This window comes from Salmo trutta, chromosome 20, assembly GCF_901001165.1.
Source record: "Salmo trutta chromosome 20, fSalTru1.1, whole genome shotgun sequence".
NCBI classification, from domain to species: domain Eukaryota; kingdom Metazoa; phylum Chordata; class Actinopteri; order Salmoniformes; family Salmonidae; genus Salmo; species Salmo trutta.
In genome coordinates this window covers 29245069-29317157 of record NC_042976.1, presented here as the reverse complement: position 1 = coordinate 29317157, position 72089 = coordinate 29245069, and the positions used below count along the sequence as shown (strand labels likewise).

At 43.8% G+C, this 72089-nt stretch overlaps 2 protein-coding genes across 2 annotated transcripts in view; one reads left to right on the top strand and one right to left on the bottom strand.

Moving 5' to 3' along the window:
* Nucleotides 1-8242, top strand: part of LOC115156306 (serine/threonine-protein kinase SIK2) — a 16104-nt gene extending 7862 nt beyond the window's left edge. The window contains exons 8-12 of the mRNA XM_029703760.1: nucleotides 948-1071; nucleotides 1263-1489; nucleotides 3771-4488; nucleotides 4618-4813; nucleotides 4922-8242. Of these exons, the coding sequence (XP_029559620.1) occupies nucleotides 948-1071; nucleotides 1263-1489; nucleotides 3771-4488; nucleotides 4618-4813; nucleotides 4922-5474 (1818 nt within the window). The 3' untranslated portion in view covers nucleotides 5475-8242. The remainder of the gene's footprint in view (nucleotides 1-947; nucleotides 1072-1262; nucleotides 1490-3770; nucleotides 4489-4617; nucleotides 4814-4921) is intronic.
* Nucleotides 8243-34626: 26384 nt separating this feature from the next.
* On the bottom strand, nucleotides 34627-67947 carry LOC115156315 (cystathionine beta-synthase). Its single transcript, XM_029703788.1, has 14 exons — nucleotides 67696-67947; nucleotides 49260-49640; nucleotides 44418-44524; nucleotides 42550-42684; nucleotides 42153-42232; nucleotides 41844-42048; nucleotides 41652-41743; nucleotides 40100-40225; nucleotides 39797-39881; nucleotides 39512-39617; nucleotides 39103-39315; nucleotides 38819-38927; nucleotides 38611-38695; nucleotides 34627-36169 (listed from the first exon to the last, which is right to left on the bottom strand). Exons 2-14 carry the CDS (start codon nucleotides 49631-49633, stop codon nucleotides 36009-36011), a joined length of 1878 nt encoding a protein of 625 aa, XP_029559648.1. The 5' UTR covers nucleotides 49634-49640; nucleotides 67696-67947; the 3' UTR covers nucleotides 34627-36008.
* Nucleotides 67948-72089: the final 4142 nt, after the last annotated feature.

Below are 72089 nucleotides of genomic sequence, written 5' to 3'. Positions count from 1 at the left end.
ACCTAACATGTTGACCACACCGACGCGTTGCGTGTGCGAGCTTTGCAAAATAAATGTAGACATACATGTTATTCAGTAATTTCAACTGCTCGCGCCCATCAACGAGGTTCTGCGTAGCCAGGCGCTAAAATATAACTTGGTTCTGTTTTTGTCGCGTTGCAAGTCCCGCCTCTCCCATCTCCTCATTGGTTTTTAGGAGCATATACGCACGTGGGTGATTGAAAGATGAACTAGGGTCCATACTCCAGTCCCGTTGTTGGTGGTAATGCACCTTAAAGTTGTTTGCTAACCGCCATATAAAGTCCACAGGAGAAGAAGCCTGAAGGAGGAGAGTTTACTAGACAGTAACTAGGTTTCCCCTTTTATCTGTGGATGAATTGTCAGAGTGGAGATCTCATGATTTTGTGTGACTCAAAATGGGTCAGAATTCTACAAAGATCAAAAAAAAGGACCTTGTGTATTTCAGGTACAATAACAACCTAATGTTTATATCCCAGGGCAGATTAGCTACAGCAGCTAGCTAGCTAAATGTCCATGAATGTTTCATGTGTTTCGACCTGCTTCAGAGTATGTTTTGCTATTTCAACCTGGGTGTCCTGATTGCATCTGGTATGGATGGACAAAATCAACACGTGTATGATGGCGGACTCACCCGCGTGCCCGGTCTAGTCAGCATGTAACCCTAACCTTAACCATAACCACACTGCTAACCCTAATCATAAATAAAGACCAAAAGCTCTTTTTAGTTTTCATACATGTATAGCCAATTTTGACTTTGCAGCTGGCCTATCTAGCAGAAATCACTCAGTTCTGCCACCAGGGCAAGATTCATGACAATAAACGTAGCATTTTGAAATCAAGTTCTACTATTTTCATGTAAAATGAATGAATACAGAAGTAATGGGAGAAACCATTTGTTGACGTTCTCCTGGTCTATCTCTCTACAGAGTTTGGGTGTGGTTCTGTACGTTCTCGTGTGCGGATCCCTTCCGTTCGACGGGCCCAGCCTCCCCGCCCTCAGACAGAGAGTCACAGAGGGGCGCTTCAGAATCCCCTTCTTCATGTCTCAAGGTACCCATCACCATGGCAACAACACAGTGACACATTTCCTAGTGTAATTGGGATTGATAAATTGACTGGTGAAATGGATGGTTTATATTAAATAAAAGCACATGCTCTAGCATCGCAGAATGACCTTGCTTTCCCTTCTACCTCCCTCCTTCCATCCTCCCTCTCTCGCCTTCCCACTCTTTTCCCCCCAGACTGTGAGAACCTGATCCGTAGGATGCTGGTGGTGGACCCAACCAAGAGGATCAGCGTGGCCCAGATCAAGCAGCACCGCTGGATGCTGGCTGACCCCACAGCTCCTAACCAGACCCTCAGTATGGCACTGCCCCTCACAGACTACAACTCCAACCTGGGGGACTACAGCGAGCCCGTCCTGGGCATCATGCAAACCCTGGGCATTGACCGCCAGAAGACCATCGAGGTGAGTGGCAAATTGGTCGATGTGTTAATTGGCTGATTGGTTGATTGGTGTTATCGTCATGGAAGGAGGATTAGAGGAGGGTAAGGAGTGAGTGGAGCTGTGTTGTTATACAGGTTATAGGTTATATAGTCGTTTATACAGAGTATCACTAGTGTCCTAGAAATACAGTATTTGAAGTACACTGTAGAGACAGCTAATGGGGTTGGGTACTGGGTTGAAAGTGGTGGGGCTTTGAGACAGTTAGTCATGTCTGGCAGTAGAGTAGGTGGTATGTTATGCTGCCTCCCAGGCAGGGGCCACAGTCAAACCCACCCTGGATCCCTGTATGCCTGGTGGGCTTACTACTCATTTTGTAGAGAGAATTAGGGGGATAACTGGCATCTGCTTTTAGAGGCTGACACTGAGCTGAGGAGACGAGCTCCAACAGTAGTCTCTCAGTAGATCAGACTGAGTGAGTGCAGAGTGATGGGCGCAGAGCGTGTGTGTCCATGTGTGTGTTTCCTGTCTGAGAGAGAAACAGTCCTAAATGGCTGACTAACATGTCCTTAGCTGTGTTCGAATACTCATACTAGCCGCACTAACCATAGTATTTGTGACGTAAATCAAGTATATAGTATGCTTATTGGTCATAGTTTGGAAATAGTTAGTATTCCAAAAGTTCCCGGATGTCGTACTACATTCGCCAAAATATGAAGTATACAAGCAGTGGACACTATTTCCGTGCTTTTAGGGCCCATAATGCAATTCTTTAGAAATTGGTTTTCAGATTTGAAGAAAATGGCGGAAAATATGCAGCCGAAGACCAACGAGAGTTAAGATGTTAAGATACCTTACATGTTACGTTGGCTGACTATCTCTTAGCTACGATATCTTTATTAACTGCATAGCATATCATTACAGCAGTATTGACCGGTATGTTAGCTAGCTAGCTAACGTTTTTTGGCTACTAATACATCCAACTTGCCAGTATATTAACTATATGTGTCACGCCCTGACCTGAGAGAGTCGTTTTTCTCTGTTTGGTTAGGTCAGGGTGTGACATGGGGTGGGCATTCTATGTGTTGTATGTCTATGTTGTTTTTGTATTTCTTTGTTGGGCCGAGTATGGTTCCTAATCAGAGGCAGCTGTCTATCGTTGTCTCTGATTAGGAATCATACTTAGGCAGCCTATTCCCCACATGTGTTTGTGGGTTATTGTATTTTCTGTGTGTGTTCGGCACAGCGCATTACGTTTATTGCTGCATACCTGTGTTTTGTTTTGGGTTTCCGTCAATAAAGATGTGGAATTACCGGCACGCTGCACCTTGGCTCCTTTATGACAGGGAATTTGAAGATTCAGAACGTGACAATATGCTATTTAACTAACTACCCAACGTTTATTAACTTAATTATTCCCGTTATTCTTATAGTTTAGCTAAGTGGTATAGTCGTTAAGCGTTCTTAATGGACATTCAGGTACATTCGTAAATTCACTCTGGCTATCTACTCCGATTTCAGAGCACTCTCTTACATTTTTACATTCTAGTCATTTAGCAGACGCTCTTATCCAGAGCGACTTACAGTAGTGAATGCATACATTTCATTTCATGCATTTTTTATGTACTGGCCCCCCGTGGGAATCGAACCCATAACCCTGGCATTGCAAACACCATGCTCTACCAACTGAGCCACAGGGAAGGCTCCTCTGAGTGTACCTGTGCCAGAGTGCAGAATAACTGATGAATTTACGAACGCTCAACACCTGTTGAATATATGGTGTCAGTAAACATCGTCAAATAAGCGTAATTAAATTATTGCCAGCAGCACAGTTACAGTCACCAATGCTCTGGATAACATAGAAACAACCTAACCAGCTCTACTAGGGTGAGAAAATGGTCAGAGTGAGGTGTTCTCTCATTATGTGTCTGGAAGTAGCTAGCAAGTAAGGATCAACCCTACTCCTCAGCCAGAGCGTCCAGTGACACTGCCTGGCATTTACAAATGAACAATCAGACAACGCTCTGAGCGCACTCTGGTACTCCAAATTGAATTTAATAACACACCCGAAGTCGTAAAGTGTCTAGCTAGTAATTTGTTATGCTCACAAGCTAGCAAGAGGTTGCATAGCAACAGCATCAACTTCCGATAGACACGCAAAGCGCTAGTAAGCTCAACTGAAAGAATACCGTTAGTTTACAGTATACTAAAGTGAACTAATAGTATGTAGTATATACTCATTAAGTATGTAGTATACAGTATGTTAGTATGGGTCTTCAAACACAGCTTTTGTCTTTCTCCCCAGTCTCTGCTGAGCAGCAGCTACAACCACTTCTCAGCCATCTACTACCTGTTGTTGGAGAGGGACAGAGAGCACCGGGCCTTGCAGCCCAGTCGCCAGTGTGGACCCTGGACCCAGAAACCCAGGAACACCTCCGACTCCGGTACCCCAGAGGTCATCATGGAGGACAGCTTCAGAACTTCAGCCTACCCCATTCAGTGCAAGACCACCCCCCCCATGCAACCGGAGATGGAATATGACCACGGTGCATTGTTCCAGCGTGTGGCGTTCCCGGTGGAAGCCAGTCTGAACCGACTGCTGTGTAACCGCTCCATCTCCCCAAACAGCCTGCTGGAGACCAGCATCAGTGAGGAGGTGTGGCCCCGTGACTTGGAGGAGGTCACACACACCTGCTCACCGCTCGTCCTGCCCACCACCACCTCCCGGCGACACACCCTGGCCGAGGTCTCCCCTCACTTCTACCAATGCAACCCCCCCTGCATCGTGGTCAGCCTCTCCGATGGTGCATCGTCTGACAGCTGTCTGAAGTCCTTGTCCACCCCCAACCCTGCCCTGCGCCCTCCTGTGGGGGGCCTGTCAGCCATGTCAGCCTCTGGGACTGGCCCCAGGGCGCTGGTCTCTGCCGGTACCCAGCTGGCCCTCTCCTCTCATCTCCTCCCCCAGGCCCAAGCTTCCAACTTCCAGGAGGGCCGCAGAGCCTCTGACACCTCCCTAACACAAGGTATGGGTGATGTTAGTTTATAACCATTACATACACTATGTATCATTCACATCATCATCATCATCACTACAAGGAAATGTATCAGGCCCAACAGAATCTAACCCATCCCCTCTCTGTGCGCCTTCCCAGGTCTGAAAGCCTTCCGCCAACAGCTGAGGAAGAACACGCGCACTAAGGGTCTTCTGGGTCTGAATAAGATCAATGGTCTGGCGAGGCAGGTCTGCCCTCTGACCTCCGACCACAGTAGCCGTGGCAGCCGAGGGTCAATAGGCTCCACCATCAATGAGCACCGCAGCATGCTGGAGGAAGTTCTGCAACAGCAAAGGTAAGATGGAGACACACACAGAGACACACACACCTGCACATAAATATAATCACATCCACATAGTCACAGTAAGTGAAATTCTAACCCCTCCTCTCTCTCTATTTACAGAATGCTCCAGATCCAGCACCAGCCCCAGGCCCCTCAGTCAGCATCTACCCAGAACCCTCTGCTCTTCCTGTCCCAGCAGCAGCCACCCTCCCCCACATCCGTTCACGCCACCTCAACCCTGTTTGACACCTCTGCCTCCTCCCTCCCCCAGGGGGAACATCAACACCCCCTTTCCCCACACCAGAGTCTCCTGGCTCTCCAGCACGCCTTCTGGCAGCAGCCTTTGGAGTCATCTTCCTCCTCCTATGGCTCCTCTTCCTCCTGCTCCTCATCATCATCCTCCTACTGCGCCTCCTCTACCTTCCTCTCCCCTGTGGCCTCCGCTGCTTACCTCCTCGAGGCTCGCCTGCACATCAGCCAGCAACCCAGCCTCCATCCCCAGACCAACCTACACTACCAACCCCAGGCCCAGAGCCAGGCCTTCACCCAGGGCCCCTTACCCCTCATGGCCAGGCAGGGGATGTGGACTCTGGATTCAGCCTCCGGGAGAGAGTCAGAGATGCAGGAGCTGAGCCTGGGTGGGCAGCAGAGCAGCTGTGTGATGGTGAAGTAATGGAGAGAAAGAAAGGAGAAACAGGAAACAACAAATTCCTACTAGACCAGAGTACTTGTTCTTTATGGCAGCCAGAATAAAATATGTCATGGTGATGTCATCACTGATGGACAGGAAGGGTGAGCACTTTTTGACAGTGGGAACAGAACTTTGAGCTATGGAGTTGCTCACAGATCATCAGATGATGAGAAGATGATAGGACGACAAAAAAAATTGTCATAAGTGTGAAAAGAGAACTATTGGGGAGAACTCTATGAAAAACTGAGCATAGAGTGGACAGATAAAAAAGAAATGATGCAAGTGACAAATCTAAATTCTCTTGAACAACATGCAAACACTCACATCTAGGTGTGTGTGTATCTGTGTGTGATCACATAAGCTGGCAATTAAGCAATAACAAAACTCTGGAGAGGTGACTCTGAGTTCTTGTCGGATCCCCAGAGAAGCAATAAAGGTCTGGGACGACCTCAACGCAACAGGGAACCCCTGTACCTGTCCTTTCTCCCTAATAGGGACCCCAACACTCATCTCCTTTTCTGGAGGGGTGTGTGAAGGACTAATCTTGAAAAGACAATGAGGAGTGGTATCAATGTACCATCGAGGTAATGTAAGACCTATTTCAAAAAACATTTTCTTCCGTTTTTTTGTTTGTTTGAAACAGGAGGATCTAGTCTTCCTGATTTTGTTTTTTGTTACTTTTTCAGTTTTGCTCACTGTATAGAGACTTTTATTACATTTCATTGTTTTTTACTTAATTTTTTTAAAACTTTATTTGCCTTTTGGAGAATATATTACTTTGTGGCAATCCTACAAGCATGCAGCATCAGAACAATTTTAATCTTCCAAACTTTCTTTGAACACAATGTTATAGTGATTTGACAAACTGTGATTTGTTTGTGCAAGATTCTAGCTGAGCTAATGCTGCTTTTACCTCAGAAGATAAACACCTGGTATATCTTGATCAGCCAAAACGGAATAAAAAATGTACTTGCTGAGTGTCTAAAACACAATAGGTATTGCTATTAGCAAGCTGTGTGTGTGTGTGTGTGTGTGTGTGTGTGTGTGTGTGTGTGTGTGTGTGTGTGTGTGTGTGTGTGTGTGTGTGTGTGTGTGTGTGTTTGCCTTACAAAAAGGTTGATTTCAATTCATAATTTATACCTATATATGTTTCCTTTCTAATCATATTCCCTCTGTTGTTATGTCATTTTGGTGAGGAATCCTCAATCATGCTATTCTGCTGTTTTATCACTACCTTCTCAGGTAACCGAGTCCCAAAAAATGTGGAAACATTGTCTAAACTTAAGATCCTGAAGACCTACAGTATGAGCATGATGTCATTCCCTATCAGAGGAAAACAAGACTTTAACCACTTTACTTTTCACTTGATGTATAGGCTGTGTGTAGGCTAAATGCTGTACTGCTTTCACATAGCCAGAACAAAGACTTTGGGACTATAATGCAATATTTCACATTGAAATGCAGAGGAAATGAGAAATGAAGAGCTGACAGGATCGTACATTACCTGCCTGCTGGCATTTATTTGATTTCTTTGTTTTTATTATCACATTTTTGTATGATTGTAAGAGGTTTTAAAACCTTTGGAGGGCGCTAGCTGAGTAGATCAGGTACCTGAACGCTTCTGTTTTTGTTGAACATGAACATAGATATGAATAGATGTAAAAGAAAGGACCCAAACCATTTCATAGTGCTTTTCCTCTTGACATCACGGTTGCCTCTGCCATTGTACAATGGCAGAACTAGAGATGAGCCAAAGAGAGAGCAGAGTAAGAGAAAGAAGCACTGCTTACTTTCCAGCAACTCAAAATGCTAGCTAGCTAGTGCTTTCATGGCGTACTCTGTGTGGCTCCTGCTATGAGCAAGCTGCTTCTGCCACAAGATGCGAATGTGTTGAAAATTCTCCTAGCAGTTGGGTTCCAGGACCATGGCTGTCTTTGTTTTTGTAATTTCTAAGAAAATAAAATGGAAAACAACTTGTAGCACTACAATAATTTTTGCTGCAATGTGAGTTTTTCAATGAATTGGCGTAGGTGGTAGAGGTCTCTAGCTAGAGGTTAATACAACGTACTTGGGTGTATGTGTTAGGCCTATTTATTTTTAGAGAATGTGTTTGAAACAACACCATTTACTTCAGCTGTTTACACCATGACAGCGGTGAACCTTTGTTATTTTGGTTAGTTTGACCGTATCTGTGAAGTGGTCTTCTTTTGAACAACATGTTGAAGAGGAAAAGTGTTGGAAGCCTGAAGCTTAAAAGTTGTTTGATCAATTTCTCTCTGAAATAAGCAGTGTTAATATTTCTAAATGACGTTATATTTTGATTGATTACACTCATCAACAGTGTGCCTTCTTCAGAACAAACCCCCTATGATCAGAGACACCCTCTTTTGTCCAATCAGATTTGCTACTTTTGCTGTATTGAAGAAAAAAATAAGCATTTCACTTTACAATGAATATATCTCATTTCCAAAATATGTTTAGTTTCTCCTGTTGGTTCAGAAAACTCTTCATAAACTTAGTTTGACCAAACTATTGAAAAACAAAATAGCCTTTTCGACGCAGATCTGTAAGATGTCCTTTTGGTAAAATGTTGGATATGAAGAAATATGTGTTATGATTTTCCTGATTTTCTACTTGACTGTGTGTGTGTGTGTGTGTGTGTGTGTTTGTATGAATGTTATATGAAATAAAGATTGTTTATTTGTGTGGCTAATTTATTTGAATAAAACATGAATAAACATATAACTCCAGTTGTTGGTCGTAATTCTGTGTAAATGTCTTAAGCCCTGTTTATACCTGTTTCTAGCATGCATGCTTTTCCCTAATCTTGTCCAACAATCTGATTATGCCCATATTTTTAGACAGTGTAGAAGATGAAAAGAAGCATTGTGATCAGATCTTCCTGACCACCTCCTGAGGTAGTCAGACACTTAGATGGACTCTTCACAGTGAAACCATTTAAATCATCATTATCCCGCCGTCTAAAACCATTGACGTGTGATATATAACCTTAACCCAATTCGCCATTGACTTATATCATCAATATATGTCTTAAAATAAATTATTATTATTATTTGGAAACAATATCTGTCAAATAATTTGCATACAGGAAGGGACCAGGACATCTGGTCACAATGCGGAGAAAGTGGACAGATAATAAACACATTTTACTACCATGTGTAGATGCAACAGCTACAATGTGGGCACAATCAGAATGTGGATAAGATCAGGACAAAGGATGTATGTTAGCCCCAGAGTATAAACAAGGCTTTAGTCATATGATAATACATGCTAATATGTATTCATCAAAAGTAGGTTGACTAACAACCACTATAGCTGATGTTAAATCAAAATGGATGACATGGAAAGCTGAAGCTGAAAATATTCCCTTGAAAACTACTTCAACGTTTTTAACGCCATATTTTGAAGGCCAGACAAGGAATCACTCTTCCCCCTGGTGCTGATGCACATTGATGATGCTCTAGTTCGCTGTGATGACGCGATGACTGGGAAAAATCGATTTGAACGGTCATCCAACTTGGGAACTCAGGCCTCTTTCTAGAGCTCCGACTTTCCATCCTGAAGATCACTGACGTCATTTATTTTTCAGAGTTCCCGGTTGTTTTCAACGTGGCATATTACTCATAAGGCAGCAGGCAGTGACAGACGGCTGATGGCTGACATGGACCCATGTGTGGGAGGGATGGAGGCAACACGACAGTGGGCTAACCAACCATGATTCCACCTTATTAGATCAAACTTTTAAAAATGTTTAGCTTCAATGAAGCTTATAGAACTGTATGAGTTCCCTAAGCCTATGTAAATTCCATTGTTGGGATACATTTTTTTATTTATTTAACTAGGCAAATCAGTTAAGAACAAATTCTTATTTTCAATGACGGCCTAGGAACAGTGGGTTAACTGCCTTGTTCTGGGGCAGAACGACAGATTTTTACCTTGTCAGCTCGAGAGTTTGATCTTGTAACCTTCCAGTTACTAGTCCAACGCTCTAACCACAAGGCTACCTGCCACCCCACATTAAGGTGGCATACCTTATTATGCAATTAGTTGGTGTACCTTATTATATATAGCATGTAATAAATACACTTAATATTATAGAAGAATGTGTCAAATGCAAAAATCATTAAGGAACATTTTAATTTGAAATATGTAAACTTAACTCTCACAGGTGGCCAATAAGATTTAGCTAAAAGCCTTGCTCCTAATAAGCCAAGCCTCCTGAAAATAACCTAAGGATTACATTCATAAAGACCCAGCTGCAAGGTCAACCCAACCAATTAACCCATGTTTGGGTAATCCCAACAACCTAACTTGTTGGGTTAGTCACGCAACCCAGACAGACAACCAGAAGATTCTGCGGTAGGCCAGTGTAGGATGAAAGCATCCCCCCAAATCACACTGGTTAGAGAGTTGGGAGGAGAACTATCAATGCTATGTTCCTCACTGAGCTCCCCTACAACCCAATGGGACATATTTAGCATGTTCCCAATGTGTCTGGGTGTCTGTGTGTGTGTGTGTCTGGTCCTGGTGTGTGTGATAGTAATGCTGTTTAATAGCGATCAGGCCACCCTACAAACACATCCATCACCATCCAGCCGCCTGCTGTGGACACGACCTTGTACTGACTAATGAGCTCGCAGTTGCACAGTGTCACAACAATGCACACTGATGGGCTGATTTATGATGTATGTGTGTGTGTGTGTGTGTGTGTGTGTGTGTGTGTGTGTGTGTGTGTGTGTGTGTGTGTGTGTGTGTGTGTGTGTGTGTGTACACAGTACGTGTTTTTAGTGCTCACTGCACCACAGGACACAGTACTGACAGGCAGATAGACAGGGTACCAGTTGCCATTTCCCTCATTCCCCCCCCCCCCCCCCCCCCCAAGTAGAAAGAGGATAAAACAATATTTTGGGAAGAGATGGCTGAGAATATGTGTGTCTGAGCAGCCTTGCCTCAGAGCCATACGAAACATACTGCCATAAATTCCGGACTATAAGCCGCAACTTTTTCCCCAGCTTTGAACCTCGCGGCTTAAACAATGACGCGGCTAATATATGGATTTTTCCTGCTTTCAATTTTTTTTTCTCCAAAAAAACACATTCTGTGACGTGCTCAGTTTTTTGGCGGCATGAAGCTTTCATTAGACCAATGAAATTGCCGAACGGGTTAAGGTCAAACAACTTTTTTGTTTACTGTTTAGATTAAATCGAGCGCTCTTAAACTTCCCATCGTTCTGATTACGGTAGTCATTTTGTCACCCTCATCATGGCAAAGTTACGGAGAAATGCATATGATGCAGCTTTTAAGTTAAAGGCGATTGATCTGGCTGTTGGAAAAGGAAATAGAGCTGCTGCACGGGAGCTTGGTCTTAATGAGTCGATGATAAGACGTTGGAAACAGCAGCGTGAGGAATTGACTCAGTGCAAAAAGACAACTAAAGCTTACTGCTAATTTTTTATTTTTTGTTACAAGCCGTGTTTCGTTAAAGCCTATTTATTTTTGTTACAAGCCGTGTTTTGTTAAAGCCTGTGTAAAGTTAATTTGTTTCAATGTACCGGTAGGCACCTGCGGCTTATAGACATGTGCGGCTTATTTATGTTCAAAATAATATATATTTTTTTAATTCAGTGGGTGCGGCTTATATTCAGGTGCGCTTAATAGTCCGGAAATTACGGTATATGTATTTCGGAGCACCTCTAAGACGTACAGTATGTGCTAATGGTCTAGTAGACAGAAACAAAAGCAGGGAAGTTGGTTGAGGAAGATGGGTGTATACCGCCACCATTTTGCAATCCCAAGGTTGTGTGTTCGAGTCACGTCTGTGACAAATGTAGCATTTTAGCTAACCCTTATTCTAACCCTAACCCAATTCACATAACCTGCTACGGGATGGAGAGACAGAAAGAAAGAGAAATGGCCCAGTGGTTGCCTCAGAGGAAATTCCCAGCCTGATAGTTTGGACTCAGATGAACCTTGCAAAGCATTCTGGGATCTGGGACCTCAGGTCTACACTCTTAAGTGTAAAGAGCTCTTAGACAGACTTGTCTCTCCTTACCAGCTGCCACACACACACACACACACACACACACCACACAACACACACACACACACACAGAATAAGTGAGATTTCTTGAGGTTCCAGACACAACCTGCCATAAAAGTTTCACAGTACCCTCAATAAGTAACTATGTTATCACCATGAAAGCACACAGAGGAATGTTATTTTCCAGTTTCCTTGTGTGAAAGCAGAAGCGAGGGGAGGAGGTGAAGACAGAGGAGGAGGAGATTAAGAGGTTAGCCGCTTCTCTGGTCAAATTACTCAAATGTTACAAAACACAATCTAAAGAGAGATACATTAATGATTCATACCAAGAACAAGAGACAAGATACAAGAGCCCGCATGCAGTCCAATATCTGTACATAGCCTCAGCCTGGTGCCGAGCTTGCCGCAGGACACACAATGGGAGTTCAACAAGGATAGTTTACACATACCCCACAGTCAGATAAGCAGCCTTTAATGATTGAGTGTGTATGAGTTCACACGCACATTTACGTCATTGCTCAGAATCAAATTATCTGGCTTGGGTAGTGTGAATACCAGAGGATTTGTGGACGTTTTGGGTTAAGTGGAGGGAAAAGGCTGAAAGAACATTCTGTTCAATTCACAAAACTGCAAACTACCAAAGTGACAAACACATAGAACAAACACCACACAATACGATGCAGCAATACAATACAATACAACACAACAACATAATACAATACACCATCCCCAAGCCTAAGACAGAGATATTGAAACATTTTATATTCTCCAGAAGTGTGCATTATGCTAGAGCTTCACCAATGCAAATATGTGCAAACTGAAACTCGGCGCAAGAGTTATGAGTTCAGTTTTGGAGACTTTTACAAAACACCTTGGTGTGTTCTTTGTTCAGCATGGGGGAGTGACAAAGATAAGTAACTTCACTACGCAACCCTTTTTCACACATTCTCGTGCCACACCTACTGTAGGACAAGTGCATGCTGCATAGTTATCTACGTTACATTTGCACCAAAATAACCAGTCGACTCTTTACACTTTCAGACACGTTGTCGTATCCATCGTTATATATGTAGAACTGATACTCTGAGGTGATATGGTGCTGTATCCATGGTCATGCCAACCAGAGCTTTGGCTTTGAACTGAGCTTTGAACTGAACTGTCAGAGTACACTTGAGAGAAAGAGAGACTGAGCGGTAGAGAGAAAGGGACTCTGAGAGAGAGAGTGCCACACACACACCCCCCTGGGTCAGCTGTGAGCTGTATGACGCACATTGGGCTCTGTTAATATTGTAAAGGAGGCTCTGGCGTCTGTATGAGCATTCCATTACAGACCTCTCACACTGAGTTCACTAAGCAGCTGTGTGCTGAATTAGCACTCTCTCTATATACCATTATTTCCCTCTACCACTCTCTCTCTCTCATCTCTCTCTCTTCTCTTTATCATCTCTACCATCTCTTTTTTCCTCTCCCTGTTTTTTTCTCTGTTCTCTCCCTCCCCCTTTCTTTCTGTCTCACTCCACTTCTCTCTTTAGAACACTTTTGCTCTCTCCCCCTCCCTCTTATTGTCCCTTTTTTCCCTGGAAACTAAGAGATTTATTCAACCCTTATCGCAGAAGTTCAGCGTTCCATTGTGAGTGAAATATAAAGGCAATGTTTCTGTGTTAGCGGAGACTGCATTCACAGTAAATGCTGCATATGTCAGCTCAATCAGAAATTGCTTTTAAATTTCTATCACACAATCTGTAATGCTTCAGCAATACAGATTGAATAGAACCCTAATAATTAAATTTCGTCTCTCTCTTGCTCTCTGTCCTTTTTTAATGTTCTGTCCTTTTCCTTTTCCATCTGTGAGTCATACACAATAACACCTGCAGAAAAACATTATTTATTCCAAATTGGATCATTTTAATCAAACAAGTTTAACAACTTTAATCTAATAGTGTAATTGTAGGATGTGCCTTACTGTTTTGAAAACGAATCACACATGCAGCATGCCTCTGAGCAACATGGACTCAGAGCATTTCGTATTATTCTGTATGTAAATCCGAGACACACATTTAGTATGATATGTTACATTTCATACAGTATGGAATGTATTTGTGGATGTCCACCATCACCCATTTCATATATGATATGATATGTTAAAATTACAATTCATATTATATATCATGAATTAGCAAAATGTGCAATATGTTACGAATTTGTAAAACATACAATATGTTATGTATTTGCAAAACATGTGATATGTTACGAATTCTAGCTAGCTTGCTAACGTTAGCTTGGCTAGGGTTAGGGTTTAGGGTTAAGGTTTGGGTTAAGTTTAGGAGTTAGGTTAGGGGAATGGTTAGCTAACATGCTAAGTGGCTAAAAAGTAGTAAGTAGTTGAAAAGTTGCTCATTAGCTAAAATGATAAAGTTGTCTGTAATGAGATTCAACTCCCAACCTATGGGTTGCTAGACTTTCGTGTTATACGCCTCCCCGGATTTGCATAGAGAATAATACAAAATGCTCTGAGACCAGGTTGCTCTGAGGGGTCTTGAACATTGGCAACATCAAGCCAATAAGACGGATGAGCTTCGTTTGAGCATCTCCTATCAGAGAGACTTGAAAAGCTGCAATACTATATGTCTTACTGAAACGTGGCTGGATGATGACGCTATGCACGTAGTACTCAGTGGATTCTCCATGCAGTGGCTGGCTTCAGATAAGTCGAAAGGAGGTGAAGTGTGTTTTTTCATTAATAACAACTGGTGTGCTGCTTCAAGTGTGAATGAAATCTTGATCTTTTGTCCACCTATTATAGAATACCTAATTGTAAGCTGCAGGCCCTTATTCCGACCAAGAGAGTTCTCATCCGTAATTATCACGACTGTCTACATCCTGTCCCAAGCCAACACCACTCTGGCACTAAACCAACTGTATGGGGCCATAAACAAACAAGAAAACGCTCAACCAGAGGCAGTGTTTCTGGTGTACAGAGACTTTCATTCAGGGAGACTTAAAACCGCCCTACCTCACCCCTACCAACGTGTCTTCTGCACCACTAGTATTTGTCAGTATTTGTCAACATGAAGAGAGAAAGTAGAATAACGCATATCTCAGGATATTAAATGAGTCCATATCCGGCCATAGGAAATGTCCGTGTGTGATATTCGGAGTAATCGCAACATCATACGTCTAAAAGACTCATCTGGATTCAGAATTTTCAGGATATGGTGCATATCCATAAAACTTCAAATATGCATTGGAAATGATCTGTATTCTCTAGAATATCAAAAACATGCCATATAAAGATATCCTTTGATATGGACCCTTTTCACCCATTGTAAATGCTCTCGGGATTTGAACTTGCAACCTGTTGGTCTGGAGTGCATTAATGTTTCAGCAGTGCCACCAGATGTTTTTTTGTTACCAAGCATATACAGTGCATTCAGAAAATATTCATACCCCTTGACATTTTCCACTTTGTTACATTACAGCCTTATTCTGAAGTTGATTAAATAGTTTTTCCCCCTTATCAATCTACACACAATAACCCATAATGACAAAGTAGACCCTTATTGAGTACTTTGTTGAAGCACCTTTGGCAGCGATTACAGCCTCAAGTCTTCTGGAGTATGATGCTACAAGCGTGGCACACCTGTATTTGGGGAGTTTCTCCCATTCTTCTCTGCAGATCCTCTCAAACTCTGTCAGGTTGGATGGGGAGCATCATTGCACAGCTTTTTTCAGGTCTCTCCAGAGATGTTTGATCGGGTTCAAGTCCAGGCTCTGGCTGGGCCACTCAAGGACATTCAGAGACTTGTCCCAAAGCCACTCCTGTGTTGTCTTGGCTGTGTGCTTAGGGTCGTTGTCCTGTTGGAAGGTGAACCTTGGCCCCAGTCTGAGGTCCTGAGCACTCTGGAGCAGGTTTTCATCAAGAATCTCTTTGTACTTTGCTCCATTCATCTTTCCCTCGATCCTAACTAGTCTCCCAGTCCCTGCCGCTGAAAACAATCCCCACAGCATAATGCTGCCACCACCATGCTTCACCATAGGGATGGTGCCATGTTTCCTCATGACGCAACACTTGGCATTCAGACCAGAGAATCTTGTTTCTCATGGTCTGAGAGTCATTTAATGTGCCTTTTGGTAAACTCCAAGAGGCTGTCATGTGCCTTTTACTGAGGAGTGGCTTCAGTCTGCCCACTCTACCATAAACGCCTGATAAGTGGAGTGCTGCAGAGATGGTTGTCCTTCTGGAAGGTTCTCCCATTTCCACAAAGGAACTCTGGAGCTCTGTGACCATTGGGTTCTTGGTCACTTCCCTGACCAAGGCCCTTCTCCCTCGATTGCTCAGTTTGGCCAGGCAGCCAGATCTAGGAAGAGTCTTGGTGGTTCCACATTTCTTCCATTTAAGAATGATGGAGGCCACTGTGTTTTTTGGGGACCTTCAGTGCTGCAGACATTTTTTAGTACCTAGATCTGTGCCTTGACACAATCCTGTCTCGGAGCTCAACGGACAATTCCTTTGACCTCATGGCTTGGTTTTTGCTCTGAAATGCACTGTGAACTGTGGGACCTTATATAGACAGTGTGTGCCTTTCTAAATCATGCCCAATCAATTGAATTTACCACAGGTGGACTACAATCAAGTTGTAGTGTCACGTGTGCTCCCTCTCATTTAAGATTTAAGTGCCTTTGAACAGGGTATGGTAATAGGTGCCAGGCACACCGGTTTGCGTGTGTGTCAAAAACTGCAACGCTGCTAAGTTTCTCATGCTCAACAGTTTCCTGTGTGTATCAAAACTGTTCGACCATCCAAAGGACATCCAGCCAACTTGACACAACTGTGGGACGCATTGCAGTTAACATGGGCCAGCATCCCTGTGGAACACTTTCAACACCTTGTAGAGTCCATGCACAAACAAATTGTGGCAGTTCCGAAGGCAAAAGGGGTTGCAGCTCAATATGAGGAAGGTGTTCTTAATGTTTTGTGCACTTAATGTATATGGTGTTGGACCACCCCAAAAAAATAGTTGTCTAAAAAAATATCCCAATTCCCCAGGGCCGTGATTGGGGACATTGCCCTGTGTAAGGTGCTGTCTTTCGGATGGGATGTTAAACGGGTGACCTGACTTTATGGTCACTAAAGATCCCATGGCACTTACCGTAAGAGTAGGGATGTTAACCCTGGTGACCTGGTCAAATTCCCAATATGGCCCTCATATCATCATGGCCACCTAATCATTCCCAGCTTCCAATTGGCTCATTCATCCCCCTTCCTCTCCCCTGTAACTATTCCCCAGGTAATTGCTATAAATGAGAATATGTTCTCAGTCAACTTACCTGGTAAAATAAGAGTAAATAATAATAATAATTATGATGTTACGCAATATCATCTCATATTGTACTTTTAACCATTACACAAAGAGGTCTCTATCTCTTGATAAGGTCACTCCATGTTGGATTAAGGGCATTTCATTAATATTTACCAGACTTTATTGCCACATGCTCTTATGTAAGCATTATAAAGACTTCAGAACTGGCAGCAGACATGCTTAAACTTGAATCTTCTTCTTCTTCTTTGAGATTGGGTTGGCGGATCGCATCCAACTTTTAGGTGCATACACCGCCAGCTACTGTACTGGAGTGTGAGGCCAGTCATGGCCTAACTACATTAAATTCCGGTAATACAAAATTGGGGAAAAGGAAAATTACTCTGCCAACTATTATCCTTCACAAAACAACCACCACCCCATTCCACTATTTAACCCTATCTAATCCTACTCCAGGCCCACAGTCTGGGAGGACAGAACACTACCACTCAACATGTCCTGCGAATCTTCTGCAGTAAAACCTTGCAATCAAATCAAATCAAATCAAATTTATTTATATAGCCCTTCGTACATCAGCTGAAATGTCAAAGTGCTGTACAGAAACCCAGCCTAAAACCCCAAACAGCAAGCAATGCATGTGAAAGAAGCACGGTGGCTAGGAAAAACTCCAATCCCAAGTACTTCTCTGCAGCTGCCACCACATCCTCTATTTTCTGGGACTAACGTTCCATTTCTGCAGTACAGTTGACAACCATGGCTATGAAAGCTAAGAAACCCACTTTACTCAGAGACATGTTATTCTCATCCTCTTCATTGGTCTTTGCCAACTCACACGAATCCTCTCAATATCCCTCACCCTGTACCCATCTTCCTCTACCACTCTCTTCACTGCTTCAGCATGAAACACTTTCTGTACTACTCTGACCGTGGCAACCTCAACATGCTTTTCTTTTACCAGACACCTCTGTGCTCCAGCCGCATGGGCTCCCCCACAGCTTACACACACATTACTTTCTACACATTCTTTCTCATGCCCAGGTTTGGCACCTTAAACACCTTAGTGTTTTGTAGTAAAAAAAATGGAAGATAAGTGTTTCCAATAACATCATCAACCAATTAGTAGGCTCGCTAGCTAAAGTTACGTGTATGAGCTTATTATTCGTATCTCAGGGCGATTTGCTTGACTAGTTATAGCCTAATGTTGGCTAGCTGACATTGAACCTGGTTGGTTAGCTACCTGCAGATTCATGCAGGGTAGTAATGTCATGAGTTGGGATTATGGTTCATTGTTTAGCTTGCTACATGTCTTAACAAAAGACTCCACTATGTAAGTAACCATTTCAGGTGCGTTCGTAAATTCAGTCTGGTCATCTACTCCGATTTCAGAGCACTCTCGTCTGAGTGTGCCAAAGTGCAGAATAACTGATGATTTACGAACGCTCAACACCCATTGAATATGGCAGGTGTCAGTAAACGTTGGCAAAAAAGCGAAATTAAATTGTTGCCAGCAGCACAGTTACAGTCACCAATATTCTGGATGACATGTAAACAGCCTAACCAACTCTGCGAGGGCGAGTTGTAGACAAAGAAGAGCTCTCCAGTATGTACCAAAATATTCAAAGGCCATTTTCTCAAAAGTGAGGTTGCAAGTTTATCGATTTTCAAAGCAGAATTACTTTCCCGTTGTTCCTTATATGCAGTGTATGATATACCATTTTGTAGCTCTGTCTCTCTGCTTTTATCCAATGTAAAAAACACAATTTCAAATTTTGCTACGTAAGACCGAATCAAGGTGGTCAGTCACATATGTTGAGGCGGTTCTCTCTCTCTCTCTCTCTCTCTCTCTCTCTCTCTCTCTCTCTCTCTCTCTCTCTCTCTCTCTCTTTCTCTCTCTCTCTCTCTCTCACTCTCACTCTCACTCTCACTCTCCCTCTCACACACACACACATCCTTACAGGAAACACTGGCCCCCAGTAAGTAGACACTGCTTTTTAGAAAATGCGCTCCAAGAAAGATGAAACACACCTTGATATGAATGCCTGCAGTGCTGGGAGCAGGTAGAGAGGAGGAGACGAGTAGAGTTGTGGAGCCATTTCTCGCTCAGTGATGTGCAGGCCCTGCCATCCACTGACAAAGCCTGGTGGGTGGACAAGAGCTCCCAAAATGGAATAACAGTCCATTCTGTCTGACTGGACAACAATATGAACTTACCTCATCAGCATATGCACATAAACTGAGCATAAAAAGAAACGTCCATTCGTAAAAATCCAAATAACTTCACAGATCTTCATTGTAAAGGGTTTTAACACTGTTTCTCACGCTTGTTTCTCATGATCAATTTGGAGGTGGAGGGTCCGTCATGGTCATGGTCTGGGGGCGGTGTGTCACAGCATCATCGGACTGAGCTTGTTGTCATTGCAGGCAATCTCAATGCTGTGCATTACAGGGAAGACATCTTCCTCCCTCATGGGGTACCCTTCCTGCAGGCTCATCCTGACATGACCTTCCAGCATGACAATGGGACCTGTTGGATCGGAGGGTGAGGGCTAGGGCCATTCCCCCCAGAAATGTCCGGGAACTTGCAGGTGCCTTGGTGGAAGAGTGGGGTAACATCTCACAGCAAGAACTGGCAAATCTGGTGCAGTCCATGAGTAGGAGATGCACTGCAGTACTTAATGCAGCTGGTGGCCACACCAGAAACTGACTGCTATTTCTGTTAGTCACGTCTGTGGATCTTGTTCAGTTTATGTCTCAGTTGTTGAATCTTGTTATGTTCATACAGATATTTACACATGTTAAGTTTGCTGAAAATAAACGCAGTTGACAGTGAGAGGACTTTTTTGTTGTTGCTGAGTTTATAAACACACAGCATACAGACACAGACAGATGCTCACACACACAAACACACACACACAGCATGCACATACAGGCAGATGCACACACACACTCAAACAGAAGTGTTCTCTTCTATCCGTGTCTCCAGAGCACAAATAGGTGGACGGCTCAAAGGGTTCCTCATACCCTATTGTTTCCAACTGATCTAAAATCAGCTTCTCAGATTGCGAAGCCAATCATAACAATTGTGAGATAACACACCAAACAGGCTCTGAATCAGAGGGGAGCTTAACTGAGGGTCCTGGTAACATCATAGGTTAGTACACAGTACTAGGTCACACAGTAGGCTACAGTACTATTGACATTCTGGCCCTGATGGACCCCTGCCTGCCTCTCCAGTGACAGCAGCTCAATTTACACCTCAGTGAAAAAACGTACTTAACAATGTGGTATGCAAGGTCACAGATAGCAGAGTCATTTAGGTACAAAGGGTGGCAGAGATCAAACACCTGTGACGTAGAGGTACACAGGCTAGCTTTGCTGTATGAGACCGTATCTATGGGAGAGTTCAATACTGTCAACATGAATCCTGAATTTCTGTTCACTTCCTGAATTGATTGGGTTAAATGGAGCAACAACCCCTACAACCCTGCAACAAAGCGCTGGAGTTCAGGCAGCTGCCATCTATTTCTAGATTTCACAACATATTAAAGGGTTACTATTTTCTGTATCACTGCTACTTTAGATCTCATGGGCAGCATGTTATTATGAACTGCTGCTACTTGCTGTTTATTATCTACAGTTGAACTCGGAGGTTTACATACACTTAGGTTGGAGTCATTAAAACTCGTTTTTCAACCACTCCACACATTTCTTGTTAACAAACTATAGTTTTGGCAAGTCGGTTAGGACATCTACTTTGTGCATGACACAATTCATTTTCCCAACAATTGTTTACAGACAGATTATTTCACTTATAATTCACTGTATCACAATTCCAGTGGGTCAGAAGTTTACATACACTAAATTGACTGTGCCTTTAAACAGCTTGGAAAATTCCAGAAAATGATGTAATGGCTTTAGAAGCTTCTGATAGGCTAATTGACATCATTTGAGTCAATTAGAGGTTTACCTGTGGATCTATTTCATGGCCTACCTTCAAACTCAGTGCCTCTTTGCTTGACATGGGGGGCAATGCAAAAAGTCTGGGTAGGCATTTCATGAGATGTTCAGGAGTCTTGTGGGTTGGGGGTAGAAGCTGTTTAGAAGCCTCTTGGACCTAGACTTGGCACTCTGGTACCGCTTGCCGTGCGGTAGCAAAGAGAACAGTCTATGACTAGGGTGGCTGGAGTCTTTGACAATTTTTAGGGCCTTCCTCTGGCACCGCCTGGTATAGGGGTCCTGGATGGCAGGAAGCTTGGCCCCAGTGATGTACTGGGCCGTACGCACTACCCTCTGTGGGGGGTTGCTGTCAGAGGCCGAGCAGTTGCCATACCAGGCAGTGATGCAACCAGTCAGGATGGTCTCGATGGTGCAGCTGTAGAACGTTTTGAGGATCTGAGGACCCATGACAAGTCTTTTCAGTCTCCTGAGGCGGAATAGGTTTTGTCGTGCCCTCTTCACGACTGTCTTGGTGTGCTTGGACAATGTTAGTTTGTTGGTGATGTGGACACCAAGGAACTTGAAGCTCTCAACCTGCTCCACTACAGCCCCGTCGATGAGAATGGGGGCGTGCTCGGTCCTCCTTTTCCTGTAGTCCACAATCATCTCCTTTGTCTGATCACGTTGAGGGAGAGGTTGTTGTCCTGGCACCACATGGCATGGTCTCTGACCTCCTCCCGATAGGTTGTTCGTCGTTGTCGGTGATCAGGCCTACCACTGTTGTGTCATCGGCAAACTTAATGATGGTGTTGGAGTCGTGCCTGGCCATGCAGTCATGAGTGAACAGGGAGTACAGGAGGGGACTGAGCACTCACCCCTGAGGGGCCACCGTGTTGAGGATCAGCGTGGCGGATGTGTTGTTACCTGCCCTTACCACCTGGGGGCAGCCCGTCAGGAAGTCCAGGATCCAGTTGCAGAGGGAGGTGTTTCGTCCCAGGGTCCTTAGCTTAATGATGAGCTTTGAGGCTACTATGGTGTTGAACGCTGAGCTGTAGTCAATGAATAGCATTCTCACATAGGTGTTCCTTTTGTCCAGGTATGAAAGGGCAGTGTGAAGTGCAATAGAGATTGCATCATCAGTGGATTTGTTGGGGCGTTATGCAAATTGGAGTGGGTCTAGGGTTTCTGGGATAATGGTGTAGATGTGAGCCATGACCAGCCTTTCAAAGCACTTCATGGCTACAGACGTGAGTGCTACATGTTGGTAGTAATTTAGGCAGGTTACCTTGGTGTTCTTGGGCACAGGGACTATGGTGGTCTGCTTGAAACATGTTGGTATTACAGACTCAGACAGAGAGAGGTTGAAAGTGTCAGTGAAGACACTTTCCAGACTAGGTAGCGGTGTCCGCTGTACATAGCCTCGTTATTGTTATTTTATTGTTGCTCTTTTATTTTTTAAACTGTGAGCCAGATAGTGTTGTTTGTTTCCAACAAAAACAGAGAGAGAGAGCGAGATAGAGTCCAATCATTGTTATAAATATATTAGGCTGAGGCAGCAATTATATTTCTGAACTAAGCCAAGTCATTGTGCAGTGCATTTCTTTACAATTGCACTTTAAATTCATTCAATCTGAGCATCATGCCCAAACAAAGAGGATATTTTTGTCACCTCAGTCTCTATTCAACAGGTCTCTATCTTTCATCTGCTCTAGATAGACTCCTTGCATCCTGTGAAGGTATGACCACATTTGGTCACGGTCACTCTTCATGGGTCAGGGAGAATCACTTCAAGCATCAAAGGTTAGCATGGCCACTTAATGGTTCGTTACATTTGACCCTGGTCACTCCTCGGAGCAGACAGATCACAGGAGGTGAGTGAGAGGTCCTTAGGGAAGACATGCACACACAGATGGAGGTGGTGGGAAGGAGGTCTGTGTGGTAGTCGTGCTTTAGGTCACCGTATGCAGACTTCCAGTAAACATCCTTTCAGCAGCCAACCCACTCTCCACTGTAACGTTCAGAGGTTAGCTATAAGCAAACATGCAAATGACACTAAACTAAGAACAGCTGCTTTCTCTTTCTCTCTATCTCTCTAATGTTCTGACTATCTCTTGCTCATTCTCTCTCTCTCAATAAGCTTTTTCACTCACTCCCTCTCTCATTCTGTCTTACGGAAACATCTCAAACTCGGTAGAGCAGTAGATAAAACAGAGGAGCCATTTCCTGGTAGGGATCAGGCCCTGGAAGTGGTGATGTCGGAATGCTGAGTTCCCAGGGAGGGAGCTATCAGAGTGGGAATAAGGGAGGGAGCTATCAGAGTGGGAATAAGGGAGGGAGCTATCAGAGTGGGAATAAGGGAGGGAGCTATCAGAGTGGGAATAAGGGAGGGAGCTATCAGAGTGGGAATAAGGGAGGGAGCTATCAGAGTGGGAATAAGGGAGGGAGCTATCAGAGTGGGAATAAGGGAGGGGGCTATCAGAGTGGGAATAAGGGAGGGGGCTATCAGAGTGGGAATAAGGGAGGGGGCTATCAGAGTGGGAATAAGGGAGGGAGGTCAGTGAAGGAAATGGGCTACTCTGATGGAGTGACCTTGTGCAATTACAGATAGACAGATAAGAACTGTGGACTATGTATAAACTGGCCAGTGTCCATAGAGATGGTCATACACACACACACACACACACACACACACACACACACACACACACACACACACACACACACACACACACACACACACACACACACACACACACACACACACACACACACACTTCTTGCTCACAGAATAGAGGCAAAGAAGAGGCAGGCAGTCAGACCTCAGCACACACACACTAGGGTTGAATATTTTCCTGGTATTTTACAAACAGTCCATCCCGAGAATAAATCACTTTTCTCCCAGGTAACCCAGTATTTCCCTCCAAAAACGGAAGTGTAATGCAAAAACATTAGAAAGCATAGAAATATGTCTGGATTTGATTGGAGCTTTGATCAGGATGAAAATTAAAACCTGATGCTAGCTGAGCCTGACGATCCATATATTAAATACGTTTTATGAGCCCTACATTAACGACATTTAATCAGCGCAGGACCAAAAAAGCCCAAATGATTGTGCCATTATCCAATACATACAGTTGAAGTCGGAAGTTTACATACACTTAGGTTGGAGTTAATAAAACTCGTTTTTCAACCACTCCACAAATTTCTTGCTAACAAACTATAGTTTTGGCAAGTAGGTTAGAACATCTACTTTGTGCATGACACAAGTAATTTTCCCAACATTGTTTACAGACAGATTATTTCACTTATAATTCACTGTATCACAATTCCAGTGTGTCAGAAGTTTACATACACTAAGTTGACTGTGCCTTTAAACAGCTTGGAAAATTCCAGAAAATGATGTAATGGCTTTAGAAGCTTCTGGTAGGCTAATTGACATAGTTTGAGTCAATTGGAGGTGTACCTGTGGATGTATTTCAAGGCCTACCTTCAAACGCAGTGCCTCTTTGCTTGACATTGTGGGAAAATCAAAAGAAATCAGCCAAGACCTCATAAAAAAAATTGTAGACCTCCACAAGTCTGGTTCATCCTTGGGAGCAATTTACAAATGCCTGAAGGTACCCCGTTTATCTGTACAAACAATAGTACGCAAGTATAAGCATCATGGGACCACACAGCCGTCATACCGCTCAGGAAGGAGACGCGTTCTGTCTCTCACAGACGAACGTACTTTGGTGCGAAAAGTGCAAATCAATCCCAGAACAACAGCAAAGGACCTTGTGAACATGCTGGAGGAAACAGATACAAAAGTATCTATATCCACAGTAAAACAAGTCCTATATCGACATAACCTGAAAAGCCGCTCAGCAAGGAAGAAGCCACTGCTCCAAAACTGCCATAAAAAGCCAGACTACGGTTTGCAACTGCACATGGAGACAAAGATCGTAAATTTTGGACAAATGTCCTCTGGTCTGATGAAACAAAATAGAACTGTTTGGCCATAAAGACCATCGTTATGTTTGGAGGAAAAAGGGGGAGTCTTGCAAGCCGAAGAACACCATCCCAACCGTGAAGCACGGGGGTGGCAGCATCATGTTGTGGGGGTGCTGTGCTGTAGGAGGGACTGGTGCACTTCACAAAATAGATGGCACCATGAGGGAGGAAAATGATGTGGATATATTGAAGCAACATCTCAAGACATCAGTCAGGAAGTTAAAGCTTGGTCACAAATGGGTCTTCCAAATGGACAATGACCCCAAGCATACTTCTGAAGTTGTGGCAAAATGGCTTAAGGAGAACAAAGTCAAGGTATTGGAGTGGCCATCACAAAGCCCTGACATCATCCTATAGAAAATTAGTGGGCAGAACAGAAAAAGTGTGTGCGAGCAAGGAGGCCTACAAACCTGACTCAGTTACACCAGCTCTGTCAGGAGGAATGGGCAAAAATTCACCTAACTTATTGTGGGAAGCTTGTGGAAGGCTAACCGAAACGTTTGACCCAAGTTAAACAATTGAAAGGCAATGCTACCAAATATTAATTGAGTGTATGTAAACATCTTACCCACTGGGTATGTGATGAAAGAAATAAAAGCTGAAATAAATCATTCTCTCTACTATTATTCAGACATTTCACATTCTTAAAATAAAGTGGTGATCCTAACTGACCTAAGACAGGGAATTTTTACTAGGATTAAATGTCAGGAATTGTGAAAAGCTGAGTTTAAATGTATTTGGCTAAGGTGTATGTAAACTTCTGACTTCAACTGTACATCAGTTATATTATATGCATGTGTTTGTGACAGACATTGAGTGACAGTGACAGACACAATAACAGACGTTGGGTCATTGACGTAACGTAACTGTAGCTTTCTAGGCATGGGTCCTGGTTTGTGACCCTGCTGGTACGATCATGTGACTATTCTGGCATTAGCTAATGGCAGACCTGAGGCGGTGATCCGGTGTATCGGAGGGGTTGTCACCGACACTGGCGCTCAGGGACAAGTGGCCCATGTCTAACCGGGTGACATAACCAGGGCCAAGGGCCCAGTGACAAGCGTTCTCCGTCATTGCTTATGGCCATTTGCCCGTGCTGAAACTGATAGGGCTCAAGTGCCACCAAGAGACACCACAGGGACATGTTATCCACACCATGTGTGTGTGTTTCTGGTGTACATTTTCTGTTATGAATACAGTGTCTTGATTCTCTTCCTGTGACAGGTGTCACAATCTCTCTCTCATCATGTTTTGTCTTAATACTGAGGGTTTGAATGAGCTACAGGCCTATAGTGTGTGTTAAAGAGAGAGTCTGTATATACACTACATGCTCGTCAAACATCTCATTCCAAAATCATGCCCATTAATATGGAGTTGGTCACCCCTTTGGTGCTATAACACCTTCTGGGAAGGCTTTCCACTAGATGTTGGAACATTGCTGCGGAGACTTGCTTCCATTCAGCCACAAGAGCATTAGTGAGGTCGGGCACTGATGTTGGGGGATTAGGCCTGGCTCGCAGTCAGCGTTTCAATTAATCCCAAAGGTGTTTGATGGGATTGAGGTCAGGGCTCTGTGCAGGCCAGTCAAGTTCTTCCACACCGATCTCAACAACCCATTTCTGTATGGACCTCGCTTTGTGCATGGGGGCATTGTCATGCTGAAACAGGAAAGGGCCTTCCCCAAACTGTTGCCACAAAGTTGGAAGCACAGAATCGTCATTGTATGCTGTAGAGTTAAGATTTTCCTTCACTTGAACTAAGGGGCCTAGCCCGGACCATGAAAAACAGCCTCAGACCATTATTCCTCCTCCACCAAACTTTACAGTTGGCACTATGCAGTCGGGTAGGTAGCATTCTCCTGGCATCCAACAAACCCAGATTCATCCATCGGACTGCCAGATGGTAAAGCGTGATTCATCACTCCAGAGAACGCACTTCCACTGCTCCAGTCCAATGGCAGCGAGCTTTACACCCCTCCAGCCGACGCTTGGCATTGCGCATGGTGATCTTAGGCTTGTGTGCGGCTACTTGGCAATGGAAAACCATTTCATGAAGCTCCCAACAAGCAGTTCTTGCTTCTATATTCAGTTTGGAACTCGGTAGTGAGTATTTTTTTACGAGCAACGCGCTTCAGCACTCGTCGGTCCCGTTCTATGAGCTTGTGTGGCTTACCACTTCCCGGCTGAGCCGTTGATGCATCTAGACGTTTCCACTTCACAATAACAGCACTTACAGTTGACCGGGGCAGCTCTAGCAGGGGAGACATTTGACAAACTGATATGTTGGAAAGGTGGTATCCTATAACGGTGCCACGTTGAAAGTGACTGAGCTCTTCAGTAAGGCCATTCTGCTGCCAATGTTTGTCTATGGAGATTGCATGGCTGTGTGCTCGATTTTATACACTTGTCATCAACGAGTATGGCTGAAATAGCCAAATCCACAAATTTGAAGGCATGTCCACATACTTTTGGCAATGTAGTGTATACTGTATGTTAGGGTCATGTCTGTCTGTATTAACAAGGTTGTGTCTGTGTATGTAGGTCATTTTTGTATAACTGAGGTTGTATGTAATTATGAGGCCCAGTGTAATTATGGTGTTGTGGGTTGAGCCTATGGGATGACAGTGGGATGGATTCCCATTGCGTGCAGAGCGAGGTGAGATCAGGAACTACGGGAGGAAGAGGGGGAGGCACTCAGACAGAGAACAGGAAGATGGAGAGGAAGAGTTGCTGACGTGAATGAAGGTGGAGGAGAAGAAGTCAATAAAGTGAGGAGCAGGGAGGAGGATAGAGGGATTATAGTAAAGGTTAGGGTCACACTTTACATTCAGTTGTTCAGACACCAAGTGGTTAATTGTGGGAAGTCTCATTCCATTCATCACAATTCAGTCATTGTTTTCTGTACCTAGTTGTTTTATGTGTAGTTACATTGTGCAGCTGAGTAATTGCATGTTGGCTACAGCTGAATACTTACTAAGTAAGCCCTAACTACAGTCATAGTGGCAACATAACTACAGTCATAGTGGCAACCTAACTACATGTCATAGTGGCAACCTAACAACATGTCATAGTGGCAACCTAACTACATGTCATAGTGGCAACCTAACTACATGTCATAGTGGCAACCTAACTACATGTCATAGTGGCAACCTAACAACATGTCATAGTGGCAACCTAACTACATGTCATAGTGGCAACCTAACTACATGTCATAGTGGCAACCTAACTACATGTCATAGTGGCAACCTAACTACATGTCATAGTGGCAACCTAACTACATGTCATAGTGGCAACCTAACTACATGTCATAGTGGCAACCTAACTACATGTCATAGTGGCAACCTAACTACATGTCATAGTGGCAACCTAACTACATGTCATAGTGGCAACCTAACAACATGTCATAGTGGCAACCTAACTACATGCCATAGTGGCAACCTAACAACATGTCATAGTAGCAACCTAACTACATGTCATAGTGGCAACCTAACTACATGTCAAAGGGGAAACGTAACTACATGTCATAGTGGCAACCTAACAACATGTCATAGTGGCAACCTAACTACATGTCATAGTGGCAACCTAACTACATGTCAAAGGGGAAACTTAACTACATGTCATAGTGGCAACCTAACAACATGTCATAGTGGCAACCTAACTACATGTCATACAGGAAACCTAACTACATGTCATAGTGGCAACCTAACTACATGTCATAGTGGCAACTTAACTACATGTCATAGTGGCAATCTAACTACATGTCATAGTGGCAACCTAACAACATGTCATAGTGGCAACCTAACTACATGTCATAGTGGCAACCTAACTACATGTCATAGTGGCAACCTAACTACATGTCATACAGGAAACCTAACTACATGTCATAGTGGCAACCTAACTACATGTCATAGTGGCAACTTAACTACATGTCACACAGGCAACCTAACTACATGTCATAATGGCAACTTAACTACATATCATAGTGGCAACCTAACTACATGTCATAGTGGCAACCTAACTACATGGCATAGGGGCAACTTAACGACATGTCATAGTGGCAACGTAACTACATGTCATACGGGCAACCTAACTACATGTCATACGGGCAACCTAACTACATGTCATAGGGGCAACCTAACTACATGTCATAGTGGCAACCTAACTACATGTCATAGGGGCAACCTAACTACATGTCATACGGGCAACCTAACTACATGTCATATGGGCAACCTAACTACATGTCATAGTGGCAACCTAACTACATGTCATACGGGCAACCTAACTACATGTCATAGGGGCAACCTAACTACATGTCATAGTGGCAACCTAACTACATGTCATAGGGGCAACCTAACTACATGTCATAAGGGCAACCTAACTACATGTCATATGGGCAACCTAACTACATGTCATAGTGGCAACCTAACTACATGTCATACAAGCAACCTAACTACATGTCATACAGGCAACCTAACTACAGGTCATAGTGGCAACCTAACTACATGTCAAACAGGCAACCTAACTACATGCCAAAGTGGCAACCTAACTACATGTCATAGTGGCAACCTAACTACATGTCATAGTGGCAACCTTACTACATGTCATACGGGCAACTTCACTACATGTCATAGTGGCAACCTAACTACATGTCATACAGGCAACCTAACTACATGCCAAAGTGGCAACCTAACTACATGTCATAGTGGCAACCTAACTACATGTCATAGTGGCAATCTAACTACATGTCATAGTGGCAACCTAACAACATGTCATAGTGGCAACCTAACTACATGTCATAGTGGCAACCTAACTACATGTCATAGTGGCAACCTAACTACATGTCATACAGGAAACCTAACTACATGTCATAGTGGCAACCTAACTACATGTCATAGTGGCAACTTAACTACATGTCACACAGGCAACCTAACTACATGTCATAGTGGCAACCTAACTACATGTCAAAGGGGAAACTTAACTACATGTCATAGTGGCAACCTAACAACATGTCATAGTGGCAACCTAACTACATGTCATAGTGGCAACCTAACTACATGTCATAGTGGCAACCTAACTACATGTCATACGGACAACCTAACTACATGTCATAGTGGCAACCTAACTACATGTCACACAGGCAACCTAACTACATGCCATAGTGGCAACCTAACTACATGTCATAGTGGCAACCTAACTACATGTCATAGTGGCAACCTAACTACATGTCATAGTGGCAACCTTACTACATGTCATACGGGCAACTTCACTACATGTCATACAGGCAACCTAACTACATGTCATAGTGGCAACCTTACTACATGGCATACGGGCAACTTGACTACATGTCATACGGGCAACCTAATTACATTTCATAGTGGCAACCTAACTACATGTCATAGTGGCAACATAACTACATGTCATAGTGGCAACCTAACTGTATGTCATAGTGGCAACATAACTACATGTCATAGTGGCAACCTAACTACATGTCATACAGGCAACCTAACTACATGTCATAGTGGCAACCTAACTACATGTCATAGTGGCAACCTAACTACATGTCATAGTGGCAACTTAACTACATGTCATACAGGCAACCTAACTACATGTCATGGTGGCAACCTAACTACATTTCATAGTGGCAACTTAACTACATGTCATAGTGGCAACTTAACTACATGTCATAGTGGCAACCTAACTACATGTCATACAGGCAACCTAACTACATGTCATAGTGGCAACCTAACTACATGTCATAGTGGCAACCTAACTACATGTCATAGTGGCAACATAACTACATGTCATAGTGGCAACCTAACTACATGTCATAGTGGCAACTTAACTACATGTCATACGGGCAACCTAACTACATGTCATAGTGGAAACCTAACTACATGTCATAGTGGCAACTTAACTACATGTCATAGTGGCAACCTAACTACATGTCATAGTGGCAACTTAACTACATGTCATAGTGGCAACTTAACTACATGTCATAGTGGCAACCTAACTACATGTCATAGGGGAAACTTAGTGGGTCAGGGATCCAGACAAGGTTATCTGTATACAGTATGCGGGGTAAGTAAGAGGACGTCACTGTGTTGGGCTCCTGAGTGGCGCACCGGTCTAAGGCACTGCATCTCAGTGCAAGAGGTGTCATGACAGTCCCTGGCTCCATCAGATAGAATCCATAGCAAGCAGTGCACTGGGTTAGTCAGATTTGATTGAATATAACAGAACAGATGAACTGAAATGACATTCACTCTCACAGGACGGGAAGCCATCCGCATAATGAAAAAGCAAAAACAGGTTTAGAAATGTTTGCAAATTTATAAAAAATACAAAACATAAATACCTTATTTACATAAGTATTCAGACCCTTTGCTATGAGATTCGAAATTGAGCTCCGGTGCATCTGGTTTCCATTGATCATCCCTGAGATGTTTCTACAACTTGATTGGAGTCCACCTGTGGTAAATTCAATTGATTGGACATGATTTGGAAAGGCACACACCTGTCTATATAAGATCCCACAGTTGACAGTGCATGTCGGAGCACAAACCAAGCTATGAGGTCGAAGGAGTTGTCCGTAGAGCTCCGAGACAGGATTGTGTCAAGGCACAGATCTGGAGAAGGGTACAAAAATGTTTTTGCAGCATTGAAGGTCCCCAAGAACACAGTGGCTATCATTCATAATTGGAAGAAATTAGGAACCACCAAGACTCTTCCTAGAGCTGGCCGCCCAGCCAAACTGAGCCATCAGGGGCGGCGGGCATTGATCAGGGAGGTGACCAAGAACCCGATGGTCACTCTGACAGAGCTCCAGAGTTCCTCAGTGAAGATGGGAGAACCTTCCAGAAGGACAACCATCTCTGCCACACTTGACCAATCAGGCGTTATGGTAGAGTGGCCAGACGGAAGCCACTTCTCAATAAAAGGCACATGACAGCCGCTTGGAGTTTGCCAAAAGGCACCTAAAGGACTCTCAGACCATAATAAACAAGATTCTCTGGACTGATGAAACCAAGATTGAACTCTTTGGCCCGAATGCCAAGTTTTACGTCATGAGGATACCTGGCACCATGCCTACGGCGAAGCATGGTGGTGGCAGCATCATGCTGTGGGGATGTTTTTCAGCGGCAGGGACTGGGAGAATCATAAGGATCGAGGGAAAAATGAGAGAGATCCTTGATGAAAACCTGCTCCAGAGTGCTCAGAACCTTAGACTGGGGCAAATGTTCACCTTCCAACAGGACAACAACCCTAAGCACACAGCCAAGACAACACAGGAGTTGCTTTGGGACAAGTCTCTAAATGTCCTTGAGTGGCCCAACCAGAGCCTGGACTTGAACCAGATCTAACATCTCTGGAGGGACCTGAAAATAGCTGTGCAGCAACGCTCCTCATCCAACCTGTAATCAAGGCTGTAATCACTGCCAAAGGCGCTTCAACAAAGTACTGAGTAAAGGGGCCGAATACTTTCTGAAACCACTGTATAAAACTGCACATTTTCCTCTCTGCCCCATGGTAAATTGTGACATAATTTGCAGGAAATTAGCTTTAAAATAGCAACATTTTCTCTCAAACTCAGTCCCGTGTGGCTCAGTTGGTAGAGCGTGGTGTTTGCAACGCCAGCGTTGTGGGTTTGATTCCCACGGGGGACCAGTACGGAGAAAAAATGGATGAAATGTATGCATTCACTACTGTAAGTTGCTCTGGATAAGAGCGTCTGCTAAATGACTAAAATGTAAATGGTAAAATTGCAGTACATTTGCGTAAATGCTAATATCGGTCCCATGACTTGAATGGGATTTGTGCAACAAATGTTAAAACATTAGCATTTGGAAACAGTGCCAGGGAAACTCAACCAAAGAATGTGTTGCTGTCATACCTTGTCCATAAGCATGGGTAGGCAACCCTGTTCCTGGAGTGCTGCAGGTACTGCAGGATTTTGTTCCAACTAGGCACCATAGGCTAGCACTGCCCCCTTGTGGGAAAAATGTATACTGAATGTGCACAATCTTCCACTGTAATCGTCTTTAATTAAAGCATTGAGCATTAAGACCATAACACACGCATCCACACCTCCTACCCACATGTAAAACTGTGATAAACAGGAAAACATGTACACCCACGTGCCCACATACACCACCCCCTGGTTGATGCTTATTTATAAAACCCTGTTAGGCCTCACTCCCCCCATCTGAGATATCTACTGCAGCCCTCATCCTCCACATACACCACCCCCTGGTTGATGCTTATTTATAAAACCCTCTTAGACCTCACTCCCCCCTATCTGAGATATCTACTGCAGCCCTCATCCTCCACATACACCACCCCCTGGTTGATGCTTATTTATAAAACCCTGTTAGACCTCACTCCCCCCATCTGAGATATCTACTGCAGCCCTCATCCTCCACATACACCACCCCCTGGTTGATGCTTATTTATAAAACCCTGTTAGGCCTCACTCCCCCCATCTGAGATATCTACTGCAGCCCTCATTCTTCACATACACCACCCCCTGGTTGATGCTTATTTATAAAACCCTGTTAGGCCTCACTCCCCCCATCTATCTACTGCAGCCCTCATCCTCCACATACACCACCCCCTGGTTGATGCTTATTTATAAAACCCTGTTAGACCTCACTCCCCCCATCTGAGATATCTACTGCAGCCCTCATCCTCCACATACACCACCCCCTGGTTGATGCTTATTTATAAAACCCTGTTAGGCCTCACTCCCCCCATCTATCTACTGCAGCCCTCATCCTCCACATACACCACCCCCTGGTTGATGCTTATTTATAAAACCCTCTTAGACCTCACTCCCCCCATCTGAGATATCTACTGCAGCCCTCATCCTCCACATACACCACCCCCTGGTTGATGCTTATTTATAAAACCCTCTTAGACCTCACTCCCCCCTATCTGAGATATCTACTGCAGCCCTCATCCTCCACATACACCACCCCCTGGTTGATGCTTATTTATAAAACCCTCTTAGACCTCACTCCCCCCATCTGAGATATCTACTGCAGCCCTCATTCTTCACATACAATACCCGTTCTGTCAGTCACATTCTGTTAAAGGTCCCCAAAGCACACACATCCCTGGGTCGCTCCTCTTTTCAGTTCGCTGCAGCTAGCGACTGGAACGAGCTGCAACAAACACTCATACTGGACAGTTTTATCTCAAGCTCTTCATTCAAAGACTCAATCATGGACACTCTTACTGACAGTTGTGGCTGCTTTGCGTGATGTATTGTTGTCTCTACCTTCTTGCCCTTTGTGCTGTTGTCTGTGCCCAATAATGTTTGTACCATGTTATGATGCTACCATGGTGTTGTTATGTTGTGTTGCTACCATTCTGTCTTGTCATGTGTTGCTGCCTTGCTATGTTGTTGTCTTAGGTCTCTCTTTATGTAGTGTTGTCTCTCGTTGTGTTGCTACCATGCTATGTTATTATCTTAGGTCTCTTTATGTAGTGTTGTCTCTCGTTGTGTTGCTACCATGCTATGTTATTATCTTAGGTCTCTCTATGTAGTGTTGTCTCTCGTTGTGTTGCTACCATGCTATGTTATTATCTTAGGTCTCTCTATGTAGTGTTGTCTCTCGTTGTGTTGCTACCATGCTATGTTATTATCTTAGGTCTCTCTATGTTGTGTTGTCTCTCGTCGTGATGTGTGTTTTGTCCTATATTTATATTTTATTTTTAATCCCAGTCCCCGTCCCCGCAGGAGGCCTTTTGGTAGGTCGTCATTGTAAGCAAGAATTTGTTCTTAACTGACTTGCCTAGTTAAATGAAGGTTAAATAAAATAAAAATGTTAAAGAGAAAAATAACAAGCCTTTATTGGAAGCTAGTAATAATATACTTACATCACAAAAGAACCTGAATTTTAAAAAATCGAGAGAAATATGAAATGAACAACTGAACCCAGAGCCAGGGTGGAAATAAAGAGACAGGAATGTAGTTCAAATATCACCTCCATAACTGCATCACCTCACGCAAATACTGCAGCATCTGTTTTAGGAAAACTAAAGACATACAGTATATACATACAAATACATCCCTGCTAAAGTGAATAGATCATAACATCTCTGGGTCCATGGTCATACATAACATTACACATGAATGATTGTACATGAAGTCAACAAGTACAGAAAAATAGTACAAAGTTCAAACAACCCAACCATTGGTGTAAACAACCTGCCCCAGACAGACAGGCCTGTATAAAAGAGCTGCACTGTGAGGGGCCTCTCTGCTTTAAATACTTTCAACCAACAAACTATTCAATACAGACTTATTCAATACATCTTGTTTCAATACAAGAAGAAAATGATCCAACACAAGTCATACTGTTTGGGTTGCAGTTTGGTTGTGGGCCAAACTCTCCTATCCTTAACCTGACCTACCCTGCGACCTTGGTTACTTTGCCAAAGCCTTCAAACAAAAAGACAGGATGTTGGTGAAGAGTACCTATCTCTTTGAATGTTGTCAATGTAACGCTTCTTCTTGGTAACCATTTCACACTGAGCAACCCAAATAGTCCTTTTTGGCCCATGCCCTGTCTTTAGCTGCCACTAGATGGCGATGTAACTTCATTGGTATCAAAGAAGCAAACAAGAATCTATAATGTGCTTTTAAGTCTTAAGATGAAGCTCACATTCGCATATCAGTTACATACAAATCTCAATGCAATGATTACTATTTAACTGAAAGATTCAAATTTACTGAGTCGTTAGTCTAGCGATTTACTGAGTCGTTAGTCTAGCGAGGATATTGTAATGTTGTAGCGTCCTCTGCAATAAAATGAAGTCAGAGAAACACTATTATTTTTAAGTAGATAAAAAAAAGTTCGAGACTTTCAATAATGAAGAAGCAAGGCAGATGGAAACGTCTCTAGTCGCACACTGTTTGTTTCTATACCTTAAAGTTAGCGGAAAACTATGTACCTGAAACCAGCTACGCTGCTTCAATCGCAGTATAAGCTACACTTAATCATTATTATCATCACAGACAAATAAGTAAATCAATTTAGTCAAAAGGGGAGGAAATTAATATATACTTATTTTAAGACTAAACCACAACCCCCACCACTTCTAAAAGTCTACATCATCTTCATCATCTTCTTCATTGTCGTTACTTAGAGGGTGTCAGGCAGGCGGTCACTTCCTCCTATCCACAGGAAACAGGAAGTGGTCACAGCTAGTCGGTCAGCGAGCACTCTGACGTCATTGAGCACTCTGACAGCGTGCGCTCGCGTGTGCTTCCCTGCCTCTCGCGCGTGGTGATGTAATTAAGCATGTCAATGGCGGTCACCACCCCGAATACCATCTGTCTAAGACAGGGCGAGCCATCCTCCATGTCTTAACAGAGAGAGAAAGAGAGGGAAGAGAGATGGTTATTACTACTATTGAGATAACAGACTGTGGAAAAGGTTTGTGACGAAAGGTGAATTAAGAGCAGTAGAACCACATCAATTCTGTCAAATTACTTCTCCAAGTTCAAGATTTTGTAGATGGGAATGTTTTCCACAAAGGAAGTTGGAAACTAACTTCCCAAGCTCTTTATCCAAGGATCCAATAGCTGGCCATTACGCTAAATCAAACCAATCGGTTTACAAGAAGTTATGTAACTTGCTTCCTGTTTTCGAGAGACAGGGTTAGGGTTAGGTCCCAACGAGAGTTTTCAGTGTAACATTTCTAGTGTTGATTCAGGAGTTAAATTAATAACCAGTGTTGAGTGTGTCAGTTTTACTCTGTTGAGAGTAAAACATTCCCATCAAAACCATACCCAACATTTCCCAGCATGCTCTACTGCAGCTAGATTTTTTAAAGATTGTTTTTTAAATCTGTGTTTTTGCTATGTACAGTACATTGACTGAATGATTGATTAATCTTATGCGACACAAAGATAAATAACATACATTTTTCTAAACTAATCCAATCAGTTAGATTTATTGCACCCGGTACTTAAATGGTTGTTCCAGTTTCAAATGGTTTATGTAGTTTCCTTTATCAGTGTTCCTAACTCTGACAGTCATTATGAATGCAGGTTGCAGGTGAATACAAATTCTAACTGTTAGATGTCTGAACTGGATTCCAATAAGAATTACATATAATTTTGCAAGCCAGCATAATGTGACTTGCAGGCCTGATGTGGCCTGTAAATCAAACATGGCCATCAAAGTAAGGCCTTATGATATATGTAACATATTGTCATAAACAGTTAGATTGTAATGATAACATTAGCCAAGAGTAGGAGCTCACTTGGTGAAGTCCACAGGACTGAAAAGAAATGAATTCAACAACCATGTCTGTGTCACTAACAAATAGAGTCATGGGTGGTAACTCTACAATTCACTCGAAAAGGCAAAGCACACTGGGAAATGATGTTGGGTATGTTGCTCAGTGGGGCCGTGGCTTTCAATGAATAATTTCTGGCCACCCAAGAGTGGAAGTGGTCTATGCTTATGTTGATTCAAGTTTGAGCATGTCTGCTGCCAGTTCTGAAGTCTTTGTACTGTAAATGCTTACATAGGAGCATGTCGCAATAATGACTTAGAGAGACACAAATATTTAGAGACTCAGGCCTCTTGGTGTAATGGTCAAAAATACAATATGATGGGTTATTGCATAACACCATTGGTGCAAACAATATACACTTCCTAGTGTTAAAAATACTTTATAAGCTGTTATTACATAATACTGAAAGTGTTAATTCCCTAACACTGAAAAAGTCTAACAGCATCAGCACTAAGCTCAGTGTTCATTTAACACTCAAAAGTGTGGACACGTATAGACACTGTCCCAGTGATAAATTGAATACTGCTGATTTAACACTGGAGAATGTGCGATATACCAACGAGTATAAACTAAATAAATGTTGAAAGTTCTTTGTCTTCTGATGAAGGTGTGGTGGTGGGTTGACAAAAATATTATGACCTATTAAGTCCCCTTATCTGTCCTTACACAACAGTCTGAGTATTGCACCATTCTGCTGGTGGCCAGGCACTTCCCAGGCACACAGTCACCAAAACACCACCGGTGGACTTTGACACCCAACACACACCTTGTTTACCTAGTAGACCACAACACTGCCAGGAAACAAAGCTGATGTAACAGGGCCTTAGAGCAAGATAATCAGATTCATAGAGAAACATGGGAAAAACACCAGCGAGGAAAAACAGCCGTCACGTTGCCTCTGGCTGGTCACCTTCAACAGAAGAGAGCAAGGCTGCATTCAGTGGGTTTTTACGTTCTGGAATGTTCAATTCAACGGAAATGGTGCTGTACTTAACAACCAATTGAAAAACGTGGAGGGTTGTGGGTTGGGGAACGCTGGCCACTGCCCTTTCAATATGTCACTCATTGCTTCAAGCCTCACCTCGCCACACCCACCAAACGGGCGCAAACGTTCCTCAAAGTCTGTTCAAGAACGTAAAAGAGAGTTTTAGGGAAATATGTCGTTCAGTACAAACCGTTCCGCAACGTAGCAAATGTTCAGGCGAACTGAACGCACCTCAGGTGTTTCTAAGACGGTTCGTCTCTACTGTCTGACAGAGGAAACTAGCGGTGGTAGAAAAAGGACAGAAGGAGCAAAGTGGGGGCTATAAAAGGTGGGAAGACAAAGATGGCGTTGGTGAGAAGATCTTTTTTTTAAAGGAGCGAGAGGAAAAACAGGATGAAGCAATACAAGAAGAGTAGGAGTGTGATAAGAGGAAGTGAGAGTGAGAAACAGGAAGACAGAAAGACGGGAAGATGAAGGTCGATAAAAGAGAGGAGACGAGGAAGGAGGGTAAACTTACATTGGATCTGCTCATGCACCACCAGGGCAAAGTGATCTGTTTCCAGGATACGGGACAGCTTTCCCAAGTTATCGCTCAGTCGCACCTGAGGACGACAAAATGACAATTAGGAAACCCTACTCAATGATGGCCTTTTTGTTTGAAAGCTATTTGTTTAGGAGGTTACGGTTGAGTGGAGGTATGAGGACATATAGGTGAGGTGACTGACCTGTTTGAATTGTTTGTAAAGCACCTTGGCGACAGGGTCAGAGGCCTTGACCTTCCCAGCCAGTACTGAAGACAACATATTGCCCAGGGTAACCATCCCTAGGATCACGCTACACAGACACAGATAGAGAGGATATGGTCATTATTATTATGACAACTGAATACAGGCAATGTTTTTTCAATACTAATCAATGTTTTGTCAATAACAATACTAATGTTTTGTCAACATTTGGCACATGGCCTCTATGACAACCAGGTAACTAGGGTAACCAGGTGAAATCGTACCCGGACTCGTCAACGACGGGTGCCTGGTCGAAGGCCTTCTCCTTGAGGATCTTGATGGTCTTCTTGATGTTGACGGAGGGCAGCACAGTGAGGGGGGAAAATAGGTTCAGACACTGCAGACTCACGTTCCACCACCAGGGTTTGGACACCATCAGGTCTTCTAGGGTTAGGAAGCCCTTATCACACATCCAGTTGTCACTCAGGAACTTAGACCTGGGGGGTAGGGGTTAGAACTGGGTTAGAACTGGGTTAGAATTGGTCCTACTGAAGTTAAATCACTGGTACCCCATAAAAAAAACCTTAGCAATTCTCCTTCATCCCAAACTTAACTCCCCCACATCATCCTCTTCCCCTCAACCTCCCTCCTCTTCCCCTCATCCCCCTCTTCTCTCCCGCTCCAGTTGCTTACATGTAGTTGCGGATGGAGTCAGGCAGGATGACGACACAGCGCTGGCCCTCCTTCAGCTCTGTGGCCATTCTAACTGCTGCAGCCATGGCCGTGCCTGAACTACCTCCTACACTTACAGACAGAGAGAGAGAGAGAGAGACACAGAGAGAGAGTGAGACCCAGAGAGAGACAGAGAGAGAGACCGAGAGAGAGAGAGAGCTAGACCATACAGTACTACACAGAGACACACTATTAGATAATTATGCTTTTTGGGAGCACCAGTCATTGTGTGTGACGTCAACCTACCGCAGAGAAGCCCCTCCTCCCTGATCAGCATGCGTGACATGGCAAAAGACTCATCATCATTGGACTTATACCACCTGTCAATTACCTGCAAAACAGAGAAACATTCATATGCATTCTACCATAGCACACAGATACAACATACAGTATGTATAGATAATGAGTCATTTTCCTTCCACAATTTGAACACACTTGAGTTTGAGCTGTCATACTGTATATTATTGTAGATCTTACTGTATACAGAATAGAAAACCCAGCATCACCACAGTCTCACACACAGCTCATCTCAGGAGGTCACACACTCACAGATCTGTCCAGTACAGTAGGGATGAAGTCATATCCAATGCCCTCCACCTCGTACTGGGTCTTATCTGTTTTGTTCAGCTCCTCTGGCTCAGCCAGTATAGAACCCTCAGGGTCCACACCCACGATCTACACAACACAGAACAACAATGTTAACTAACCATTCCATCAATAGGCCAAAATAACACGGTAATAAATACATCACACACAAAGGTAAAGCAAAGGCAAGTGAGGCAACTGTTTGATCTTTACTTTATCAATTTGAGATACATTTTATGGCTTTATTTATCAGTGGCAGGCTTAATATTATTTTAGGATCCAACTTCATGGCTTAGCTCAATACGTTACACTACATGACCAAAAGTATGTGGACACCTGCTCGTCAAACATCTCATTCCAAAATCATGCCCATTAATATGGAGGTGGTCCCCCTTTTGCTGCTATAACAGCCTCCACTCTTCTGGGAAGCCTTTCCACTAGTTTGTTGGAACATTACTGCAGGGACTTGCTTCCATTCAGCCAGAAGAGCATTAGTGTGGTCAGCATTGATGTTGGGCGATTACGCCTGGCTCGCAGTCGGAGTTCCAATTCCCCCCAAAGGTGTTCGATTGGGTGGAGGTCAGGGCTCTGTTCAGGCCAGTCAAGTTCTTCCACACCGTTCTCGACATAACATTTCTGTATGGACCTCGCTTTGTGCGCGGGGGCATTGTCATGCGGAAACAGGAAAGGGCGTCCGCAAACTGTTGCCACAAAGTTGGAAGCACAGAATCGTCTAGAATGTCATTGTATGCTGTAGTGTTAGGGGCCAAGCCCGAACCATGAAAAACAGCCTTTTTGAAAAACAACCATTATTTATCCTCCACCAAACTTTACAGTTGGCACTATGCATTAGGGCAGGTAGCATTCTCCTGGCATCCGCTAAACCCAGATTCGTCTGTCAGACTGCCAGATGGTGTAGCGTGATTCATCACTCCAGAGAACATTTCCACTGCTTCAGAGTCCAATGGCGGCAGGCTTTACACCACTCCAGCCAACGCTTGGCATTGCACATGGTGATCTTAGGCTTGTGTGCGGCTGCTCGGCCATGGAAAGCCATTTCATGAAGCTCCTGACGAACAGTTATTGTGCTGATGTTGGCGGTCCTGTTCTGTGAGCTTGTGTGGCTTACAACTTCACGGCTGAGCCGTTGTTGCTCCTAGACGTTTTGTCTTCGCAATAACAGCACTTACAGTTGACCGGGGCAGCTCTAGCTGGCCAGAAATTTGACGAACTGACTTGTTGGAAAGGTGGCGTCCTATGACAGTGCCACGTTGAAAGTCACTGAGCTCTTCAGTAAGGCCATTCTACTGCCAATGTTTGTCTATGGAGATTGCATGGCTGTGTGCTCGATTTTATACACCAGTCAGCAACAGGTGTGGCTGAAATACCCTGTGGGTCTTAAATTGACGTTGTTGCTAAAAACGTTCAGCTAAATTAATTTGGAATTGTCTCTCCAAGACAAAGTACACAGGGCAGGGCAATAACATGCAAGTCAGATTGCCTTATAGATCTCTACCTTGATGTTGGGGCATCTCTCCTTCAGCTTGCGGGCGATACCAGTGATGGTGCCACCTGTGCCAGCTCCTGCCACCAACATGTCCACCTTACCTGCAAGAGCAGAGTGGCACAGAAAGATTTATCTATTAGTACAGTAGTAGGAAAAGGGTATTCTTCACTCAATTTCTCTATCACACACACACACACATACCATCGCACTGCTCCAGGATCTCCTCGGCAGTGGTGTCGTAGTGGGCCAGGGGGTTGCTAGGGTTACGGTACTGGTCCAGGATATGAGAGTTGGGAATCTCATTCTTCAGACGCCAAGCCACGCCCACGTGGGATTCCGGCGAATCAAAGCGGGCGGCGGTTGGGGTACGCACGATCTCCGCCCCCAAGGCTCTAAGCACATCCACCTGAGGAACACAAGACCAGATTATAGTTAGTTACATAACAAATGCCTATGCATGGACACACAGACACAACCGTACACGAGTGCACAAACACACAGCAGCCTCGCCTTTTCCATGCTCATCTTCTCAGGCATGACGATGATGCAGCGATAGCCTTTAACTGCAGAGGCCAGGGCCAGACCAATACCTGCAGCACAAAGAGAGAGAGAGAGAGGACAGGTGTGAATACAGGTGTGAATACCTGCAGGTCATGTCAGCAGTACAGACCATACTGCACAACACAGGGCTACAGTGGATCCTAATGTCAAAGGTAGGCTGGGAGGTCTCAGTGATCACACCAGGCAAAACTCATTTTAAACACACACACACGTGTACACATAAACATAAATCCTTTGACTGGGGTGTAATCTTTCTGCTGTGAGTCACATAGCCAGTTCCACAGAGAGGGCCTTGTCTGTCTGTCTCTCTCTCTCTCTCTCTCATGCGTCTCACACACACTTGTACCTGTGTTGCCAGAGGTGGGCTCGATGATGGTGTCTCCTGGTTTGAGGATCCCATCTCTCTCTGCATCCACCACCATCCTTAGACTGATACGGTCCTTCACACTGCCCCCTGCGTTAAAGAACTCACACTTGGCCACTACACACACACACACACACACACACACACACACACACACAGAAAGAAAAAGAAACAGGGTGGTAACGTGTGAGGAAATGTTGAATAATGAATATGTACTGCGCTGGCTCATGTTACCGTTTACTTAAGCGTAACAACATATGTGCAAAACAAACCAATTTAGAAAACACTTAAGATCTTTTAATACCACAGAAAGGACTGAAACTAAAATCCCCCTATGTACAAGCTAACTATAAAGCCCCTTAACAACACAAGGGATTACAGTAGAAGTTGCCCCAGGCAGGGGGGATCATGGGAAGAGACTGAGCCCCCATGAGCCGATTTGGAAAATGGGGGGGGGGGTCATACAAAGGTCCGCACACATACCACACCCACTCTCCCTTTCACACGTACACAAGTACAATAGCCGATTGGCACAGATTCCAAACTGCCCCAAATCCACTATGGACAGCCAAAAAGTAAATCTGAATCACGTGAAAATCCATGGAAGTACCATGGAAACAGGCCTCTTTGTCCCACTAAGCCATGTGAATCAACCAGAGATTGACTCTAAACAATCAGGCCCATAAAAAACAGTCACTGGCGAGAGGGGAAGGATTTAGACCGAGGACCGTGACATGGTTCACATGCAGTGAACTCAAAACACCCCCGACATGGAGGGTGGTACCAAACGGCACTATTATTAAGTCTAATATTACTGTACTTTACCGGTCATTGGTCAACTGTACCAATTCATCAGAGAAAAAAACGTGGGTCTGTCTGAGCTAGCTAGTCGCCGTGCAGAATAACTGGTCTTTAACAAGAACAACAGATGCTATTAGGTAATGACGGGAACATTTCCCTCAGAATCGACATCCTGACTTCCCAAGACTTCCCAAACCTTGTGACCGTCACAATCCTGCCTAGTGGCACCTGATACAAGACCTCGCCCCTCTCCTGCCACCCCTCCCACCCCACCTTGCTACAGTGGCCCTCAGAAGGTCACCTATTCCCACAGAGCAGAGGGTCTTTCCGGTTACCATACCCCCCTCCACCCAGAGTGGAATAACCTACTTCAGACAAGACCCCTACCATCACACACTGAAGCCTAGTGGACTGTAACGTCAGGAAAGGAGGCTATGTGATACCCTTAGGTTTACTTTGAAGTAATGACAGTATAATAAAGGGGAAGCGTTCACAGCTAAACTGTACTACAGGAGGAGTCTAGAGAGCCTCCTCTACCTCGCTTTTGCACTCTTCTTTAGTCAATTATTTCATTCTCCCTCACTTCTATTTTATCCCTCTGTCTTTATTTCATTGCCATGTACCCATTTCTTTGTCCTTCTCCCTCTCTCAATTTCTCCTAACCCTCACTCCTTCCTCTCTCTCGATCCCTCCCTCTTTGTCATGTCCTCTACTACTGGATTTATGGATTTATGCTTTAAAACATATAACTGCTCTGGGGAAGACAGCTGATCGTCCACAATTTGTAAATCAAACACACTTGCACAGTTTTTTGGGGGAGAACATAAAATGTGAGTTAAAAATGACACAGCCAGATAAGTTACTGTATTTCCATCATGTTGACACAAACAAGGAAGTGCAAATACAGACATTGCCTTTATCTGGTTGTCTTTTGGCTAGTGTCAATATGCATAGTGGGTGCCATGCTGTGTGTGTTGACTGTGTGTCATGCCTTCAAGGTTGACTGGGTGTGTCATAACATGACTGTGTGTGTATGTGTAAATACTCACAGAGTTCACACTTAAGGCCAAAGGCTTTGGGGATCTTGTTCATGCGGACCAGAGGTGTGTCTCCGATCTTCCCGAGGATGTTGGGTAGAATGCTGGGGGCTTCAGTCCTGAGAGGCGAGTATGGGATGGAAACTCAGTTAATATACACAGAAAGAACATGGATCATTCCCAAATAGCAAAGGAAACAAGGCAACAAAAACAAATCAAATGAAATTGTATTTGTCAAATGCTCTGCAAACATGGGTACATTTGCTCCAAAGTACACTATATATAAAAAGGTATGTGGACACCACTTCAAATTAGTGTATTCGGCTATTTCAGCCACACCTGTTGTTGACAGGTGTATAAAATTGTGCACTCTGCCATGCAATCTCCATAGTCAAACATTGGCAGTAGCATGGCCTTACTAAAGAGCACAGTGACTTTCAACGTGGCACCGTCATAGGATGCTACCTTTCCAACAAGTTAGTTCGTCATACTTCTGGCCAGCTAGAGCTGCCCCGGTCAACTGTAAGTACTGTTATTGCGAAGACGAAACGTTTAGGAGCAACAACGGCTCAGCCGCGAAGTGGTAAGCCACACAAGCTCACAGAACAGGACTGCTAACGTCAACACAAGAACTGTTCGTCAGGAGTTTCATGAAATGGTTTTCCATGGCCGAGCAGCCGCACACAAGCCTAAGATCACCATGAGCAATGCCAAGCGTCGGCTGGAGTGGTATAAAGCTTGCCGCCATTGGACTCTAGAGAAGTGGAAACATGTTCTCTGGAGTGATGAATCACGCTTCACCATCTGGCAGTCTGACAGACGAACCTGGGTTTGGCGGATGCCAGGAGAATGTTACCTGTCCCAATGCATAGTGCCAACTGTAAAGTTTGGTGAAGGAGGAATAATAGTCTGGGGCTGTTTTTCATGGTTCGGGTTAGGCCCCTTAGTTCCAGTGAAAGGAAATTTTAACGTTACGGCATACAATGATATTCTAGACGATTCTGTGCTTCCAACTTTGTGACAACAGTTTGGGGAAGGCCCTTTCCTGTTTCAGCATGACAATGCCCCCATGCACAAAGCGAGGTCCATACAGAAATGTTTTGTCGAGATCAGTATGGAAGAACTTGACTGGCCTGCACAGAGCCCTGACCTCAACCCCATCAAACACCTTTGGGATGAATTGGAACGCCGACTGCGAGCCAAACTTCATCGCCCAACATCAGTCCCCGCAGCAATGTTCCAACGTCTAGTGGAAAGCCTTCCCAGAAAAGTAGAGGATGTTATAGCAGCAAAGGGGGAACTAACTCCATATTAATGCCCATGATTTTGGAATGAGATGTTCGACGAGCAGGTGTCCACATACCTTTGGTCATGTAGTGTATCTTCTTGAATGTTGTTACAGTTTTGTAATTTGGAAACTTGTGTAATTTGGCTACTTTTGTAACAGGGTAACCTCTGTATCATGAAATCTTTGGGACAGAATTTTGTAACATGGTACTGTAGCCTATGGATTCTGTTTGTCAGTGAGACAAACACGCCTGTGCATGTGGCAGGCAGCACTGAGTGGTTGATAACTTATATAATAACTCTCCTTCCGTGGCCTCCAACTGCTCTTAAACGCAAGTAAAACTAAATGCATGCTCTTCAACCGATCGCTGCCCGCACCCGCCCGCCCGTCCAGCATCACTACTCTGGACGGTTCTGACTTAGAATACGTGGACAACTACAAATACCTGGGTGTCTGGTTAGACTGTAAACTCTCCTTCCAGACTCACATTAAGCATCTCCAATCCAAAATTAAATCTAGAATCAGCTTCCTATATCGCAACAAAGCCTCCTTCACTCATGCTGCCAAACATACCCTCGTAAAACTGACTATCCTACCGATCCTCGACTTCGGTGATGTCATCTATAAAATAGCCTCCAACACTCTACTCAACAAACTGGATGCAGTCTATCACAGTGCCATCCGTTTTGTCACCAAAGCCCCATACACTACCCACCATTGCGAACTGCACGCTCTCGTTGGTTGGCCCTCGCTTCATACTCGTCGCCAAACCCACTGGCTACAGGTCATCTACAAGTCTCTGCTAGGTAAAGCCCCGCCTTATCTCAGCTCACTGGTCACCATAGCAGCACCCACCCGTAGCACGCGCTCCAGCAGGTATATCTCTCTGGTCACCCCCCAAAGCCAATTCTTCCTTTGGTCGTCTTTCCTTCCAGTTCTCTGCTGCCAATGACTGGAACGAACTGCAAAAATCTCTGAAGCTGGAGAATCATATCTCCCCCACTAGCTTTAAGCACCAGCTGTCAGAGCAGCTCACAGATCACTGCACCTGTACATAGCCCATCTGTAAACAGCCCATCTATTTACCAACCTCATCCCCATACTGTATTTATTTATTTATCTTGCTCCTTTGCACCCCAGTATCTCTACTTGCACATTCATCTTCTGCACATCTACCATTCCAGTGTTTAATTGCTATATTGTAATTACTTCACCACCATGGCCTATTTATTGCCTTAACTCCCTTATCTTACCTCATTTGCACTCACTGTATATAGACTTTTTGTTTTCTTTTGTTCTACTGTATTATTGACTGTATGTTTTCTTTATTCCATGTGTAACTCTGTGTTGTTGTATGTGTCGAATTGCTATGCTTTATCTTGGCCAGGTCACAGTTGTAAATGAGAACTTGTTCTCAACTAGCCTACCTGGTTAAATAAAGGTGAAATAAAATAAAAATAAATAACAACTTATATTTATTGAGTGGAGAGACTACAGTGTCAAACAGCCAGACTGTGCCAGAGAAATGCACACGCACATACCCTTTTCCTTAGGCCAAAATGCCAGCTCACTTCAGTGTTGCTGGAAACAATCCTAAAATTGCCATGTCATGGTGAAACACCAAACATCTTTGGCCCAACCCTTCCTCATTCCTGGGTCCTCTCTGTGGCTCTGGCCCTTTCAGGTCTGTCATTACGCAGGAAAATGGAGCCAGGCTAAATATCAAATTCTTGCAAGTCAAAACAACATCCTGCTTTTAATGTTGTTGCTCAACAAAACGAGACACAAAAGCACATGGGGCTGGGCTATCTTGGTTCTTTTTTCTCTGCTCAAGTGAAGCAAGCTGGTGACTATATCTTAGCTACAAAGCAAGGGAAATTAGTGGAGTCAGGGAACTATGTAAACTATACAGTGCATTCGGAAAGTACTCAGACCCCTTGACTTTTTCCATATTTTGTTACGTTACAACCCTATTCTAAAATGGATTAAATAAAATAAAAATCCTCATCAATCTACACACAATACCCCATAATGACAAAGCAAAAACAGGTTGATAGAAATGTTTGCAAATGTATTAAACATATAAAACACATACCTTATTTACATAAATATTCAGACCCTTTGCTATGAGACTCAAAATTGAGCTCAAGTGCATCCTGTTTCCACTGATCATCCTTGAGATGTTTCTACAACTTGCTTGGAGTCCACCTGTGGTAAATTCAATTTAATGGACATGATTTAGAAAGGCACACACCTGTCTATATAAGGTCCCATAGTTGACAGTGCATGTCAGAGCAAAAACCAAGCCATGATGTCGAAGGAATTGTCTGTAGTCCTCCGATATCTGGGGAAGGGTACCAAAACATTTCTGCAGCATTGAAGGTCCCCAAAAACACAGTGGCCTCCATCATTCATAAATGAAGAAGTTTGGAACCACCAAGACTCTTCTTAGAGCTGGGCGCCCGGTCAAACTGAGCAATTGGGGGAGAAGGGCCTTGGTCAGGGAGGTGACCAAGAACCCAATTGTCACATTTTGACAGAGCTCCAGAGTTCCTTTGTGGAGGTGGGAGAACTTTCCAGAAGGACAACCATCTCTGCAGCACTCCACCAATCAGGCCTTTATGGTAGAGTGGCCAGACGTAAGCATCTCCGCAGCAAAATGCAAATGACAGCCCGCTTGGAGTTTGCCAAAAGGCACCTAAAGGACTCACACCATGACAAACAAGATTCTCTGGTCAGATGAAACCAAGATTGAACTCTTTGGCTTGAATGCCAAGCGTCACGTCATGAGGAAACCTGGCACCATCCCTACGGTGAAGCATGGTGGTGGCAGCATCATCCTGTGGGGATTGAATTCAGCGGCAGGGACTGGGAGACTAGTTAGGATCGAGAGAAAGATGAACGGAGCAAAGTACAGAGAGATCCTTGATGAAAACCTGCTTCCAGAGCGCTCAGGACCTCAGACTGGGGCGAAGGTTCACCTTTCAACAGGACAATGACCCTAAGCACGCAGTTAAGACAACACAGGAGTGGCTTCGGGACAAGTCTCTGAATGTCCTTGAGTGGCCCAGCTAGAGCCCAGACTTGAACCCGATTGAACATCTCTGGAGAGACCTGAAAATAGCTGTGTAACGATGCTCCCCATCCAACCTGACAGAGTTTGAGAGGATCTGCAGAGAAGAATGGGAGAAACTACCTAAATACAGGTGTGCCAAGTATGTAGCGTCATACCCAAGAAGACTTTAGCCTGTAATCGCTGCCAAAGGTGCTTTAACAAAGTACTGAGTAAATGGTCTGAATCCTTATGTAAATGTGATATTTCAGTTTCTTATTTTGAATACAATTTCTAAAAAACAGTTTTTTCTTTGTCATTATGGTGTATTGTGTGTAGATTGATGAGGAAAACATTTGTTTTTATCCATTTTAGAATAAGGCTGTAACGTAACTAAATGTGGAAAAAGTCAACAGGTCTGAATAGTTTCCGAATGCACTGTGTGTGTTCAAAGAGGAGGGAGGATCAGCAGAATGTGGAAATACTCTGGTTCTGCTATGGAGATGTGACTCACAGTTCAGAGCGGCAGTGAGGGGACTCTACGGAAGACCCGCCCAGTTTCCAAGTGCATTTGCTGGGCAAGTCGGGACGGATCCACTGCCTCTCCTCCACGCCTGCGGCTGTCTTCTCTAGATCGTTCTCCCCCTCGTGCCCGTTCACATGGACCGACCCATTCTGGGCCTTACGGCCAGCACCGTCCCCGTTCACTTGAGCCGATCCATTCATGGAGAGCTTGTGGACGTTCAACATGGCTTCTCCGTTGACCTTGGACCCCCCCTTCAAAATGGCAGCCACTCCGTTGGCCTGTGCGTTGCTGAGCTTGGCTGTGTTGGGGCAGACGGAGGGCACGGCGCCCACAGAGTCTGTGCTGGAGAGAACCGACGACATGGCTCACCTGAGAGAGAGAGGACGGAGGGAGAAGAGACATTTTTTACATTTTACATTTTAGTCATTTAGCAGACGCTCTTATCCAGAGCGACTTACAGTAGTGAATGCATACATTTCATAATTGTTTTCTCCGTACTGGTCCCCCGTGGGAATCGAACCCACAACCCTGGCGTTGTAAACACAATGCTCTACCAACTGAGCCACAGTCGTAGTAAAATGTACTACCCTTCTCAGCTAATATGCAGATCTATGAAAAATAACACACCCAATGTGGTTACATTCCATTTATTTATACATTATTACCATTCCTGTCCTTACATAACAAGGACAAGCCAAGATATGTTCAGGTGAATACTGCCAGGGAGAATAGAACGCTCCCCCAACAGGCCTACACACTGCAGCCCAGACTTCCACACAGGTTGCCTATATAGGCTACGCACTGCAGAGACTAGAGTGTAAAGCACGAAACCTCGGTCTCTGCCTGTGGGTCTCTTTTAAAAGGTCCGATTAGCCTAGCTCTGCATACACAGACACACACGACTTATCCTGATTACTCTATTGGATAACAATGACAACTCTCCCTTTCTGTACAGCTTGAACAAATAAGCAAAGTACTTTTGAAATAGCAGTCTTCTCAGGGATTGCAGGTGGGAACGATCGTGTAGAAAACCTAACAGGTCAAAATGGACGAAATGCACAGCAACTTTGACCAAACAAATGTCCAATGTGGGGAACAATGCTCTGTCCAGGGTTCATTTGTACATTCTGTTCATACTCAACTGGATTGGCCATCTGTATTCAAGAGCACTAACATTCAAGAGCACTAAAACAAGCAAAACTCAACTGTATCATTTTAAGGCTCTTGCATTTCTGAATGTTTTAAAAGCCTTCACATCCCTACTCACGTGACTGACAGACCATGATATGTGATAATCAGTAATCACATATGAAGTAAAAGGGTCCAGGAAAGTAAGACATTCTTACTAAATTGATGGAGTTCAAACTCATAAATCGAGACAATCTCGTACAGATCCCAACGCACTTAACATTTTCTTAGCTTGCAAACACCCAATCTCCTACTAATCTCACTACAACCCCCCTCCAGGTCTGTGTTCTCCTACTAATCTCACTACAACCCCCCTCCAGGTCTGTGTTCTCCTACTAATCTCATTACAACCCCCTCCAGGTCTGTGTTCTCCTACTAATCTCACTGCAACCCCCCTCCAGGTCTCTGTTCTCCTACTAATCTCATTACAACCCCCCTCCAGGTCTGTGTTCTCCTACTAATCTCACTACAACCTCCTCCAGGTCTCTGTTCTCCTACTAATCTCACTACAACCCCCTCCAGGTTTCTGTTCTCCTACTAATCTCATTACAACCCCCTCCAGGTCTGTGTTCTCCTACTAATCTCATTACAACCCCCTCCAGGTCTGTGTTCTCCTACTAATCTCATTACAACCCCCTCCAGGTCTGTGTTCTCCTACTAATCTCATTACAACCCCCTCCAGGTCTCCGTTCTCCTACTAATCTCATTACAACCCCCCTCCAGGTCTGTGTTCTCCTACTAATCTCACTACAACCCCCTCCAGGTCTCTGTTCTCCTACTAATCTCATTACAACCCCCTCCAGGTCTCTGTTCTCCTACTAATCTCACGACAACCCCCTCCAGGTCTCTGTTCTCCTACTAATCTCATTACAACCCCCTCCAGGTCTGTGTTCTCCTACTAATCTCATTACAACCCCCTCCAGGTCTGTGTTCTCCTACTAATCTCATTACAACCCCCTCCAGGTCTCTGTTCTCCTACTAATCTCATTACAACCCCCTCCAGGTCTGTGTTCTCCTACTAATCTCATTACAACCCCCTCCAGGTCTCTGTTCTCCTACTAATCTCATTACAACCCCCTCCAGGTCTCTGTTCTCCTACTAATCTCATTACAACCCCCTCCAGGTCTGTGTTCTCCTACTAATCTCATTACAACCCCCTCCAGGTCTCTGTTCTCCTACTAATCTCACTACAACCCACCTCCAGGTCTGTGTTCTCCTACTAATCTCATTACAACCCCCTCCAGGTCTCTGTTCTCCTACTAATCTCATTACAACCCCCTCCAGGTCTCTGTTCTCCTACTAATCTCATTACAACCCCCTCCAGGTCTCTGTTCTCCTACTAATCTCATTACAACCCCCTCCAGGTCTGTGTTCTCCTACTAATCTCATTACAACCCCCTCCAGGTCTCTGTTCTCCTACTAATCTCATTACAACCCCCTCCAGGTCTGTGTTCTCCTACTAATCTCATTACAACCCCCTCCAGGTCTGTGTTCTCCTACTAATCTCATTACAACCCCCTCCAGGTCTCTGTTCTCCTACTAATCTCATTACAACCCCCTCCAGGTCTCTGTTCTCCTACTAATCTCATTACAACCCCCTCCAGGTCTCTGTTCTCCTACTAATCTCATTACAACCCCCTCCAGGTCTCTGTTCTCCTACTAATCTCATTACAACCCCCTCCAGGTCTGTGTTCTCCTACTAATCTCACTACAACCCCCTCCAGGTCTGTGTTCTCCTACTAATCTCATTACAACCCCCTCCAGGTCTCTGTTCTCCTACTAATCTCACTACAACCCCCTCCAGGTCTCTGTTCTTCTACTAATCTCATTACAACTCCCTCCAGGTCTCTGTTCTCCTACTAATCTCACTACAACCCCCTCCAGGTCTCTGTTCTCCTACTAATCTCACTACAACCCCCCTCCAGGTCTGTGTTCTCCTACTAATCTCATTACAACCCCCTCCAGGTCTCTGTTCTCCTACTAATCTCACGACAACCCACCTCCAGGTCTCTGTTCTCCTACTAATCTCATTACAACCCCCCTCCAGGTCTGTGTTCTGCTACTAATCTCACTACAACCCCCTCCAGGTCTCTGTTCTCCTACTAATCTCATTACAACCCCCTCCAGGTCTCTGTTCTCCTACTAATCTCACGACAACCCCCCTCCAGGTCTCTGTTCTCCTACTAATCTCATTACAACCCCCTCCAGGTCTGTGTTCTCCTACTAATCTCATTACAACCCCCTCCAGGTCTGTGTTCTCCTACTAATCTCATTACAACCCCCTCCAGGTCTCTGTTCTCGTACTAATCTCATTACAACCCCCTCCAGGTCTGTGTTCTCCTACTAATCTCATTACAACCCCCTCCAGGTCTCTGTTCTCCTACTAATCTCATTACAACCCCCTCCAGGTCTCTGTTCGCCTACTAATCTCATTACAACCCCCTCCAGGTCTGTGTTCTCCTACTAATCTCATTACAACCCCCTCCAGGTCTGTGTTCTCCTACTAATCTCATTACAACCCCCTCCAGGTCTGTGTTCTCCTACTAATCTCATTACAACCCCCTCCAGGTCTGTGTTCTCCTACTAATCTCATTACAACCCCCTCCAGGTCTGTGTTCTCCTACTAATCTCATTACAACCCCCTCCAGGTCTCTGTTCTCCTACTAATCTCATTACAACCCCCTCCAGGTCTCTGTTCTCCTACTAATCTCATTACAACCCCCTCCAGGTCTCTGTTCTCCTACTAATCTCATTACAACCCCCTCCAGGTCTCTGTTCTCCTACTAATCTCATTACAACCCCCTCCAGGTCTGTGTTCTCCTACTAATCTCACTACAACCCCCTCCAGGTCTGTGTTCTCCTACTAATCTCATTACAACCCCCTCCAGGTCTCTGTTCTCCTACTAATCTCATTACAACCCCCTCCAGGTCTCTGTTCTCCTACTAATCTCATTACAACCCCCTCCAGGTCTCTGTTCTCCTACTAATCTCATTACAACCCCCTCCAGGTCTCTGTTCTCCTACTAATCTCACTACAACCCCCTCCAGGTCTGTGTTCTCCTACTAATCTCATTACAACCCCCTCCAGGTCTCTGTTCTCCTACTAATCTCCTTACAACCCCCTCCAGGTCTCTGTTCTCCTACTAATCTCACTACAACCCCCTCCAGGTCTCTGTTCTCCTACTAATCTCACAACAACCCCCCTCCAGGTCTGTGTTCTCCTACTAATCTCATTACAACCCCCCTCCAGGTCTCTGTTCTCCTACTAATCTCACTACAACCCCCTCCAGGTCTGTGTTCTCCTACTAATCTCATTACAACCCCCTCCAGGTCTCTGTTCTCCTACTAATCTCATTACAACCCCCTCCAGGTCTCTGTTCTCCTACTAATCTCATTACAACCCCCTCCAGGTCTCTGTTCTCCTACTAATCTCATTACAACCCCCTCCAGGTCTGTGTTCTCCTACTAATCTCACTACAACCCCCTCCAGGTCTGTGTTCTCCTACTAATCTCATTACAACCCCCTCCAGGTCTCTGTTCTCCTACTAATCTCACTACAACCCCCTCCAGGTCTCTGTTCTCCTACTAATCTCCTTACAACCCCCTCCAGGTCTCTGTTCTCCTACTAATCTCACTACAACCCCCTCCAGGTCTCTGTTCTCCTACTAATCTCACAACAACCCCCCTCCAGGTCTGTGTTCTCCTACTAATCTCATTACAACCCCCCTCCAGGTCTCTGTTCTCCTACTAATCTCATTACAACCCCCCTCCAGGTCTCTGTTCTCCTACTAATCTCATTACAACCCCCCTCCAGGTCTCTGTTCTCCTACTAATCTCATTACAACCCCCTCCAGGTCTGTGTTCTCCTACTAATCTCATTACAACCCCCTCCAGGTCTCTGTTCTCCTACTAATCTCATTACAACCCCCTCCAGGTCTCTGTTCTCCTACTAATCTCATTACAACCCCCTCCAGGTCTGTGTTCTCCTACTAATCTCATTACAACCCCCTCCAGGTCTGTGTTCTCCTACTAATCTCATTACAACCCCCTCCAGGTCTGTGTTCTCCTACTAATCTCACTACAACCCCCCTCCAGGTCTCTGTTCTCCTACTAATCTCACTACAACCCCCCTCCAGGTCTGTGTTCTCCTACTAATCTCATTACAACCCCCTCCAGGTCTCTGTTCTCCTACTAATCTCACGACAACCCCCTCCAGGTCTCTGTTCTCCTACTAATCTCATTACAACCCCCCTCCAGGTCTCTGATCACTACTTTTTCCCCCTTTTCTGTCTCCCTCTCCTCCAACCCTAACCACTCAACCCCTACCCAGATGGTCTCCCTCTGCTCCAACCCTTGCCACTCAGCCCCTACCCAGATGGTCTCCCTCTCCTCCAACCCTAACCACTCATTCCCTACCCTGATGATCTCCCTGTCCTCCAACCCTAACCACTCAGCCCCTACCCTGATGATCTCCCTCTCCTCCAACCCTAGCCACTCAGGCCCTACCCTGATGATCTCCCTCTCCTCCAACCCTAGCCACTCAGCCCAACCCTGATGATCTCCCTCTCCTCCAACCCTAGCCACTCAGCCCCTACCCAGATGGTCTCCCTCTCCTCCAACCCTAGCCACTCATTCCCTACCCTGATGATCTCCCTCTCCTCCAACCCTAACCACTCAAATCCCATCCCTGATGGTATCCCTCTCCTCCAACCCTAGCCACTCAGCCCCTACCCAGATGGTCTCCCTCTCCTCCAACCCTAGCCACTCAGCCCCTACCCAGATGGTCTCCCTCTCCTCCAACCCTAACCACTCAAATCCCATCCTTGATGATCTCCCTCTCTTCCAACCCTAGCCACTCAGTCCCTACCCTGATGATCTCCCTCTCCTCCAACCCTAGCCACTCAGCCCCTACCCTGATGATCTCCCTCTCCTCCAACCCGAGCCACTCAGTCCCTACCCTGATGGTATCCCTCTCCTCCAACCCTAGCCACTCATTCCCTACCCTGATGGTATCCCTCTCCTCCAACCCTAGCCACTCAGCCCCTACCCTGATGATCTCCATCTCCGTCCCTACCCTGATGATCTCCCTCTCCTCCAACCCTAACCACTCATCCCCTACCCTGATGGTATCCCTCTCCTCCAACCCTAGCCACTCATCCCCTACCCTGATGATCTCCCTCTCCCCCAACCCTAACCACTCAGCCCCTACCCTGATGATCTCCCTCTCCCCCAACCATAACCACTCAGCCCCTACCCTGATGATCTCCCTCTCCTCCAACCCTAGCCACTCAGCCCCTACCCTGATGATCTCCCTCTCCTCCAACCCTAGCCACTAAGCCCCTACCCTGATGATCTCCCTCTCCTCCAACCCTAGCCACTCAGCCCCTACCCTGATGGTATCCCTCTCCTCCAACCCTAGCCACTCAGCCCCTACCCTGATGGTATCCCTCTCCTCCAACCCTAGCCACTCAGCCCCTACCCTGATGGTATCCCTCTCCTCCAACCCTAACCACTCATCCCCTACCCTGATGGTCTCCCTCTCCTCCAACCCTAGCCACTCAGCCCTTACCCTGATGGTATCCCTCTCCTCCAACCCTAACCACTCAGCCCCTACCCTGATGGTCTCCCTCTCCTCCAACCCTAGCCACTCAGTCCCTACCCTGATGATCTCCCTCTCCTCCAACCCTAACCACTCATCCCTTACCCTGATGGTCTCCCTCTCCTCCAACCCTAGCCACTCAGCCCCTAGGGTTGGAGGAGGCCTTGGTTCTAGGCCTTCTCCTCTTCTCACTATACACCAAGTCACTCGGCTCCGTCATATCCTCACATGGTCTCTCCTATCACTGCTATGCGGATGACATTCGACTACCTTTCTCCTTCCCCCCTTCTGATACCCAGGTGGCGACACGCATCTCTGCATGCCTGGCAGATATCTCAGCTTGGATGTCGACCCACCACCTCAAGCTCAACCGCAACAAAATGGAGCTGCTCTTCCTCCTGGCGAAAGGCCTGCCCGCTCCAAGACCTCTCCATCACAGTTGACAACCCCACAGTGTCCCCCTCCCAGAGTGCAAAGAACCTTGGCGTGACCCTGGACAACACCCTGTCGTTCTTTGCAAACATCAAAGCAGTGACTTGCTCCTGCAGGTTCATTCTCTACAACATTCGTAGAGTACGACCCTACCTCACACAGGAAGTAGCGCAGGTCCTAATCCAGCCACTTGTCATCGCCCGTCTGGACTACTGCAACTCGCTGTTGGCTGGGCTCCCCGCTTGTGCCATCAAACACCTGCAACTTATCCAGAACGCTGCAGCCCGCCTGGTGTTCAACCTTTCCAAGTTCTCCCATTTCCCCCCACTCTTCCGCACACTCCACTGGCTTCCAGTCGAAGCTCGCATCCACTAAAAGACCATGGTACTTGCCTACGGAGCAGCAAGAGGAACTGCACCTCCCTACATTCAGGTTCTGCTCAAACCCTACACCTCAACCCAAGTACTCCATTCTGCCACCTCTAGTCTCTTGGCCTTCCGTGAACTACAGTAACACCAGCACTTGACTCCTTTCCCTCTTATTAGCTCTGAACTTGCTGATAGCTACTTTATTGAGGGAAAACGTACTTACGATGACTGTGATATGTGGTTGTCCCACCGAGCTATCTGAAGATGAATGCACTAACTGTAAGTCGCTCTGGATAAGAGTGTCTGCTAAATGTAAATGTAAATGTAATGTAGCAACATCAGAAAACAACCATAGAAATGGTCCACAGCGAACTCTAGCTCTGGGTGATGATGGAAGAGGAGCAAGGTCACCTTCACAGTGCAGATCATCCTGTCCTTTAGCTTACTACTACCCAGCAGGTAAGGAATGGTTGAGTCAGCATTGTTTCCTTGTTATTTCAGGATACCCTTTCAACATTGCATCAACATGGCTATTAGAATGAATGTATAACACGAGACTATATGGTTTTTTGTTTAACATAGGTTAACAGAAAAAAGTTCAATGTTTCTACTTTGTTTTAAAAGGTCCAATGCAGCCATCTATCTCAAGATCAAATCATTCCTGGGTAACAATTAAGTACCTTACTGTGATTGTTTTGAATTAAAATTGTCAAAATGAAACAAAAATAGCTTCTTAGCAAAGGGCAATTTCTCAAGCAAGAAGGACTGTCTACGAGTGGTCTGAGTGGAGAGGTTTGGAACGCGTTCTTATTGGTCTATTAACTAAACTACCGCATGGTGATGTCACCATGGAAGGCCAAAACTCCATCCCACCAAAACAGGCTGAAATTTCAGGCGTTCTTTTCATTCAGCTCTTACACTAAAAGGGCATTATCACCATTTCACAGTATTATTCCAACTTCATAGTATGAAAATAGATATAAAACACAGAGAAATAATGTTTTGTCTGCACTGGGCCTTTAAAATGTCAGATTGTGTGGGTTAACAACTCAATCAAATATCTATTATCACTCGACAGTGGTCCGACATCTTTTCCTGCGAGTACAACGTCACTGAAAGCGTTTGGTTTAAACATAAGTAGCCTACCAAAGCTGCTGGTTAAGTTGTTAACAAACAGAACACAGCAGCTTCTCCTCTGCCTGGCTGAGCATAACCTATTATATGGTGATATTTTTGTGTCTGTAAAATGTATTATGCTATAAATAGGGGTGGAAATGCCTTTATGGGCAAATATGGATATAATAACCATCATATCGAAGTAAACTTGAAGTCACCCGATGACATGGTGTATGGTCCTCCCACTACCACTCAGGAAACCATGCAACTTAAATTAGGCTACAGATGAAATAAATGATGATGAACTTCACATGGTGGTGAAAGTTAATGGTATGAGCTTGATGCTCCTTTCCAATAAATGTTGAGAGTCTTATTCTGTCTTATTCTGGTGACATGATGATCAATGATCAACTGCAGTTTTGACAAATAAAAACATTCTTGCTCTTATCCATAATATTTTAATGTACAGTCGTGGCCAAAAGTTTTGTGAATAACACAAATATTAATTTTCACCAGCTCTGCTGCCTCAGTTTGTATGATGGCAATTTGCATATACTCCAGAATGTTATGAAGAGTGATCAGAAGAATTGCAATTAATTGCAAAGTCCCTCTTTGCCATGCAAATGAACTGAATCCCCCCAAAACATTTCCACTGCATTTCAGCCCTGCCACAAAAGAACCAGCTGGCATCATGTCAGTGATTATCTCGTTAACACAGGTGTGAGTGTTGACGAGGACAAGGCTGGAGATCAATCTGTCATGCTGACAGTTCGAATAACAGTTCTTCTTCTGTGAACCATGTTCTTCCTCTGTGAACCATGGTTACCACCAAGGAAACACGTGCCGTCATCATTGCTTTGCACAAAAAGGGCTTCAACAGGCAAGGATATTGCTGCCAGTAAGATTGCACCTAAATCAACCATTTATCGGATCATCAAGAACTTCAAGGAGAGCGGTTCAATTGTTGTGAAGAAGGCTTCAGGGTGCCCAAGAAAGTCAAGCAAGCGCCAGGGCCATCTCCTAAAGTTGATTCAGCTGTGGGATCGGGGCACCACCAGTACAGAGCTTGCTCAGGAATGGCAGCAGGCAGGTGTGAGTGCATCTGCACGCACAATGAGGCGAAGACTTTTGGAGGATGGCCTGGTGTCAAGAAGGGCAGCATAGAAGCCACTTCTCTCCAGGGAAAACATCAGGGACAGACTGATACTCTACAAAAGGTACAGAGATTGGACTGCTGAGGTCTGGGGTAAAGTAATTTTCTCTGATGAATCCCCTTTCTGATTGTTTGGGGCATCCGGAAAAAAGCTTGTCCGGAGAATACAAGGTGAGCGCTACCATCAGTCCTGTGTCATGCCAACAGTAAAGCATCCTGAGACCATTCATGTATGGGGTTGCTTCTCAGCCAAGGGAGTGGGCTCAGACACAATTTTGCCTAAGAACACAGTCATGAATAAAGAATGGTACCAACACATCCTCCGAGAGCAACTTTTCCCAACCATCCAGGAACAGTTTAGTGACAAACAATGCATTTTCCAGCATGATGGAGCCCCTTGCCATAAGACAAAAGTGATAACTAAGTGGCTCGGGGAACAAAACATCGATATTTTGGGTCCATGGCCAAGAAACTACCCAGATCTTAATCCCACTGAGAACTTGTGGTCAATCCTCAAGAGGCGGGTGGACAAACAAAAACCCACCAATTCTGACAAACTCCAAGCATTGATTATGCAAGAATGGGCTGCCATCAGTCAGGATATGGCCCAGATGTTAATTGACAGCATGCCAGGGTGGATTGCAGAGGTCTTGAAAAAGAAGGGTCAACACTGCAAATATTGACTCTTTGCATGAACTTCATATAATTGTCAATAAAAGCCTTTGACACTTATGAAATGCTTGTAATTATACTTCAGTATTCCTTAGTAACATCTGACAAAAATATCTAAAGACACTGAAGCAGCAAACTTTAGGAAAATTCATATTTGTGTCTTTCTCAAAACTTTTGGCCACGACAGTAGACTAGCCTACCTGCAAAGCCTACACACACTGTATCTGCGAGCTGTTGGCTAGAGCGCACATGCCAAGACCAGAGTAGGCACATTTGCTATTTAACGCGACAGTTTTTGTGACAAAACTATTGGTAGAGTTGAAAATGCGATTGAAACACATTGAACATTGGATTTTTATTCAGTTCATGAAAAATACAATTTTATGTGCACTACATCACCACACTAGAGGATGACCGATTAATCGGAATGGCTGATTAATTAGGGCCGATTTCAAGTTTTCATAACAATCGGTAATCGCATTTTTGGACACTGATTGTAGCCGATTACATTGCACTCCAAGAGGAGACTGTGCGGCAGGCTGACTACCTGTTACGTGAGTGCAGCAAGAAGCCAAGGTAAGTTGGCTTCTTGCTGAAAAAAGTATTTAATAAGATTATCCAAATCCAGACCTCCATGGGTTGATAAATTGGATTTCCATTGATTATTTTTGTGTGATTTTGTTGTCAGCACATTCAACTATGTAAAGAGAAAATTATTTAATAAGATTATTTATTATATACTGCTCAAAAAAATAAAGGGAACACTTAAACAACACATCCTAGATCTGAATGAAAGAAATAATCTTATTAAATACTTTTTTCTTTACATAGTTGAATGTGCTGACAACAAAATCACACAAAAATAATCAATGGAAATCCAATTTATCAACCCATGGAGGTCTGGATTTGGAGTCACACTCAAAATGAAAGTGGAAAACTACACTACAGGCTGATCCAACTTTGATGTAATGTCCTTAAAACAAGTCAAAATGAGGCTCAGTAGTGTGTGTGGCCTCCACGTGCCTGTATGACCTCCCTACAACGCCTGGGCATGCTCCTGATGAGGTGGCGGATGGTCTCCTGAGGGATCTCCTCCCAGACCTGGACTAAAGCATCCGCCAACTCCTGGACAGTCTGTGGTGCAACGTGGAGAATCACTGCACTAGAGCAGAGTACATTTTGGGTTAATATAATACGTTGACCCATCACTGCAAATTTGGGTCCCATGAAGTTTTGAATGGGTCGCAGGTGTTGGAGTAAAACAAATATATATATATATATTGTGTGTAAATTGTTTAATTTTATTTAAAAAAATGTATACTCCAGTCTGAACTTAAACGACTTAAACCAGGTAGAAAGTGTGTAGAAATGATAATGAACATACATGTTTAATTAACTTAATCGCTGTGAAAATACTGTGATTTGAAGAAACATTTTTCAGAGATTAAGTTAATTAAACATGTATGTTCATTTTCATTTCTACACACTTTCTACCTGGTTTAAGTTGTTTAAGTTCAGACTGGAGTATACATTTTTTTAAATAAAATTAAAAAATTTAGCAGAGCTATTTTGGTTGATTTTGTGGTTTCAAACCAGTGACTTTATTAACATTCTTCATCAAGAAAATGATCAAAATGAAAGAGGTGGAAATGGTGTTCCCTTGTCATGTAATTGCTACATTTACTATCAACATAGCATTAAAAACTGTTTTCCAGATTGTATTTTGGTGATTATTTTTCGCAACAAGAAACTTGGGTCGCGACTGAGACAACCTGGTTCAATTTGGGTCCCGAGGCAAAACCAGTTGAGAACCACTGCTCTAGTGTAATCTACTGTACTGTACTGTACTTTTCTTTACTGTACTGTACTGTGCTGTCCAAACTTTTGAAACATAGACGTCGATGATTGGTTTAGATTTGGTCTGGTCACCAATCATGGACGTTGTTGTTTGGGCCAAATACAGGCCGTCAGTGGACGTTGAACCACGGTCCGGCCCAAAAAACAATGAAATCACAGCCAGAGCTGACTGACAAAATGTAAACTACTTTTCAACGTCCATGAACTAGAGGTCGACCGATTATGATTTTTTTTTACGCCAATACCGATTATTGGAGGACCAAAAAAGCCGATACCGATTAATCGGCCGATTTTATTTATTTGTAATAATGACAATTACAACAATACTGAATGAACACTTATTTTAACTTAATATAATACATCAATAAAATCAATTTAGACTCAAATAAATAATGAAACATGTTCAATTTGGTTTAAATAATGCAAAACAAAGTGTTGGAGAAGAAAGTAAAAGTGCAATATGTGCCATGTAAGAAAGCTAACGTTTAAGTGCCTTACTCAGAACATATGAAAGCTGGTGGTTCCTTTTAACATGAGTCTTCAATATTCCCAGTTAAGAAGATTTAGGTTGTAGTTATTATAGGAATTATAGGACTATTTCTCTCTATACCATTTGTATAGCTTCCATCCCTCTCCTCCCTCTCCTCGCCCATATAAACAGCTTGAAGCACAGCGAAGAGCTGCTGGCAAAACGCACGAAAGTGCTGTTTGAATGAATGCTTACGAGCCTGCTGCTGCCTACCACCGCTCAGTCAGACTGCTCTATCAAATATCAAATCATAGACTTAATTATAACATAATAACACACAGAAATACGAGCCTTAGGTCATTAATATGGTCGAATCCGGAAACTATAATCTCGAAAACGAAAAGTTTTTTTTTCAGTGAAATATGGAATCGTTCCGTATTTTATCTAACGGGTGGCATCCTTAAGTCTAAATATTCTTCTTACATTGCACAACCTTCAATGTTATGTCATAATTACGTAAAATTCTGGCAAATTAGTTCGCAACGAGCCAGGCGGCCCAAACTATTGCATATACCCTGACTGCGTGCAATGAGGAAAAGAAGTGACACAATTTCATGTTAGCAGGCAATATTAACTAAATATGCAGGTTTAAAATATATACTTGTGTATTGATTTTAAAGAAAGGCATTGATGTTTATGGTTAGGTACATTGGTGCAACGACAGTGCTTTTTTCGCAATTGCGCTTGTTAAATCAACACCCATTTGTCGAAGTAGGCTGTGATTCAATGAGAAATTAACAGGCACCGCGTCGATTATATGCAACGCAGGACACGTTAGATAAACTAGTAATATCATCGACCATGTGTAGTTAACTAGTGATTATGTTAAGATTGATCGTTTTTTATAAGATAAGTTTAATGCTAGCTAGCAACTTACCTTGGCTTCTTGCTGCCCTCGCGTAACAGGTAGTCAGCCTGCCATGCAGGCTCCTCGTGGAGTGCAATGTAAGGCAGGTGGTTAGAGCGTTGGACTAGTAACCGGAAGGTTGCAAAAACGAATCCCCGAATCCCCCCTGAACAAGGCAGTTAACCCCCGTTCCTAGGCTGTCATTGAAAATAAGAATGTGTTCTTAATCTGACTTGCCTAGTTAAATAAAGGTGTAAAAAAAATACTAATAAAATTTAAAAAATGTAAAATCGGCAAATCGGTGGCCAAAAATACCGATTACCGATTGTTATGAAAACTTGAAATCGGCCCTAATTAATCGACCATTCCGATTAATCGGTCGACCTCTACCATGGACGTCCAGTGTCAGTCAGTGCTCAGTAGGTGCGGATGATGGTTACAGTAAATGGAAAGTGAGGGGGCTCATGGGTTGGATAGGTGTTAGTAAGGTGACATTGAAGAGAGGGGCGGAGGGGTTGTCCAGACTGTTTTCACATGATGCAGACCAGCCCACACAGACAACAGCATAAGAAGCAACAGTGTTTACCTTTTCCAAGACTGTGTACTTTAGTATGAGGCTGCAGCGAGCACACCCAGGAAACTTAAACATTCTGAGCTTTAGTTACTGCCACTGATGTTGGCGAGACCAACACAGCAACACCACACACACTACCATTTACTACAGCTACTAATAATACCCTAGGTGTGCTCTTTTGAATACCTCTATAAAGCAGGGGTGTTGGTGTTTGGCCCTGCAACACAGCCCCCAACAACAGCTGGGGCTGTGGGGAGAGAGAGACCACATGGGGATATGAGTGTCCATGTGCTGTAACAAATACTGAGTGGGAGAACACAGTCTGCAGAAACAGATACTGCACATTTCAATGTATGTAATGCAGGGCTCTACAGTGCTACCATTTTGTTTGCATATGCTCCTAAACATTTTGCTGTGCTACATGGAATTTTTATTTGGAAGCACTATTGCTCCTAGGAGAAAGAATCACGCCAATAATACTTTTTCAAACGATTACTTCGCTGTACTGCAGCCTCTGAGCGCCATAGAAAATACACTGAGGGCAGATTCGTGACAATCATGCTTACATTTTAGTCATTTAGCAGACACTTATCCAGAGCGACTTACAGTAGTGAATGCATACATTTCATACATTTTTTTTTTGTACTGGCCCCCCGTGGGAATCGAACCCACAACCCTGGCATTGCAAACACCATGCTCTACCAACTGAGCCATAGGGAAGGCTTGAAGCATTACTTCAGGGAAAACAGCTTATTTTAGCCAAAACTGTTCAACTGTTGTCACCCAGATTACAGTTTTTGTCTTTCTATCGCATATTGGCGGGACCGCATTTTAATTTTCATAAACCATGTTGCAGGCCGTTCACGAGCCGCTTACCTTGTTCAGTCATGTTACAGCATTAGCTAGCTAGCAACCTGGTAACCACAGACGGATATTATCATAATCTGGATTGATCATGTCAACATCATACTTTCAAAACTTTAGATAGTAAACTAGACAAGCAGTCATTATTATGAATCACGTCGACAATCTACTGGCAAATCCTTTTTAATCTGAGTCATATGAAGAGAAATAATAGATAAAGCGTATCGGTACTCATCGGTACTCATCGGTACTCATCGGTACTCATCGGTACTCATCGGTACTCATCGGCCATAAACATTACACAACATGTCGGAAATCGCAAATTCAACAACGAGTGGTTTGGAAAGAATCAGTGGATAATTGATAACATCGCAAAGCAATCACTATTTTGCTTCCCCTGCCACCTATTCGGTGGAGAGGGTGTGTGATCCAAGTCTGGGTTTAAGGATTTAAAACATCTGTCTGATAGGGTCTCTTTTCCAAGCTTAAAAGCATAAACATTCACACGCAACACCATGGAGCAGAAAAGGTTGAATACATTGGCCATGTTGTCAAACCAGCATGACTTCTGCTGTGTTCAAAACAAGTGGAAACTCGGAAATCTCACAATTCAGTGCGTTCAAGACAACTGGGCTCAGACTGGGAAAATATGTATTGAACACAATGCGTAAACAGTGAGGTCTCGGAGAACTGTACCACTTTAGAATAGCCTATCTATAGGTCAGGGATGGGAAACTTTGAATGGTTCTGGGCCACAAAAAAAATCTGAATTCATCATTGAGGGGCCGCAGTGGATTGCGGGTCTGCGTACCCACCCATCCATTCATACCCAAACATGAAGTCAGAGCCGGTCCTAGCCTTTTGGGGGCCCTAGGGTACGTTTTGTTGAGTGCCCTGCCCACTCTCTACTTGCAAGCAAAACATTTTAGTGGTCCCCCTCTTGAATGCGAAGAGAATTGATCTGTGGCCTACAAACGGGGGGCCACCAGTTGCCCATCCCTGCTATAGGTAAACTGATAGGGCTTTCTGACAGACTAAATGATGTCTTACACATTTTTCCAAGGATCATATTAGTTTTTTCTTGTACTTATTTAACCCTTATTTTACCAGGAAAGTTGACTGAACACATTCTCATTTACAGCAATGACCTGGGGAATAGATACAGGGGAGAGGAGGGGAGATGAATGAGCCAATTGGAAGCTGGGGATGATTAGGTGGCCCTGATGGTATGAGTGCCAGATTGTGAATTTAGCCTCAATGAATAGTAATTTAGTCTGCCAGCTATATTGGATCATTAAAAAATTATGTTTTCCTACATTTATCCTATAAAGGGAGAACTACTATCTAAAGGCAAAACCAGAATGCACTGGTCTTACATCAGTGTACACAGTGGGATTTAAAGCACGTCATTTCCCACAATCCAATATACCATTTGCAAATGTAAAATGTTTTGCAATTAAAGGCTACACTATCTAGCCAGTACTGATTTAATGGTGTATACATATTTCAAAAAATCGAATCAAATTGTATTTGTCACATGCGCCGAATACAACAGATGTAGACCATACAGTGAAATGCTTACTTATAAGCCCTTACCCAACAATGCAGTTTTAAGAAAAATTTGTGTTAAGAAAGTATTTACTAATTAAACTGAAGTAAAAAAATATATATGTTTTTAAAATAACAGTAGCGAGACTATATACAGGGGGTACCGGTACAGCATCAGTGAGTGTGGGCACAGGTTAGTCGAGGTAATTGAGGTAATATGTACATGTAGGTAGAGGTAAAGTGGCTTGGCATAGACAATAAACAGAAAGTAGCAGCACCGTAAAAATGGAGGTGGGGGGTGGGTCAATGCTAATTTGTCCGGGTAACAATTTAATTAGTTGTTCAGGAGTCTTATGGCTTGTGGGTAGAAGCTGTTAAAAAGCCTTTTTGGACCTAGACTTGGCGATCCGGTACTGCTTGCCGTGTGGTAGCAGAGAGAACAGTCTATGACTTGGGTGGCTGGAGTCTTTGGTCATTTTTAGGGCTTTCCTCTGACACCGCCTGGTATGGAGGTCCTGGATGGCAGGAAGCTTGGCCCCAGTGATGTACTGGGCCGTACACACTACCCTCTGTAGTGTCTTGCGGTCAGAGGCCAAGCAGTTGCCATACCATTTCTGATTCTAGTTATTGATTATAGGTTTAGTGTCAATCTGTTCAAGTGTCAGTCATCTATTCAGCATTAGATAAAGTGGACAGACAAACCTGTAATAAAGTGCACAGACAAACCTGTGCAGACTAAACTATTAAAAAAAACCTTAAGTAACATTAGATCTAAAGATAAATTCTGACATCAAATTGATAGCTGCTATTATGTCTCCTTTCTATTGTAAGCAACACTTTTTTACCTTCCGTCGTAGGCTACTAAATGCCATACATCTTCCATTCACCAGCATGTCAAATTATACTTTTTGTTAGGCTACAAAATGTTTATGAGATAGATGATGCAATCGCCGCATTGTACACTGAGGAGGTTCGTTTATCTGGCCCGGGTTACCCCAGTGGGAGGAGTTTAGCCGGGTTAAAAGTGATTGCATTCGTTTTGGAACAGGAATGCGTCCCGGTCGTGAGCCAGGTGCTCCACTCTGGCCGATAGCGAAGACGCCTAAAAACAAAAGTCATTGCTTTTGAAAAAAACGATTTATCTGCCTTCCCAATGAAAATAGTTTGAAGTCAACATTTATTTCATGGAAAATAGATGTTGCATGTTTCTGGACGATGCACCATTCTGCCATGTTGACACCATGACCAATCGGCGCAGATTACCATATGAGATAGGTGCTCCTCCCGCCCCACATTCGCCCGATGACTTGACGGGACATTGCCCGGTTCATCCCAAGCCAGCGTAATATGACTCCACCATTGTCCGCCTTGGCTACAGTAGGCTACCTTGGCGCGACTGATGATGCTACTGTAAATGGTATTTCATCATGCTCGTTCATGTCACTCAATTGTTTCAGATGGTCAAGTCACTCTACATGACACCACACAATCAATGAACCCTATAACATAACACTGTAATAGATTAGAAAAAGTAGGAAAGAGACAGAGCGCTATGATGTTCAAGCGCCACGCGTGAGGAATGATGGAGTGTTCTGAATCAGTCAAAAAAATACTCAAAAATAAAAATTATATGATTATTAATATCGTTCTTTGGTAGTAACATTGATGTTCACTCACCTTTGAGTCAATTAAGGTAGCTAGTGGTGATGTACCGGTATGTGATCCAATTTCAAAGATCTTTCGTAGAATGCGACTATATGAGCATTGCCAGCAGCCCAAGAGTGACAACGGTCCAATCTGATTCGAGTGTACTTGTTTGGTGTGTGCGTTGATTGGCTACAGTGGGTGCTTTTGTCGGTCTTGCTCTTCCAATCAGAGTGTACACATTTGTCGGGCCTTTGCGCACATAAGATGCAATATGGATCTACCAGAGATATTAGAAAAGGAAGAAATAAGAATCCATCGGTAAATTAATGCTCCGCCCAGCAGACTGTAGACCAATCGTGTTCCCGTTGTCATTCTGCGTCACTCAGTTGCTAAGGGAATTGTCACGTAATCGTTTCTTAAAAGGTACGATGCCTTGTTCATATCTACTCGGAAATCTTCAACTTCCGACTTCAGTGCGTTCAAATCAACTGGGAACTCGTGGAAAAAACTATCTCCAACTGGGAAAATCGTTTTAAACGGTCATACAACTCTGAATTCCAAGTTGGAAACACTGGCATCCTTTTACAACTCTGACTCTCCGACCTGAAGATCACTGACCATGAACTTGACTTTGTTTTTTTCAGAGTTCCCAGATGTCTCAGATGTGTAGGCAGTCATTGTAAATAAGAATGTGTTCTTAACTGACTTGCCTAGTTAAATAAAGGTTATATTAAAAATAATAATAATTAAAGGCACCATGAGTTGAGAAACCTGCCTATTATTTTCCTTTTAAGTATGTAATGTCACGATTTCAAAGCTATATGATATTACAGAGAACAAGTTAATTATCTCACGTCTCTGGAAAATATTTGTAATGTTTTAGCTTCACGTTATTCATGTTAATGTTGAGATTTCAAGCTAGTGCCCAATTGACTCCCATTTACTCCTTCCAATGGAGTTTCCCATCTAATCAAAAATATCTCTGCCTGGATCTACTAAGGATTTTGGTCAGTACTATCCAGGGTCCTTGGGACGTTCCCTTAAACCCTATCCTTAACACCTACCCTTACTATAACCTTAACCATAACCTTTAACTGACCTTAACCATTTTAAAGTTCTACTTCAATGGGGTAGGGATGTCCCAAAGATCCCGGATAGCACAGACATTTTCTAAGGCTAACCAGCTTCAGCTTCACATTCCAGCTCAGGCTTCATCCGTACTATAACGGTGGATATTGCTCGTCCTACTGCTGCTAAAGCGTAAATCATAGTCCACAGATGCTGAGACATGATAGTTCGCTGTCCCATTGTGACATACAGTAGGTATGCAGCTCTGAAACCACACACACGAACGCGCACCTCCACACAATTCCCAACCAGCGCGTCTCCAGGTAGATATCCTCTATTCATTTGAATGTGTTGACAGTTGGAGAAATTGCTTGAGCAATTGCGTGTCATTTTCTTGTAAAGACGAGGGAAAAAAATGCCAAAAAAAACAAATACAATTCCATGTTCAGATAAATTGTTAAGCAGTTAGATTAAACAACTTCATTGTAAAATAAATGTTTTAAAATTAAACATGTATGGAAAGAGGTGAATTAACACTCCTCAGTTAGCAGACTCAAGCAAGCTAAAACCCACATGGCAGCAAAAATGAACTAGCAGAAATTGTTAACAAGTTAGAAATAATTTAAACACACTTTGCTGTAGGCTACTATTTACTAGTCAACAAAAAATAATGTATGTCGTATAAAATATATTCACCCCACCCAGTATTGTAATCAAACTTACCAGAAAGCATGTAGTCCTTGGCTCATGTGTGCAAGATCTTGAGAATCAGCTGTACATGTGATGGAGGAGTGCACTGCACATGTGATGGAAGAATGCACTGTGCATGCAGAGGGTTGCAATTCCATTGAACCAAAATATGCCACAAGACCTAGAATTGCCTAATGTGTATCCCACAAAAGGTTCACTGTTATAAGCTAACTTTTTTGATGAATTTAAGCAGAATTCTCCAAATTCCCGGGCTTAACTTCCCATGGAACATTTTTGGCAAATTTATGACCCTTTGCAACCCTACTTGTAACTGATCAAAATTAAAGAAAAGTTATGTCGCAAATTCAGCAGCTATTGTGTGAAAAAGGCTTTTAGAAGTGCCACCTATAATTGATTACTTATCATTAATGCAGACATTGTTGTGCTTTGCACAACAACAAGCACCTTTTTCCCCGCTCCTATTGATAAAATAATGTACTTAAGTCATATAAAAGTGTTACTGAGCATGAAGTCAAAATATCATTGTGCCATTACTAAATGTGTAATGTGATATATATTAATATACATTTTTTTTGTATTATTATTTTTTTTTTTTACATTTGATTAATACAATATTTAAAGCTGCAATATGTCATTTTCTGGGAGACTGACCAAATGCACATAGAAATGTGAGTTATAGATATGTCAATCTCGTTGAAGGCAAGTCTAAGAAGCGGTAGATTTGTTCTATGTGAGCTATTTCTATGCTTCCCTTTCTTACATTTCGTTTTTGTGTCTTTTACTTTTGGTTTTGTACACCAGCTTCAAAAAGCTGAAAATACATTATTTTGGGTGTGTTTGGTAAATTCACTCTGTCTATCTACTGCGATATCAGAGCACTCTCGTCTAAATGTGCCAGAGCGTAGAATAACTGATTAAGTTACGAACGCTTAACACCCGTTGAATATGGCCAATGCCAGTAAAAGTTGGGGGAAAAACTTAATTAAATTGTTGCAAGCAGCACAGTTACAGTCACCAAAGCCAGCTCTGCTAAGGTGAGTAAAATGGTCAGAGTGAGGTGTTCTCTCATTTGTGTCTGGAAGTTGCTAGCAAGCTAGCCAACTTTAGCCAGTTAGCTTGAGTGCTTCACTGCTGTTGTGAGCTCGGATCAACCCTACTCCTTGGCCAGAGCGTCCAGTGTGCACTCTGAATGCTCCGAGAGCGAACCCTCTGAATTTAAGAATGGACAATCTTACAATGCTCTGAATTTACGAACCGCAGAGCATACTCTGAGCGCACTCAGGCACAATTTACGAACTCACCCTCAATGGGTGTTGCGCATTTGTAAATTCCACAGTTATTCTGCGCTCAGAAAGCGCACAGAGGAGAGTGCTCTGAAATTGGAGGAGATAGCCAGAGTGAATTTACAAATGCACCCTTTGGGTTATTGAAAATATACTTCACAGCGGTATAGATGGTACAATGATTCTTTACACTAGGCCTATACGTTGCTTGTTTTGTCAAATTAATTGAAATTAGAGAAACTATTAGAATTTTAGCAACCAGGAAATGGCGTAGCGATTCTGCATATTACCTTTAACAAAGATTATGAATATATTGACAAGATACATGTCTCTCCGCTAGAACAATTGTAGTCGTTGTCCACAAAGCGGAACTGCGGGCTGCCTCGCTCCCGCCTATCCGTTCTTTGGATTGGTGGATACATCTCATTATTGTAATACATTTTTTTTATTATTTGATGGGGGTTGTTGACATCAACCACCTGTATTCAATGGAGAGAGATGCAATGCTATTAGCCTCATTGCATGAATATGTATAGCCATCTTGAGATAACTCCGGTATAAAGTGTTTTTTCTCAAAGTTGCCGGGATGTCACGTGTCCTACTTACAGTTGAAGTCGGAGGTGTATATACACTTAGGTTGGAGTCATTAAAACTTGTTTTTCAACCACTCCACACATTTCTTGTTAACAAACTATAGTTTTGGCAAGTCGGTTAGGACATCTACTTTGTGCATGACACAAGTAATTTTTCCAACAATTGTTTACAGACAGATTATTTCACTTATAATTCACTGTATCACAATTCCAGTGGGTCAGATGTTTACATACACTAAATTGACTGTGCCTTAAAACAGCTTGGAAAATTCCAGGAAATGATGGAATGGCTTTAGAAACTTCTGATAGGCTAATTTATATCATTTGAGTCAATTGGAGGTGTACCTGTGGATGTCTTTCAAGGCCTACCTTCAAACTCAGTGCCTTTTTGCTTGACATCATGGGAAAATCAAAATAAATCAGCCAAACATTATAGACCTCCACAAGTCTGGTTCATCCTTGGAGCTATTTCCAAACGCCTGAAGGTACCACGTTCATCTGTACAAACAATAGTACGCAAGTATAAACACCATGGGACCACGCAGCTGTCATACCACTCAGGAAGGAGATGCGTTCTGTCTCCTAGAGATGAACGTACTTTGGTGCGAAAAGTGCAAATCAATCCCAGAACAACAGTAAAAAACCTTGTGAAGATGCTGAAGGAAACAGGTACAAAAGTATCTATATCCACAGTAAAACTAGTCCTATATCGACATAACCTGAAAGGCCGCTCAACAAGGAAGAAGCCACTGCTCCAAAACCGCCATAA

Bases quoted from the DNA above. Each gene is read 5' to 3' on its own strand.
- LOC115156315 (XM_029703788.1), bottom strand. From the start codon at position 49,633: ATGTCGTCGGTTCTCTCCAGCACAGACTCTGTGGGCGCCGTGCCCTCC. The intron at 42,685-44,417 runs GTGAGTATTTAC...GTGTGTGTGTAG, and splicing joins TGGCCTTAAGTGTGAACTCT to TGGCCAAGTGTGAGTTCTTT. The intron at 38,928-39,102 runs GTACGATTTCAC...GTGTCTGTGTAG, and splicing joins CCCGTCGTTGACGAGTCCGG to CGTGATCCTAGGGATGGTTA.